The 72,089-nt window shown below is 43.7% G+C and overlaps 2 protein-coding genes, 1 non-coding gene and 1 pseudogene across 3 annotated transcripts; 2 read left to right on the top strand and 2 right to left on the bottom strand.

The window, feature by feature from the left end:
- Window positions 1–20,937: 20,937 nt before the first annotated feature.
- Window positions 20,938–21,076, bottom strand: LOC133908119 (small nucleolar RNA Z247). The gene has a single exon (XR_009908090.1). It is a non-coding gene; the product is annotated as a small nucleolar RNA Z247 (small nucleolar RNA).
- A 1,477-nt stretch (window positions 21,077–22,553) lies between these two features.
- LOC133907491 (homeobox-leucine zipper protein HOX9-like) lies at window positions 22,554–29,944 on the top strand. Its single transcript, XM_062349545.1, has 19 exons — window positions 22,554–22,925; window positions 23,365–23,737; window positions 24,066–24,225; window positions 24,356–24,435; window positions 24,508–24,598; window positions 24,688–24,783; window positions 25,168–25,281; window positions 25,361–25,444; window positions 25,544–25,699; window positions 25,786–25,860; window positions 26,380–26,486; window positions 26,584–26,761; window positions 27,178–27,366; window positions 27,770–27,850; window positions 28,045–28,179; window positions 28,419–28,744; window positions 28,911–29,016; window positions 29,192–29,341; window positions 29,504–29,944. Exons 2-19 carry the CDS (start codon window positions 23,499–23,501, stop codon window positions 29,648–29,650), a joined length of 2,514 nt encoding a protein of 837 aa, XP_062205529.1. The 5' UTR covers window positions 22,554–22,925; window positions 23,365–23,498; the 3' UTR covers window positions 29,651–29,944.
- Window positions 29,945–35,743: 5,799 nt separating this feature from the next.
- Window positions 35,744–36,247, top strand: LOC133907385 (uncharacterized; annotated as a pseudogene).
- A 20,065-nt stretch (window positions 36,248–56,312) lies between these two features.
- Window positions 56,313–62,634, bottom strand: LOC133907317 (double-stranded RNA-binding protein 6-like). Its single transcript, XM_062349334.1, has 3 exons — window positions 62,067–62,634; window positions 58,757–58,976; window positions 56,313–57,832 (listed from the first exon to the last, which is right to left on the bottom strand). The coding sequence occupies exons 1-3, from the start codon at window positions 62,310–62,312 to the stop codon at window positions 56,718–56,720; spliced, it is 1,581 nt and encodes a 526-aa protein (XP_062205318.1). The 5' UTR covers window positions 62,313–62,634; the 3' UTR covers window positions 56,313–56,717.
- Between the last annotated feature and the right edge of the window lie 9,455 nt (window positions 62,635–72,089).

Below are 72,089 nucleotides of genomic sequence, written 5' to 3'. Positions count from 1 at the left end.
GGATGGTTGGGAAAGAGTGAAGGCTTGAAATGTGGGAGCAAGATTGTCAAGAGAAGTTTCAAACCAAAAGGGATGTGAGGTGGAAGCACTTTTACTCTTCCGAAAGGTAATTGGGAGGTAAAGATCTGAAGGTTGGCCGTCGACCTTCCTCTAAACCTGTCGTCGCCAACCCGAAGCCTTAACCTCACCCACTAACCTTATCGCCTGATTCATGGTCCTAAATTTCAAGCACCTGCAATTTAGAAAGCGTGTACAACTACTACCGCAAAACACCCATGTACTGTCAATTTCAAACTAACTTTCACTGTCGGTTTTGGAACTGGTAATACAAAACGGGCAGTGAAAGTCATACCACTTTTATTGCTGGTTGTACAACTAGGAGTGAAGGTGGTTCTAGGAGAAAAAAAGAAACGAGCTTGCTCAAAATCGAGTCGGCTCGTCTGTCTCCACCGCCAGCGCGCTCTGTCGCCGCTTCCAGTCAACACGGTGCTTCGCGGCTGCTGCCGTGGGGCACCGTCACTATGGTAGTATCACGCACAATCAATCACAGAACAGAACTAGCAGCTCGCCGTGCTCACCGTGCTGCATTAGGCTAATGGCGGTGGCAGACATCAGCAGCTTGCTGCCGCCACCTTCCCCTTGCCATTGTCGCCCATCCGCGCCTTGCCATCACCCACGCAGAGGAAGAGTAGCAGCACTTGCCGCACCCATGCTGAGAAGCAGCAGCAACGCTTGCAGCGCGGAGGAAGAGCAGCAGCGTTTGCCACCACCACCATCCGCGCCTTGTCGCCACCCACGCAGAGGAGGTGGAGAGGAGGAGGATCTCACAAGGGGACGAGGCCAGTGGGGACGGGTGAGGGGAGGAGGCTGGAGGCCAGAGGCCGACGCTGGAGTCAGAGGATGAAGTGGGGACCAAGAGCACTATGCATTTGTCTGAGATAACAAGAGAGAGGATATGTGAGGAGGAGAGAGTGATACTTACAAATATCTGGAGCTGGACTTGAGACACCGAGCCAAAACCAGCTTGTATAAAATATTCGGGTCTATACAAAGCATCACTGTCGGTTGCTACGTTAGACCGGCAGTGATAAGTATTACTGCCGGTTCGTATTATAGACCGACAGTGATAATTATTTTAATTACCGGTTCATGTCTATCCGAAACTTTATCTGCTAGATTTTGATGCAAACCGACAGTAATAATTCATTATTATTGGTTCGTAATGAATTCGACAGTGATGAGTTAGTATATAAAGACTATTGTGTAGTAGTGAACTAAGGCTGTCGTAATTATTGCCGAGATCGAACTATTGTTTGAGCGTAAAAATCTTGCAAAGCTGTCATCAAATTGTTACCGTACGGTACTTGTCGTAATTGCCACGTACCGACTCAGAACAACAATGGTAGATTGACGAAATAGAAAATACTGGTCGATGTAGACATGTGATTTAATTTAGAAAACAACATGGCTGTCGTAATTTTCTTTGGGAAATCCGCGAAAAGTTAAAGATAAACCGGAACCGAAGGAGGAGGAGGTCCCTAGCTATATTGTCGGGGTAGGCGAAATTTTGGGTTCATGGAATGCGTCACGTTCATATAGGACCACCTGCGTGCATGCATGGGCACCCAAGGGGTCCAATATACCATTTGTCATGTACATGGTCCATGTCGTAACGTGTAGATGTTGAAGGCGATCAATGTGTCCATACACACCACGGACCTGCCAAGATCTTGGTTTGTGCGATAAATTTGTCCATATGTAACATTTGTACCACACCTTTTGTTACTTGCATATAAATCGGCGTACGGCGTTATATATCGATTGCACAACGAGGCTAGATCGACGACGACAAAGGAGGATGACAAAAAAAAAACACCTGTACTATACTGCAAGTAATATATTATATATGACCTTGTAGTTTCTGACAGGGATGAAGCTAGCCGGTAAGACTATTAGGATCATCATCTTTACACGATAAAGTCAACAAAATAGATGAAAAACCGATAATAATAATTTTTCATATAATTTACGGAATTTTGTTGGGTCGTGTGACACCGATAGCAAAAGTTAGCTTCGCCACTTGTTTCTGAAACCACTGCTCATGCAAGCCTCTACTACATATTTCTGTCAAACACATATTTGTACGCCAAGGTTCGGTCTTTTCTCGGTAAAAATCTAAAATTAGATAACATATATAAACGTATTTATCAAAATAGACAATAGGTTATCGTATTTATAATTTTAGCATTTGTATTTGACACATCATTTACTAAAAATAAAATTTCGATACACCGTACGTCGAAAAATCACAGACCCAATCATATTTAGTACACCATATGCCGAATATCAACCATATTCGGTACACTGTATGCCGAATATGGGCTACAGTGCCGTATTCGACACACAGTGTGCCGAATATGAGGTTTTTGACGTACAGTATACCGAAAATACATTTTCGGTAAATAATGCGCTGAGTACGGATGCTAAATTTATAAATATGATAACACATTATCTATTTCGATAAATACGTCCATATATATTATCTAATTTTGGATTTCGGGCTCTTTTCTCCCACTGGATGATCATGTTTCTTCTCGTCCGAATTTGAACCCAGTGTATCATTATTTCCAAAAAGAAAAGTTCCATTACAATACCTGACCTGATGCCACCACCAGGCACAAGAAAACAGCGTGGAACACGCAAACTCATGGTGTCCCACTGTACGGGAAGATTGGCACGGCCCAACAGCAAAAGAGAAAGCGAACAAAAATTTGGTCGACCAAGTGATGGGTGAAAAGGACCAGCGCCGTGTCCAAGCTTGTTTATATGGAACTAGATAGGACCATCTCACCACCGGTACGTCTGCTAGGTGAGATCGATCGATCGATCGATCACATAGGTGCTGTCCTTTCACAATGTTTGCTTCCATTGGACCTAAAAGAAAACAAGTTAATTTCTATCCCTGCTACTCTATAATGGCAATGCATGAGCTGTATGTTGAAACTCTGCTTTTTTTTGCAATCGTTGGATTGAAAAGATTGTGTTTGGAGCATTATACAGCAGTAATTTGCAATGTTGAAGCTCAGGAGAGCAAATCCACTTGAACGATCAGCCCTGCATACTATTTCGCCCGTTCACCGTGCCTCGAGATTCGTGCATTACAAGAAAAGGGCTACCTTGTCAGATGTTTTTTCCAAGCACACAAATCTCGTATATGGCCAAACCACTCTCCGTCGAAGCTTTTTTCCTTACAAGTAACGCCTCCAAACATAAGAATCTCGAAAAAAAAAACACATAAGTAGCAGCAGCCTATGAGAAATTCAACGCAAAGAAGAGAAAAAAAAATCTGAAAGACAAAGCCACTTGCTCTTTGATTAGTACTCACTCGTGTCATAAATACATATTATTTTGAATAAAAATGGTTTTCAATGTATAGTTTTGACTACTGTTTTTTTTATTAAAATATATTTATTGAATTTGTGATATTATGAAAATATTTTTTAAGATAAATCTACACATATGATTTTAATGTTTCCAAACTAAATATTTTAAAATTCATTATTAGTTAAAGTTTTAAAAGTTTGATAAAATTATTTTTAAAAAAATATGTATTTATAATCGGATGGAGTAGTAGTTATTGTCATTGATCCATGGCCGAAAGGTTTTCATTTGGCTGGAAAGGACCCAAAGTAGCTGCCTTTGAAAATATACCAAATTTGAGAGGTAGGGGGGTTTAATTCAAGGTTGGCTGAACGAAAACTGTAAAAAACTTCCGAAGTTCGCATGAAGGGCCCTACGAGTGTTCCGTATGACTTGCAACTTTTATTTTAGTCCCAATCTGTATCTTTTGCTTACACTGGTCTTTTCCTTTTCCTTTTGTGTAAAGAACTTTGAGAGCTTACAAATTTGAAAGCGCATTTAATTCAGTGGTTGATTACAACTATATCTACCTGTTTGAGTGTTGTTGGATTTGATCTTGGCTACCTAATGTATATCCTAACGGAACCGAGAAAAGAGGAGGAGTCCATCCCACATACGAGTTTTGTTCGGAAGCATTGCTAGCTATTGGTTGCAGTCCCGTTTCACGTTGTGCCATATAAATAGGGGAGCCAGCACCTCACATGGACTGGTTCCGTGAGGTTTAGCCTTCCCGAACAAAACCTCTAAACTCTATTGATAATAAGGGCGCACCAATGAAGCGAAGGCTGCTGCTGTCACCACTGTGCACCGTGTTTGCCTCAACTCCGTCTGCAACCGCACCACCAACATCAACATCTCGGTGCCGACAACTACGCCAACACCGATCACATTCTACATCTGCACCAAGCCATCAACGATCTCTTCATGACATCTACAGGCTCAGGTCAGTCCTCATGCTTCCGTAATTAACATGTGTTTGATCTTAGGGTTAGAACTTGGTGTATTAGCGCATAATTAAGGTCAACATTTGGCATCAGAACCGCCTAGCCTTTAATCAAACTGATTTACATTTAATTTTGGTTGATCATAACTGCTTGACACCGTTTTATGAGCAATTAGCCCTAATTAGTGTCGGTTTAGATGAATTAGCCATTTTCATGATCAATTATGCCCTAATTAGATGCAATTAAGCCAAATTTCATTTCGGAATATGCTTAATGTTGATAGTTAATAACACACATGTGAGTTTTCGGCTTGGATTATTGAAATTAGGATGTTTTCAAGCACACATGTTCATGATTTATGAGTATTAGGCTCGGATTAGTGTTTCTTGATAATGAATTAGATGTTTTTCGTGTATGTACGTGTTTTTTTGCACTTGTTCTTTCAATTTGGGGACAAATTAGACTCGGATTGGGTTAATTTGGGCTTGGTCATGGTCTTTCGGGCTCATCATGGAGAAGGAGATGAGTAGGGAAAATTTTGTGAAACACTAAGGCTAAATTCATTATCAAGACACACCGCGCTTGCACCGTCGCTGGCCTCCCGCCGCACGTGCATTGCTGCTGGCCTCCTGCCGTGCATGCGTCGTATCTGACCAGCGCGTGCGCTATGCTGCCCTCTTGCCGTGCATGCGCTGATGTCGACCACTTCACAACTCGATGCTTCTCCGCGGTGGCTCGACCGTGTTTGTTGGAGAAGAATATGAGTGAGTGGGGATTAGGGTTAGGGTTGAGAGGCTAAGGGAGTTTGAAGCTTTTATCCCGAGCGATATTTGCTCCCAGCCGTTGATCTCGATCCTACGGTGGCCGGTGTTTTCTTTTGATGGGATGCTGGCAGAGGAAAAGGTGCAGGTAGATGAAAAAGAAAGACAGTGGCCTTTGGCTCTCGAGCTCAAGATGAAGAGATGGATGTGGATATGGGTGGATAAGAGCGAAGGTCTACCTAATCACCTTTGAAGCTTCATAAACCCCACAACGCATATATGAATATAGGTGGGATGGGCAGAAAAGTGGTAAATTACATGGTCAAGGACGACAAATACAAGAAGTCAAGATATGAAGATCCTTTTATGTTTGAGAAGAATGTAATGGATCCCTGTTTTTAGAATGATTTTCAATCAGACTTTTATGAAACAGTGATCCTTCCAAAAAAGAGTCTATTACTCCCATGCAGCGGATTGATTGGGATTATATGGTCAAGAAGAATGATCCAAATTTTACTGAGGTTATATCCGCTTGTGAGCATAAGAGAATCAAACAAATCATGTGATTCCAGTATAATTAGAGTGTTAAGGTGATTGCATAGTTTTACGTTACTCTCCATTATGATCATAAAGAGAACTAAACTATGAATTGGATGATTGAAGGTGAAAGATGTAAGATCAAATATAATACATTTGGTCGTTTGTTTGGGTTTGATGTTCGTGACACTAGCAAGTCAAAAATTCATATTGACAACAACTCACCACCGATGAAATGGATTTCATGTATGATCATAATCTTGGTGAAGTAAAATATGGAACAACTAAGTGCATGATACCATTTTACAAATATCTAAATCTCTTGTTCCGCGCCACTCACTCTCCCAAAAGTGGTTATTCTACTAGTGTGCAATCAATAACAAGAAATTTACTTACTAGGATGTCAAATGAAGGTGATCTCTTTAGTGTGGTTGATTTCCTTTGGGAAGAGATTCTTACCACATTCCACACCCCAAGCAAGAGTTATGCATATGCTCTTTACATTACGATCAAAATTAAATTTTAATTGATACACACATTTAAGGGGAGCTCACCATATGCCTTAGGATTCAATTTCTTTATTTAAATTATCTTTTGTAAGCTGTAATCATGTTGTCATCAATCACAAAAAAGGAGAGATTGAAAGTGCATCTAGGCTCCCTATGTGGGTTTTCTATATTTGATGACAAATGATTAAGGGACTAATGAGTTTATTTAAATGTATTAGTCGTATGAAAAAATTATATGATACTAGCAACCCTCAAAAAGGAAAAAAAGAAGCAGCATGTGAATACTCTATATATTTAAATTTTATTTTACTTTTGAATTTGAGTTTAGGAATATCGTACTATCAAAAAGGATGCGTGTAGATCTACTTGAAGATGTCTTCGTGCTCAAAGTACCCTTTTAAATAAAAAAAATAAGAGACACAAAACACCCTATGAACACCGGGAAATTCTTTGTTTCTCTGTGTACCCGGAAGTTCCGGATACAACTTGTAAGTTCTGAGTTGCCGGAACCTCAGGGTGGAGCTCCGAGCAGGGGTGCTCGGTTTGGTGTTTTAAATCCAAATCGGAAGTTCCAGATTGACCCGGAAGTTCTGGGTAGCCGGCAGCTCCTAGGAGGGATCATTCTCCTCCTTCATGTCAGTCTTCATCCTCTTCATTGCCAATTCGTGCTATGTTAAAGGCAATTTTCAATATGTGCACTCACAATACCGTGAAGATCAAAGAGCACAAAGATCGCACCAACATGAGGTTGAGAAGGCTAGAAGAGAGGCAAAAAATAATTCATACACATTTGAGGATTGAGCCTCCTTACTCTCTGATGGCTTCCTAGGAAGAAGTTAGCGAGCCCGAGGTTGTTAAGGACCTATGGGCTTGGTATGATGCTGCTCAAACTGATGCTGGTGGCAGATCATCTCATGCTAATGCAAATGTTGAGGAATAATTAGAAGAAGAAGAAGAAGATGTTGGAGGTGCCAAGGAAAGCTCTAATGGCGAGGATGATGAAGATGGAGATGGATATGAGGACTATGAGGAGGACAATGACTGACCCTTTTTTTTTCAGCTTCTCCTTCTTTTTTGGTGATTTGATGTCAAAGGGGGAGAAAACATATCTTTCTACTGTTTGTTCTATGTTTTATCTAAAATCTTTATCTTTTTTGGTGACTTGATGCCAAATGGGGAGAAGACTATTTATTGTAATGGTGTGATCAACTACATAGTGTGTTAGATGTTGAACTTTAAATTCGTAAGAACTTATTTATGTTAGTGTGAGATTTATGTGATGCCAAACTACGTTATGTATTGGTGTAATGTTAGTGTGAGAACTTATTTGTATGATTTTAATCAGATCAACGTAGGGTTATTTTTGGGCAAATTTTTCTGATAAATTTTAATCTATCCCAAATCGTTTCTTCAATTGTTAATGCTTCCAACGTTGCCACCATAGTTGACGGCATCGAGCACCTAGCGAGATTTTCTGAGTTAGCATTTACCGATGAATCTCTTTATGTTGATTTCTCTTTTAATTCCTGGTGGATTAACTCCGATACCACTGTGCACATTACAAACTCATTACAAGGAATCCTTATCACGAGAACACTAAGAAAGGGGGAGCGAAGTCTTAGAGTGGCCAACTAGGAGGAAGCTTAAGTTGAAGCTATCATATCACTTTCCTTATTTCTAAAAGGTGGCTTCACTCTTTGACTAAATAATTAGTTAATGTTCCTACCATGAGGAGAAACCTCATTTCAATTTTGATGTTAGATGATGATAGATTTGAATGCAAGTTCAAAAACAATAAGTGCATTCTTAAGTTTAATTCAAGTGTTATTGGCCTTGCTGTTAGATAAGACAAACTTTACATGATTCCTTTGAATGAATCCTCTGTATATTTGAATGTCTATGATGTAACTCATGAGAGAAAGAGAGGTGCAAATAATGAGACTTCTTCAAAACTGTGGTATTGTCATTTAGGTCACATTACGAGGGGAAGAATGGAGCGTCTCATTAAGAAAGAGATTCTCCAACCCTTAGACTTCTCCAACTCTGACTGTTGCATAGATTGCATTGAAGGAAAATATGTTAAGCAAATAAAGAAAGATGCAAGTCAAAGCATAGTGCTATTAGAATTAATTCATGCAGACAGTTGCGGTCCTTTTCCCGTGACATCGGTGGATGGTTTTGATTTATTCATTACTTTCATTGATGATTTCTCCCACTACGACTACATATACTCTATTAAGGATTGATCTGAGTCTCTCGATAAATTCAAGATTAAGGCTGAGGTAAAAAATCAATACATCTAAAGATTAAAGTAGTGAGATCGGATCGAAGAGAAGAGTATTATGGGAGACATGTCCCTTACGGACAAATTCTTGGTCCCTTTGCCAGATTATTTAAGGAAAATGACATAGTAGCCTAATATTCTACACTTGGTGAACCTCAGTGAAACGGGGTACCTAAGCGATGTAACCGCACACTTATGGATATAGTGTGAAGTATGCTCAACCATTTTAATTTACCAGTTGGACTGTGGATGGAGACACTTAAGACAACAACGCACATTCTTAATTGGGTTCCTAGTAAATTAGTTCTAAAAATACCTTATGAATTATGGACTGGAAGAAAGCACACTTTGAAATACTTACGAGTGCGGAGCTATCCTACTGAAGCTAAAGTTTTTAATCCACATATTGGAAAATTAGATGTTAAAACAATTATTTATCACTTTATCGGGTATCGCAAAAGATCGAAGGAGTATCATTTTTACTGTCTAGATTGGATCACTAAGTTCATTGAGAAGACACAATGTGTTTCTTGAGAATGGGGATCTGAAGCCTAGGGAAGTTGATCATGAGGGGAAGTGGGTTTATGTTCTTGTACCATTGATTCAATAGCCCTACATCCCTGTGCCCCACATGGTTGCACATTCAGTAGAAAATGATGTCAGTGCACCCCCTGTTGAAGTCTATGAAATTCCTAACAATGAGCCTTAGCAGTCCCTTATAGTACCCAGTGCTAGACATGCAATGCCTAACAAACCAATTAGGAGACCACAGCGTGATATGAGACCTACCATCTTGAACAATTACGTTGTTTATATGAATGAGGATGCTAATGACATAGGGAAGACAGAATATCCCAACTCGTATAGAGAGGCCATGATGCGTAACACATTTGTCTGAGTGGCTTAATGCCATGAAGGATGAATTAAAGTCTATGAGCGACATAGTATAAATCCCTGACGAAGCTAAAACAATAGGCTATAAATGAGTCTACAAAATCAAGCATGACTCTAAGAAAAACATCGAAAAGTTCAAAGCGAGGCTCATATCAAAAAGGCTTCTCACAAAGACAAAGGATTGACTATAATAAAATTTTCTCTCTTGTATCAAGTAAATATTTCTTCATAATAATTATGGCATTTGTGGCTCATTATGATTTAGAGGTTCATCAGATGGATATAAAGACGGTATTCCTCAATAAAGACTTGGAAGAAAATGTTTACATTGCTCAACCAGAAGGTTTTGTCATGAAAGACAAGGAACATATGTGATGTCGGTTAAGAAATCAATATATGGTCTAAAGCAAGTATCAAGGCAGTGGTATCTCAAGTTTGATAAAAGTTATAAGAAATTTTGGCTTTAAGAAAAATAAAGTTGATTACTACATTTATGTTAAGTTTAATGGGAGGAAATTCACAATCGTAGTTCTTTATGTGGATGATATCTTATTGACCAGAAGCGATAAGATATGCTGTTTTAGACTAGGAGATTTTTTTTCTCTAATTTCGATATGAAGGATCTCGGTGAAGCTTCTTACGTTCTTAGAATTGAGATTCACCGAGATAAGTCTAAAGAAGTATTAGGATTGTCTCAAAAGGCATACATTAATAGAATATTGAAGAAATACAATACACATAAGTGATCTACCTTGCCTGCTCCTACTATTAAGGGCGATAATGTCTAAGGAACCAGTATGAAACTAATTAGATGAAGTTAGTTCTTTATGCTTCAGCCATCGAAAGCATTATGTATGCTCAAATATGTACGGACCTTGATTTAGCTTTCGTAACCGGGATGCTTGGTCAATATCAGTCAAATCTAAGACTAGACCACTGGAAAGCCTTTAAGAAAGTCATTCGCTATTTGTAAGGTACTAAGCACTACATGCTCACATTTAGAAAATCGTACAACTTTGAAGTTGTTGATTTTTCGGATGCAGACTTTTGTGGGGTGTGTGGATACTGAGAAACTCGCGTCAGGTTATATTTTCACCCTCGCAGGAGGAGCTACCTCGTGAAAAAGCTCTAATCAGACACTTACGACATCATCAATGATGCAAGTTGAGTTCGTAGTATGTTATGAGGCTACCGGATAGGCTGTATGGTTAAAGAATTTTATCTTGGAATTACGAGTGGTAAACAATATTTCAAAACCACTTACGTTGTACTACGATAATTAACCCATGATTTTCTATACGAGTAACAACAAGTCGAGTAGCGCTGCCAAAAATATCGACATTAAGTATCATATTGTGAAAGATAGAATCCAGAATCAAACAACCAGTGTCGAGCATAGAAGTACTAAGTCAATGTTTGCAGATCGGCTCGCTAAAGACTTAGCGTACCATATTTTTCATAATCATATTGTCGGTATGGGGTTATTGAAAATGCTATGATTTTGGATAAGTTAACCATTAAGCAAACCAACTCCCATTAAACGTAACGAATTTCTATTTCAAGATGGAGTGATATACTATAGGTATTTGGATTTTAATAGTATTTTATTAGCCATTGTAATGCTTTGCCTTACTATGCTATTTCATTTAGAGTGGGCTTATGATGTTAGCCTTACGATTAAGAGAGATAATGTTAAATTTGATCTCGGCTACCTAACATATATCCTAACCGAACCGAGAAAAGAGGGAGTCCATCCCACGTACGCGCTTTGATCGGAAGTGTTGCCAGCTATTGTTTGCGGTCCCATTTCACATTGTGCCATATAAGTAGAGGGGCCAACACATCACGAGGATCGATCCCGTGAGGTTTAGCCTTCCCGAACAAACCTCTAAACTCTAGCGATTATAAGGGCATACCAGTGAAGCCACCGTCACCACCGTGCACCGTGTCTGTGTCAACTCCGTCTGCAATCGCGTCACTGACATCAACAGCTCGACGCCGATGCTGATCACGTTCTTCACCTGTACTCAGCAGTCAACGATCTCTTCATGGCATCTACAGGTTCAGATCAGTCTTCACGCTTCCACAATTAACATGTGTTTGATCTTTGGGCTACAACTTGGTGTATTAGCGCACAATTAAAGTTAACAAGTGTGCGACACATCCAATGGCATGTTAGCTACATGACGAGAAGAAAAAAGAAAGGGTCAAGAGTAGGAAGAAAAAGCTAGCATGGATGCATACAAGCATGATCCTATCATTGGGATCGACAATGAACGGCGTGAAAGGAATCATCGATGGAGGCACAGGAGAGAATGTTTTCCCCCAGCCAGCCAGCCATGCATGCACTGCAAAGACAATAGCCAGGCCGATCGAGGGTCCAGGAAACGAAACAAAGACCGGCACGACCTGACCTCCCCTTTTGACTCCGACCGGCGGCGGTGGCGCGGCCCGCTGTGCGAGCTATCCACCGCGTCGTTTTCGGCTTGATTTCGCCGGACCGCGTGTAGAATTTCCATTGGTTAATCCCTGCCCTTGATTAGCCGGTTGGCCCCTTGCTGCCTGAACACATCCAGTTGCTGGTGTGTGTGAACTTTGAAGGCCATACCAGCTGAGTGTGTGCATTAGTATAGGTTTTTTTACCCATAAATAACACCATTTAGTATGATTTATCAGATATAATAGATAAAATTTAAATAAATTTAAACAAAATTCAAATAAAATGTAAACATAATTCAAACAAAATACAGATAAATATGATAAATTTTTCTACCAGGTTCTACTGATAGATCCGGCAAATCAAATATATTAAATATATCAGCTTACCTGATAAAAAAAATTCCCTGCATCAGCCTGGCTACATTATACATAATTCAGTGAAATATATAACCAGGCTGATGCAATTCAGGTGTGAACTCACATTTTGTTAAGTAAGCTTATAAACTGCCTATATAAACCCTGTAATATCGTTTCTTGTGAAATTCCTGAGTTCGGTTTGTCGGCACGGAAGTCGGTAAACAAAGAAAGAAAGGCGTAGATCGCTGTGGACAAAGCAGCTGTGTCCGTACGGATGGATTAACAAGTCGGGCCCACGCTCGTGTGGGCGCCATTAGTTTACTTGCTTGCTACTCCTAGTAATTAAAAAGTAATTCACCATGTAAATGGAGACCAGCACCGTAATTAAAAACTAATTCACCACGCTCTCGTGTGTGAAGAAAGGAAGAAGAAATGGAGACAGGCCACGTGATATGGGGCATCTGCTCCTTTTCTCGCGTGCGTACATTAGAGACAACATACATGTCTGTGCATAAGATACTCGCATGCTTCTGCAGTTCTTCCGTCGCTTGGATGACATGTATGCAGTCGCGGAAGCAGCAAAGTCATGGAGGGAGGGACGCTACAGGAGAGTGGCAACGGGTAAATCGCCAGGGTGACGACAATTTAGAACATGAGCTAGGTTGAGGTTCAATGTGTGGTTCTTGGTGTCCCGTTTGAAACGCTGGAATTTTATAGAGTTTGCATGAAATTCACTATTTTGCTCAAAGTTATGTGAATGGAACTCTTCATTGCCCTCTCGGAATTTAAGGACGTTAAAAATGCCCTTGAAAGTTCTGGTTCTTCCCTATTGTCTCAAGACTGAAGTGTCTAAACACGATTTGATTTGCAGCATCTGGGAAAAATAAACATGGTCTGGAGGTCACCGACATACAGGAAGGAAATGGGAGATTGACATGCAAGCAAAGCAAAGCACCACAGTCCCAGGTAGCGGTTCTAGTACAGTTGCAGGCATACGCACCACAGCTCTTTTTTTTTTCCCCTTGTCTCTCTCTCTGCTGTTCTCGCTCCTCTCAGCCTTCTTCAACCTTTTCTCTCTCTTCTCGCTCCTCACGAGCAGCTTTCCTTCCTTGCTTCTGCTTTACTCCTCCCAGTGGCAGGTGGGGTCCGCTCCCTGGCCCCACCGCCAGCTTTCGGTCCTGCACGCTGGTGCTGGCACTATCAGCTCCTCCACTCGCTCTACCGGTACGTTGCCATGTTGCACCGCATGCATGTTCCCCATTTGTGATGGAACCATGTAATTTGTTTACCTACACACACGTGTAAGGAGCTAATGGTTCATTTGAAATGTTGCTCCTGATTGAACGGAGGAATTACATAGGAGTTTTGGACGGACCTTGTTGATAGTACACGCTGCAGAATTCCTGTGAAACTCCCGTGTTTTTTCCAAGCATGCATCTAGCTCTAAGCCTCTAGCTAACTGCCTGCTGAAAGATCAAGCTTTTCTCAGGATTGCTAGAAGATGACCGTGGTGACCGCACGTCATTGCAGCAACGCGCCTGTCGAGCGAATAATGCATGCGACGATGTATATACGTGACTGTGCGCGACGCTTGTCGCACAGTTTGTTGGATCGATGCATGCACAACCATTGGTTCCCGCACAATTATAACGAGGGGGAGGGCCATGCATGCACGACAGCACGACGTAGGCAGGTACAGCCGACACGATGCCGAGGCGCGCATGGCTGCGACGAGCCGACGACATGACCCGTAACACAGGGGCTGAGCCAGCCCGTCGTCGACACGCACGCAAATCATTCGAGGCAGTGCATGCACCCTGACCAATTGATGGAAGCTCGATTAGCTAGCCGCATTCATTCATTTGCCACGCCATGGATGCATGCATGATCAGGGTTTAGGGTCGATCGATCGACCAGTGTGCGGCCCTATCTCCAACCACAGCGCTTGCGTACGTGTACCATGCTGTCGTCGAACAGCTGGAGTGAAGAACAAGACGCCTAGCTGCCACTGCCACATCACATGCAATCATGCATGCATGCATGTCGTTGTGGTCGGTATGCTCGGGCAGGCAGCTAAGAGCTTATTACCGCGGTAGATTACGAAATGAATTATGCTACACCTACACTTCGAGTAGAGCAGCGACATGCGAAACATAAAGAGGCAGATGTTATTTATCATACGACTGGAAATCGGTTTCTTTATTAGTCAACGATCACAGCCACACGATTTTGATCTAACGATTATTATCATTTTCTTCCTCCAGCCCGTCTTGTCTCGCTCCACCGCCTCCCGCCCACTTTCAACCAACTTCGGCGATGTTTCTACCACCAAATTTAGTCCCACTATCTCTGCCGCACTAACCACTCTATTTTCACACTTCCCGTCACCAATCCCGCTCACTACCCGTAGCACTGTCGTTGTCACCATCGCCTCGCCACATCACCGTCCCCAGCCTCTCCTAAATCCGGCATCTAAAACCACCCACCTTAAAACCCCTCCTCTAGCCTCTCCTAAATCCGGCATCTAAAACCATCCACTTAAAACCTCTCCTCTAATTCGGTGACGACATGTTCATATGGACACCTAAGGAACGCATTGCCTTGGTGCTGGTTCGGGCCTAGTGCGGTGCGGTGCAGTGGCCGCGCCGCGTCGTTTGACGCTACCGGGATAGAACAGTCGTTTGCCCGGCCGGCGCCCGCTGGCCTATCCGTCGCCGGGCCGGTCGCCGATGCGGCGGATGTCGTGATCCCACGGCCGATTCGAGCGAGGGAGTTCCCTACCAACAACCGTCGTCGCCTCCGGCAGTCGCATCCTTTCCCCCCGGGCCAGGTTGGGTGGGGGGTGGGGGGGGGCGAGTTGCGTGGGTGGGGGGTGGGGGGGGGGGACGACCCGCAACTCGCGTGGCGGGGAGGCACCACATGCAGCACAGGCGCGCCTGCGCCGGGCGGGGGCCAACCTCAGATCATTTCCGCGAGGCGGGCCCAGCCGAGCTGCGTTGCTTCAGTTTTAACTGTGGGGCTCCCTTTGCTTAATCCAGCCGACCTGCGTTCTTTGCTCGGAATTAAATTCGGCAATCAAGCAGTCCTGTGTACTGCTCATCATTGTGTAATGTACTGACAGAGGAGACATATGGCCAACAGCGCCCGTCATTTTTTATTGCCTGCTCAGGATTTTGTCCATGACCATTGATCAAACTCTGTAGTAATCTTTCTTATCTCTAAGCGATACGTAGATCCAAAACCGTTTCTCACGGTTGTGCTAGTTCGATTTCAAGTGTTAAACGGTCTGTTATCGCACCATGGCCTTGAGTTAACATGCATTGCCACCTCTATGGCAGAAAATAATTTGAACCATGAACCCAAATAATAACCTCCAGCTTGAGATCGACCAAGGCCTCTAACCGAAACATGATCCAAGCAAATGATACTCACTTCAAAAACTACAAATTATGTTGATTTAGAGAAATAAGATCTCTCTTAGTAGTTGTTGATGCACTATTGTTTGAAAGAATGGCTGAAACGTACTTACCCTAAAGGGCCACGTCTGCGTGTTAATATAGGCCGGCAAACGCCGCTAGCGTGGTCATTAAGGTTTACAACTTGATCTCCAAGTACCGGTCCACCATCCTATACAAGATGGGAACTACGGATAGATCAGAACCATGCATGGAGATACAAACGAGATACAAACGAAATTAACAACCATATTTATCTCTAGATAGATTCTAGGTATCCTAGATTATATGTATTCCAACACTCTCTCTCAATCACAACTCTACTAGATTGAGATTGTGCCGAAATAACTCCAGCTGTCTTGCTGTAAATGGTTTTGTAAATCCATCTGCCAACTGATCTCTGATGCAATAAACCGAATATTCAATAATTTGTTTGCAACTCGTTCTCGTACAAAGTGGTAGTCTATTTCAATATATTATGTACGTGCATGAAAGACATGATTGGCTGACATATACGTAACTCTAAGATTATCGCACCATAAGAGAGCAAGTTTTGGATGAGATATACCTAGCTCACAAAGAATTGACTAAACCCAGATAATTTATGTAGTTGTATTGACTAATGCTTTGTACTCAACCTCTATACTAGATCTATATATAATAGCATGTTTCCTAGCACTCCAAGAAATTAAATTTGAGCCAAGAAAAACTGCAAGACCTCCTGTTGATCTTCTATCATCAGGACATCCTGTCCAGTCTGCATCTGAAAAACCACTCACTAACATAGAACTGGATTTTCTAATCTTTATACCAAGCTTTAGAGTATCATTGAGATACCGCAAAATTCTTTTAACAGCATACCAGTGTACAAATGTAGGAGCATGTAGAATCTGGCATACCTTATTAATAGAGAAAGCAATGTCTAAATAAGTCAGTGTAAGATATTGTAAAGCACCTACAATACTTATGTACCTTGTGGAGTCCTCACTACTCAACAGTGTTACTTCATGTATTGATAGCTTCTCAGTAGTTGACAAAGGAGTTGCTACTAACTTGCAAGTCTTCATGCCAACATGATTCAATATGTCCATGGCGTACTTCTCCTGGCTAAGAAGTGTTTCATCTCTTGCCCTTTTTACTTCAATGCGCAAAAAACAGTGAAGCTCTCCCAAGTCTTTCCAGGCAAATTCACACCTAAGATCTTGAAGTAGGGCTTCAACTACACTATCAAAGGAACTAGCCATAATAATATCATCAACATAAATTAGAAGAACGATTATAACACTAGACTTATCATATATAAATAGTGAAGTGTCTGCCTTTGATGCTGTAAAACCAATTTGCTAAAGTTTTGTACTGAGACGGGAATACCAGGCTCTAGGGGCCTATTTCAAGCCATATAAACTTTGTCAAGTTTGCAAACATATTTTGGATAGGATGAATCTTCATACCTAGATGGTTGTCTCATATAGACTTTTTCCTCCAGAACACCACGAAGAAACACATTCTGTACATCTAGTTGTCGAAGGCACTAATTTCGAGATACTACAATAGACAAAACAAGATGAATAGTGATAGCTTTAACAACAGGACTAAAAGTATCCTCATAATCTATACCATATCACTGTTTAAATCCTTTCGCCACAAGACGAACCTTGTATCTGTCTACTATACCATCTAACTTCTTCTTTACCTTGTAAACCCATTTACAATCTATGATATTACTTGCATCTTGTTTTGGAACCAAGTGCCAAGTCTTTTTCTTCATCAATGCAAAGTATTCTTCATCCATAGCCTTATGCCATCTATCATCTCCAAGTACCTTGCAATTCATCCATAGCCTTATGCCATCTATCATCTCCCAGTGCTTATTGCAAAGTCTCGGGTTCACATGTAAAACAAAAATAGCCATAACAAATAGTACCATCAGTATATGTTTTTGGCTTTCAAATATTATTTTGCAAACGTGTCCTTGGTCTCCGCTAAAGTCCATGCTCGAGTGATGGTGCTAGTGCTGGTTGCTGCTCCCCCTTCAGCGCATAGTCCTGAACATCTGGATCAGGCACCGTAGGAGCTTCCACATGCACAGAGGATCCATGGATTTCAGTTGATGCGGATGATCCCGTCGACGGCGCAGCCAGAGGTGCGACCATAGCCTGATGAAGTGGACTGGCTCATCGCTGCGTAGAGGATCCCGATGACCGAATCTCCGCAGCCTCATGGGGTGTCATGTGAGCCGAGCCAGCACCTGCCACCTGGCCGACACGATTGCTCAGTGCCAAGGGCAAGGCAGATTTGCACGAGCGGCATACCAGTCCCACATCGATTCGACAATCCGTGGTCACGTGATCCGAGATGGATCCTAGCGCAGGCGGATCTGCTCCGAATCTATCATTTGGATCGTCTGCGTCTTCATGTGGTTGCATAAAATCATCTGTATTTTCGCCTTGCACCACAAAAACTTCATCTTGTTGATCAAAATCTCCAACAATATGATTAGACGAATTAATCGTAGGTTCAACACTATCTGTTTTATCCCCGGAAGAGACTGGACTAAGCGAAGTTGGATGAAGGAGCAAGATTTCAGATCTCAATTGGGCACTCGCATTGGGATGAAGCTTTGAAAAAGGAAAAATTACCTCATCAAACACAACATCTCGAGATATGTATATTTGGCCTGTAGCAACATCAAGACACCTATAACCTTTGTGAAAGCCACTATATCCAAGAAAGACACATTGTTTTGACCGAAATGCAAGTTTACGAGAGTTGTAGGGATGCAAATTGGGCCAACACGCACACCCAAAGGTACGGAGAAAAGAATAATTAGCCTTTTTTTTCAAATAGGCGTTCGGTGGGTGTGTCAAAGTTAATCACTCATGATGGTACTCTATTTATAAGATATGCAATAGTTAGGAAAGCTTCATCCTAGAATTTTAGAGGCATAGAAGCACGAGCTAGAATAGCTAAACCAACCTTTACAATATGACAATGCTTGCGTTCAGCGGATCCATTTTGCTGATGTGCATGGGGACATGACACATAATGAGCCATGCCGACCTTTAGAAAAAAAGAATTTAGTTTCTAATATTCACCTCCCCAGTCGGTTTGCATGGTAAGAATTTTTCTACCAAAGAGACGCTCAACATGTTGCTGAAATTCATGAAACTTCTGAAAGACATCTGATTTATTTTTCAACAAATAAACCCATATAAATTTGTTGTAATCATTAATAAAGCTCACATAATATTTGTATCTTCCAACTAATACAGGAGCGGGGCCCTAAACATCTGAGAAAACTAATTCCAAAGAAACACTTGACATGATAGACGACTTAGGATAGGGAAGTTGGTGGCTCTTTGCTTGTTGGCAAGCGTTGCACACCGACTCTTTATTAGACTCAAGAACACATGGAATATTATTGGAGCTAAGGACTTTATTAACTATGACTGCTGAAGGGTGACCAAGACGGTTGTGCCACCTTTCGGATGAGACTTTGGTTGCACCAAGAGTTTGACATGAGGAAGACGACATTGGAAGAGGATATAGGCCGTATTAGGGTATAAACAGTAGAGTAACCAATATGATTAATTATCATACCTGTTCCATTAGCCGTTGCACTTGATCCTGACAGTTGTACTTCTCATGGGTGGTTAGATTCTCCAACTCGCCTGTGATATGATCAGTGGCACTGGTATCCGTATACCAATTGGTGTCCACACCATAAGATGCAACGGCTGAATTCACCACTTTTTCCTTGGCTTCTTCATAATTTGGACCATATCTGTTCCAACATTTATTTGTTGTATGGCCTGTCTTACCGCAGATTTGACAAGTTGGACTTGGTGCAGTATTGTTGTTGTTGCTTCTTCCACCACGACTATGGGCACCTCCTGCGCCACGACCACCATCACCACATCCGTGACCACCACGGCCATGGTTGCCATCATGACCCCGCATTATAGAGTTCGCTGAGACTTGATACTAGGGATTCTGAGACTCTAATTGTCAGAGGGTGAACTCCTCAAGCGGGATCCAGAGGGACCCCCTTTGAGATTCGGTCGGGGGGATGATTCTAAATCCGCTTCGTATGTGAAATAAATGGGAATAAATGAGATGCAGGTGGGGTGGAATGATCGAATGCAGAATGAAGTAAATGCTCAGGGGATTTTTAGACAGGTTCGGGCCGCACTGAGCGTAATACCCTACTCCTGTGTGTATGCTATAAATGCTCTGAGAATGTCTCTCTGAGGATCTGCTGTGTTACAAGAATGTTTGTCTAAGTCTAGAGCTTCGTGCTCCTTGTTCTTCGGTCGATCTAAGTCTCAGTCTTCTCTGTCTTGTGTGTTGTGTCCTCCGAGACCCGTTGATGTGTGTTTCGTGTTTTGGCCCCCTTCTCTGGGGAGCTCGCCCTGCTTATATACCCGTTGAGGCGGTAGCGTGCCCAGAGAGGATGGCGCGAGTTTCAAGACGCCATAAATGGAAAGCAACCATCATAGGCTGCTGCGCGAGGTGACGGGGAGGGTTGAAAACGCGCCCCCGGCCGATCTTGTTCGTCATCATTCGGTTTTTCAGCGAGTGCTGCGTGGAGGGCCCATCGGGCAGCCACCGAGCAGCCCCGCGTGCCCGCCCGGTCAGAACAGGCCTGACACAGCAGGGCGGCGGCGGTGTGCCTCGAGCTCTGCGACGTTATCCCGATGCGCGCTGGATGACGCGCGATGGGACCTGTGCATTAAATGTCCCCACGCCTCCTTGCCAGGTAGTGGCAGGGACTGCCTGCCAGGCCGTGGTAGGGACTGACAGCAGGCGTGGGGGGAGTGGTTGGAAGTGACAGGCCATGCGCCCTCTTAAATGCAGTATCGGGCCTCTCAACAGTTAACACCTTACCGCTGAGCCCCTGTGGGGGCCACTGGGGACGGACTTCTCAAGCCCTCGGGGAACTGTGAGTGCTCGGAGACTACTGTTCATAGCTCCGAGCACTTTCTCCCGGATATACCCTCTCTTGGTCCTCGGGAAACCGAGTGCTCGGGGACCACTGTTCATGGCTCCGAACACTCTCTCCTGGAACTTGACTGCTCGGGTCCTCGGGGAACTCGAGTGCTCGGGGGCCACTGTTTACGGCCCCGAGCACTCTCTCCCGGAACTAACTTTTCTTGTCATCGGGGAACTTGGGTGCTCGGGAGCCACTATTCATGGCCCCGAGCACCCTCTTCCTAGAACTTGGTCTTCTCGGATCTCAGGAAGATAACCCCTGAGGGAGGGCGCCACGTGGCACTCTGTTATTCTGGCCTCGGGACTCGGGGACCCCTGGTTCCCATGTCACCGACACCAATCGAGCCTCGGCCGTAAGAAGCTAGGCATAGAGATCACTTAGGGTGCCCGGCTCAATTCTGGCAGTGATGGCCACAACAAACAAATTGAAATCCGAGTCAAGGCCAGTGAGAATGTAAGAGACAATGCCATCATCTTCAAGCCGCTTTCCTGCAGCGGCCATCTCATCAGCATATCCCTTCATCTTGGAGAAGTATGCCACGCACAACATCTCCCCCTTCCGCGTGCTTGTCAGCTTTGCATGTAGATGGATAATTCTTGCTCACGACTGTGAGGCGAACATCTCTTGGATCGCTCTCCAGATTTCAGTAGTGATCGACATAGTCACTACCTGAGCGAGCACCTCCCTGGACAGGGAGGACATCAGGTAGCTTAGAGCATGCTGATCCTACGCCAACCATGTTGCATAGGCCGGGTTTGCCACTGCCTCAGGCTTGTCCTTCTCCTTCTCGATGCAGATAGTCTTCAGAGGCATGATTGTCGTGCCATCAAGGAATCCCAGGAGCTGCATGCCCCTGGCCGTTGGTAGAACTTGAGCCTTCCATAGAAGATAGTTCTCTCGGATTAATTTTTCTGAGATGGGATGGTTCAGGGAATTGAAGACGCTGGAGGAGGAGTTCGACATAGATGCCATCGATATAGATGCAATCTATGTGGAGGTAGGTTCTGGTACCATGAAAGAATGGTTGAAGCTTACTTACCCCGAATGGTCGCGTCTATGTATTAATATAGGCCAGCAACCGCTATCGGCGTGGCTTACATTAGGGTTTACAACTTGATCTCCAAGTACAGACCCACTATCCTATACAAGATAAAAACTATAGATAGACTAGAACCATAGAGATACAAACGAGATACAAAAGATATTAACAACCATATTTATCTCTCGATAGATTCTAGATATCCTAGATTATATGTATTCAATATTGTTAGAAAAAAACAGCTCGCATAGCCTACGATACAGCCGCTATTCCTAATTTCTTCCACATCGGGTGACCCTCTCTTTTTCCCTTGCCGATGCACTCTCTAGCGTATCGCCACTCCTTCCACCGTCACCACCACCACCACTACACAGCCTCATTGTATACCACTTCAAGTGTACCCGTGCCGCTTCGACTCACCCACGACTAACTACATCTCTCGTCCCTGCTACGGCCACACCAATCTCCCTTTCGACATCAATGGCCATGGCCAGTAGTAGAGGAACCTCCATCCCTCTAACTCTAAACCTGAGGCTTCGGGTTTAAAAAAAAAACCTCTCAGGCCTTCCGCGGATGCATTTTTTTCCTCTCTTTTACTTTTTTTAAAGTGCGGCATATAAATGAAAATGTTTATCTAGAAATTCCACGTTCTCGGAAAACAGTTCATCTGATTCCGTCACTGAAGATTGGTCGTTGTAAACATCTCAGGGTCACTCCACAGAGCAATGTCACGGGCAAAATAATGAGGTCTTTTCAGTGCAGCAGTGACCCGCGGTGCGGCCGCTACTACTGCACGCGGGCCCCACCCTCAACGCTCTCGGAGTCCGTGCATCGGATCCACCCACTCTCGTGGTCTCGTCGTGGACTTCCCCCTCTTCTTCAGTTCTTCTCGTGCCCCCTCGAGGCTGTGCAACAGTAGACGTGCTAGCTAGCTAGCTGCAGCACTGCCACTCTCTCTCTCTCTCTCTCTCTCTCTCTCTCCGCCTCTCGCTTGCTTGTCTTTAAAGCTGTCGCCTTTTGCCACTCTCGCCCTCTGTCTCTTCTCTCTCCCTCCCGTGCCGCGCTGGGTTTCAAGTCTCGCTCTGGTTCGACAGGATCGGGGAACTTGTCGAGCGGCACTGGTGGTCTGGGCGGCGGCGCCGGGGTGGGTGCGTGGCTGGCAGGTGATGGCCGAAGCTCCGTGCGCCGCTGCGGGGGGCGGTTCGCGCGGGGGTGGGCTGTGAGGGGTGGTACGGAGTCGGCGACGGTGTCCGTCTCTCGGCTGCTGGCGTGCACGCGTGGAGGGGTGAATAGGTGAGGGTTACTGCGTGTCTCTGCAGTCAGTCATTGCGTGTTCTTGTGCTTCTTTCCGGATTATTTGCTCGTCTGCGAAGTGATCTTTTGGGTGAGCTTTTGTCTGCTATTACGTTGGGGGGGGGGGGGGATTCGGTTTTGAACTGCCGCTGACCTTGCGGTGGAATTTTTGGGCTCTAATTTGCGCAGGCGTAGCGGAATCGTGCGATTCTGGCGTCGTTTCCCCGGTTCCCGATTTCCGCCGCGGCTAATCGGCCGCATTTGCGTGTTCTGCTTCTGCATCGGCCGCCCTTTTCCCTCGGCTTTAAGCCGAAAGCTGCCTCCTTTGCGTGCTTTTCCACATTTCTTTGTCTAATGGAGGGAGGCTTGTAAATTACCACCCGTGTTTTCGCTGGTTAAATCTGTTCTAACACCGTAACTTTTGCTTGAAATCTCGCAGGTTTTGATCGCTGCGAAGAGGTGGAATTGAAGGCGCGCGAGGAGTAGGAGGTAAAGGGGAAGTGGTGGTAGGAAGCGGAGGACGCTTGCGGGTACGAGCTTTTGCTTTTGGTGGTGATCGGTGGCCTGGCGAGGATGGCGGCGGCGGTTGCAATGCGGAGTGGGAGCAGCGATGGCGGCGGGGGGTACGACAAAGGCGGGCTGGACACGGGCAAGTACGTGCGCTACACGCCGGAGCAGGTGGAGGCGCTGGAGCGGGTCTACGCCGAGTGCCCCAAGCCCAGCTCCGTGCGCAGGCAGCAGCTGTTGCGCGAGTGCCCCATCCTGGCTAACATCGAGCCCAAGCAGATCAAGGTCTGGTTCCAGAACCGGAGGTGAGCAGCCGCCCCCGCGCTTTGCTCTTTCAGGATGTAATTGTGCCAAGACTTTACTCAAACCTATTTTTAGGAGACGAATCTTGATGAATGTTGCTGTTTCTAGCGTAATGGTGTTATAGGTCGAATGAAAGTGTAATGATGTTTGTAGAAATTTAGCAAGGGTGGATTCACCAGCATTGTGGGTGTTCATTCTTATCTTGCTATTCTGAGAATGAGGCCAGAAAGTATTTTTTATTCGTGAGTTTTCCAGTTTTGTGTTGAAGGCTTGAAGCATTTGTTGATTTCTTTTCTTTTGTGTTCCGTTCAATCTAAATTCTGCGGAAAGGTGCCGTGATAAGCAGCGGAAGGAGTCTTCGAGGCTCCAGACTGTGAACAGAAAATTGACCGCAATGAACAAGCTTCTTATGGAGGAGAATGAACGTCTTCAGAAGCAGGTCTCCCATCTGGTTCACGAGAATGCGTACATGAAGCAGCAGCTGCAGAATGTAAGTCTTGGTTTTGTCGATCACAATCCATATTGGAACATTTGTTTAGCTGTTGAAGTCTATATATATTTGCATGCCCATTGCTGGCTTTTGTTTTTCTCCTCTGATTCCATCTATTTACTGCTTACAGCTGTCATTGCCAAATGATACGAGCTGTGAATCAAATGTGACCACTCCTGCGAACCTAAGGGATGCAAGTAACCCATCAGGGTAAGTCGGCCTAGTTTGGTGTGGAATTGGCCTAGTTTACTATTACTAATTTTTCCTCCTTTTTTGGGCCAGACTCCTTTCAATTGCAGAGGAGACATTGACAGAATTCCTCTCAAAGGCTACGGGGACTGCTATTGATTGGGTCCAGATGCCTGGGATGAAGGTGGATTGATAACTTTAGAGGTTTCATATTCTGTGATGAAAATTAGGTGGATTGAAACATGCTTACTTTGATCTCTGTTCTGTGATCAGCCTGGTCCGGATTCGTTTGGTATCGTGTCTGTTTCACATGGTTGCCGAGGTGTTGCTGCTCGTGCTTGTGGTTTGGTGAATCTAGAACCAACAAAGGTAGCTTATGCTTCAGGGCTTTGTTGGGAACTTATTATTAGTTCAAGAATTTCTGTTGTTGGTTTCCATGGGATACACCCCTGAAACTGCTTTATCTGTATAACGATACTTTTTCTAGAATGATATCAGATGAGAATTTTTAGTTAAAAAGAGAGGCCTTATAAGCACCTCACCGCAAATAAAGCAATCTTTGCCGACTCAAATCATTTTTCTTACTAGTTTGGTAAATTAACTATTTTTGAACAAGTTGCCTTCTAGTGAAACATGCTTATACTTTTTGTACCATATGATTCCAAGACTTAAGAGCTGTTTCGACAAAACTTGGCACATACTGTTGTATTCAGCAAATTCTCTAGAGGTTTCTAATGTTAGTGTGCTTGATAGGTTGTGGAGATCTTGAAAGACCGCCCATCTTGGTTCCGTGATTGTCGGAGTCTTGAAGTCTTTACAATGTTACCGGCTGGAAATGGTGGAACTGTTGAGCTTGTTTCCATGCAGGTTAGCTATGCGTTACTAATCATTCTATTTGTTGAAGAACTATAGCGTTCTCATATATAATTTTTGGTTGCGCCTTCAGATGTATGCTCCTACTACTTTAGTTCCTGCACGTGATTTTTGGATGCTGAGATACACAACCACTATACCGGATGGCAGTCTTGTGGTGCGTATAAATTTGAACATTTTGTTTTTGCTTAGTTTGCGCACACGGTAAATTAGCTCAAGGAGTTGTTTCCTTTGTTTACATCCCTGTATCTTTCAGGTCTGTGAGAGATCTTTAAGTGGTTCAGGAGGTGGTCAAAGTACTGCCTCAGCACAACAATTTGTTAGAGCTGAGATGCTTCCTAGTGGCTATTTAGTCCGCCCATGTGAGGGCGGGGGCTCAATTGTGCATATAGTGGACCATCTGGACCTTGAGGTCTGATTACCAACTCAACATGCTAACTACACATATGTTGAATTTCCTGCATCAAGTTACTAATTCAGTCCGATTCTATCGTACAGGCTTGGAGTGTTCCTGAAGTTCTTCGGCCGCTCTATGAGTCATCTAGGGTAGTTGCTCAGAAGATGACAACTGCAGTGAGTTCTTGAAAACTTTCCAGATCTACATTTATATGACATTTCATGATATCTTTTGTAGCATGTATAAAAATGGCCACCTTTCTCATAACTCATAGGATTGTTAATGCTTAAGACTCATCTTTGTATGGAGTTCAGTACCTGTTAAGACAGTTTAAAGATATAAACTTCTGTAGTAGTTTGACGCATAATGTTCGGAATCATTTTGAATCCCAGTGTTAGGCATGGTCATGATATACATGCGAAGTGTTGACATATGACCAACAGTGCTCATGTTTTCCCAATGTTAGGCATGGTTTTAGCTTCCTAAATAAGATGTTCATGGAGCTCACATGTGAAGTCCAATTCATCATGCATTTATTGTTGTGGGACCTACTTAACCTTGCAGAGAAAACACACCCATCTTTGCTTTACGGTTTTCCTTTGTATCTTGTAAAGTAACTCATATTAGCATATTGGGAGTGCTGGATTTATCTGTATTTTTTGCATTGGGCACTGACCGTTGTCGTCATCGTCAAGGCACTAAGGCACATCAGACAAATTGCTCAAGAAACAAGTGGAGAGGTTGTATATACCTTGGGGAGACAACCAGCTGTTCTACGAACATTTAGTCAGAGGCTCAGTAGGTGGGTCTTGGATAAAGATACTGCTTTTCATCTTCAATGCTTTTTCCTGGTCAGGGAGTATGTGGTTTATTATAACACCATTTTTATGTTCTTTTAGAGGCTTTAATGATGCTATAAGTGGTTTCAATGATGATGGTTGGTCTGTCATGGGTGGAGATGGCGTGGAAGATGTTATCATTGCTTGTAACTCAAAGAAGATTAGAAACAATAGCAATGTTAGTGCCTTTGGAGCCCCTGGTGGTATCATATGCGCTAAGGCCTCCATGTTACTGCAGGTGAGGGTGCAATAGTTCCATATAATTTAGTTGCCCGTTGCTATAGACTACATTAAAAGTTTATTCGAAGTTCAGGGTCTAAAAATGTCGAGATAAAAATTCACTTGTATGCCCTTCAAATGGATATATGCAACCATAAGAAAACATCTGTGGTTACTGACATCCTATCATAAATTTTATGAATTTCATTTGGTTTTGACCTTAGATTATACTGTGCAGGGTTTTATAGAATGATAATATTGTACTGTTAGTTCACCTAGCTTTTGTTTTACTGGCCTTAAGTAGAGACTGTAAACACTTGAGAGTTAATAATCACGCTGGTGAAACTGCATTCCCATCTGAAGAGATTTATCTTGTTCATTAATTTGAATATATTTGCTCGAATTCTTACATTTCATTTTTGTTTGGTACCCCAGAATGTTCCACCAGCAATACTTGTTAGGTTCTTGAGAGAACATCGGTCTGAATGGGCAGATTATAACTTTGATGCATATTCGGCGTCTGCGCTAAAAACTAGCCCTTGTTCACTTCCTGGGTTGCGGCCTATGAGATTTTCTGGGAGCCAGATCATCATGCCACTTGCGCACACAATGGAGAATGAGGAGGTATGCTCAGTTCTTTCTGTGGAATGCAGTAGTACATGCCAAGTGCTGTTATCATTCATGGCTTACTCACTGTCGGAAATACTTCAGATTTTCTGTTGCTCATTGCTATAGATCTTCCTTGTTGGTTGTGTGGTCACTTGTAAATTTTTACTTTTTTTGGAGTGGAATGTGAATTTTTCTTTTGACAAAAGAGACCTTTGTGTAACCTTCCATGGTAGTCCTTATCCCTTGGTAGGTTAGCTTTTGTGTGATTTATAACCAGGCTATACCATTTGGAGGAAATAACCCAGAATTTGCAGTTATGAAAAACAAATTTATGGTGCATAGTTTTCCAATAATGTGTTTTACTTATGCTATTTTCTTGATGTGTGTAATCAGAATGTGACCTTTTATCATTATGCAGATCTTAGAAGTTGTTCGTCTTGAAGGCCATACTCTTACACAAGATGAAGGTCTTTTATCAAGAGATATCCACCTGCTTCAGGTAATAATTCTCTGCTTTAGCGGTTTTTCAGGTGCAGTCTTGTTACGAATCGGCAGTAACATAGTAAAAAAAACATTTCTTCACTAAGATGTGTATGCCTGATAGTTGGATTTTTTATGCACATTTCTGGTATTGTAGGCTACCCTTATAATAAAAGCTTTTAATGGATCTCTTAACTTAATTATTTTTTTCAGCTTTGCATTGGAATAGATGAGAAATCAATGGGATCCTGCTTCCAGCTTGTCTTTGCACCTATCGATGAGCTTTTCCCTGATGATGCTCCATTGATATCTTCAGGTTTCCGTGTTATACCGTTGGACATAAAAACAGTTGAGTGTTTCTTTTTAATTTTTCTTTTTCAGATAATGTTTAGGATGTTCCATTTCCTTTCTTTATCTTTCACTTGCATCACTATGGGTATGATGTGTGCCTTTTCTTGTCACAATGAATAATGCATTTTTACAAGTCTGTTCACTGCATTTAACCCAAACTAATTGTTTCCACTTTGTTAATTCAATCTATTTTAGTTTTCACATGCGTTGCTTTTAACCATCAATAGCTTCCACAGGATGGTGTACCCTCTGGAAGAACATTAGATTTGGCCTCTAGCCTTGAAGTTGGTTCAACTACACAACAAGCCTCAGGGGATGCATGTCAGGATGATTGCAATCTACGGTCTGTACTAACAATTGCCTTTCAGTTCCCCTACGAAATGCATCTCCAAGATAGTGTTGCAACTATGGCCCGCCAATACGTTCGAAGCATACTCTCTGCTGTGCAGAGAGTATCCATGGCTATTTCTCCTTCGCGGTCTGGCTTGAATACTGGGCAGAAGATAATTTCTGGCTTCCCTGAAGCCGCGACACTTGTTCGCTGGATTTGCCAAAGCTACCAGTAAGTGCATTTGTCATTTTGCCTCTGTTCCTATCTAGGGGATCGATGCTTTGTCATTTAATTCTTAACAATTTTATATGAGGACAAGTGTATGTCGAGAAGCAAATGTGCACCAAAGAATAAGATAAACGCATATGCAAGCTAATAAAAACCTTTATATTTGCAGGTTCCACTTGGGGGTGGAGTTGGTCAGTCACTCAGATGAAGCTGGGGAATCATTATTGAGAATGTTCTGGGATCATCAAGACGCTGTCTTGTGCTGCTCTTTCAAGGTAGCTATTTCTTCATACTCATGTTTATCTTACATAGGGATGTAATCTGATCCCCAAGTCTGAATACATTGGATACGCGGAGGGTGTTGCTTTGCTTGCCTGTATAAGCTAACTTTACATGACAAGACAAACATGCCTTTGCTCAGCTCACGTGCTTCTGTCCTTATTCTCTCAGGAAAGGCCTGTGTTTACTTTTGGCAACCAGATGGGAATCGACATGCTAGAAACAACTCTAATTGCTCTACAAGATCTTTCCCTGGATAAGATCTTTGACGAAGCTGGTACCAAGGCATTATATGCAGAGATTCCGAAACTGATGGAGCAGGTACAATTGCTATCAATCATGCAATTGCAATGAACATTTCTCATTTTTCTCATGGCTCCATATTTCATCCTTAGTCAAGTGACCCCACATTACTTATCGGCGTTTCTTTTCCCTATTCAATCAGTAATGCGTAGATGCTGATCATTGAGCTTCTCTGTTCAGGGCTATGTGTACCTGCCGGCTGGTGTCTGCTTGTCAGGAATGGGCCGCCATGTCTCCTATGAACAAGCTGTTGCGTGGAAAGTCCTTGGCGAGGACAGCAATGTGCACTGCCTGGCCTTCTGCTTCGTCAACTGGTCGTTCGTCTGATCCAATCCAGCCGCCTCGCCCAAACCTTACGACCAGCCTCCATTTTTGCATTCTCTGTAGGAGAATGGTGTGCCGTTGCTGTTATGTAATCTTATGTTCAGCTAGCTCTAGACTTGGAAGAAAGTCAGCCGTGTAAAGATGATCTGCCCTCGTTCCTGCTAATTTAACACTGCGAAAGCTAGCTGCTGCTCGTGAAAGTAAAGGGTACTAACCTTGAATTATGAATGGTCGTGCTTGACCTTATCTATGGATGAAACGCAAGTGGCAGTTTTCAGATGAGTCAGGTTTCAGGTCCATTTGTTGTGCCTCTGAACTTTCCCTCTGGTCGTGGCGTGTTGGTTATGATGACAAAATGGCTTGAATTTGGATGCCTGACGCGGCGGACGGTCGCCGGGCAGAGAAGCAATTGCCATCGTGGCCGTCTACCCCACTGTCTTGTGAAGCAAATTCTATAGAATGATTTAGATCTTATTTATATAATTTATCTTGTGATCTAATTGTTGAGCTGAAAAGTAGAAAGAAAGAGTGGATATATTATCGCAGGGGAGAGGGTTTTTATAGAACTGGTTCCTGTAAAATTTACTTCTCTGCCTTGTGCCCTTATTGTGTCTGGACCGGTCTCAAGAACAGACCTATATCCTTGTTATATATTAAGTCATGAATTAAATTCAATATAGGTTGACTTCACAGATGATAATAAAAACACAATACCATAACTTAATATTATTATCTGACATTACAGAGGGAGCTTTGAGGATTGAAAAGGCAAATAAAACTGTAGCTAGCGTAGATCATTTATTCTTCCATTCATATAAGCAGTCGATGTAGAACACCTCATCCGTTGCTGTTAGGTAATCTTCATGACACATTATTTTCGTTACGTCACTGCAAGACGACTTTTATAAAGTTTCTCTCGACAAGTGTCTACCCTCTGAGATTTTATTGCCGAGCGACACAAATATCATCAACAACGGAAACTCCTCGTGCGCCTTACGGTTCCAAGAAAATCTCCTACATTCCTCGTTTTACCACCTGGTCTACACTACATTAGGAGAGACTAATTAATTGGTCAGAACCATCCCATACTAGACTTATGGTTATACTGTAAAATTTGATCCGATCGCACCATAAACCGATCCTAAATCGAATTAAGCAAGACTATTGTTCATCGGCCCTTGGCAACCAACCCATCCTTTTGTTCAATTCTCTAGTCTATATTGCAAAAAATACATTTTTATCTCGTGTTGCATAGAACCATTTACCAAGTTATGAAACTAAGTGTTTTCCTAAGCATGACTAAGGAATCCTACGCATGATCTCACCAAAACCGAGACGATAAGATATATATATAACTAGGGTATATTCCTACTTGGGTTTCCCATCAACTATAAGCATGCAACTTTATAAAATAAAAGCATTTAGAAACTTAGAAGCAAAATGCATCAAGAATAACTTACCTTCACCCTGGTACTCAACGTGATCCTTACTTCTGGTCCTAGAAACCTAGAAATTCTTCCTTCGGGACGTCAGCGCCCAATCACAAAAGAAAACAAAGCAATAAACACCAAGAACCAAGAAAAGAGCCAAAAACACTTAGATCACGTCAGCGCCCAATCACAAAAGAAAACAAAGCAATAAACACCAAGAAACAAGAAAAGAGCCAAAAACAACTCAATTTATTTTTTTAATAATTTTTGGTGAATTATTGGCGAGGGAAACGACTATATCGGAGTTGTGACGGTGGAGATATGATTTTGGAAGGGTGAAAGAAGAGCGTATGAATTTTCTTAAGATTTTCTAGCAATGTTTAAGAACTAAAAAGGAATTTTTAATTAAAAACACTAAAAAATTTAAAAATATTATTCTAATTTATTTTAATAAATCAAAACCCTTTTTATATTTTTATTATAATTATTGCCTATTAAAATAAATTAAACCTTAAAACATTTTCCGAAATTAAATATTAAAACATTTTCCAAAATTCTATTTAGTATTTTAAACATGTTATAATTTTTTATATTTTTATAAATTAAACCTTAAAACATTTTCCAAAATTCTATTTATTATTTTAAACCCTCAAACATGTTTTTCAAAATTCTATTTGATAAATAAAGAATTATCAGAATAATTAAAGAATTTTCCAAAATTTTATTATTTAGAAAACCCTATTTTCATATTTATGAATTATTTTTCTAAATGAAAAAGGAATTATTGCGCAAGCTGATGTCTTCAGGGAAAATAAAAGAAAACAGAAAAGGAAAGCTGACATGTGTGTGCCACGTAGGACAAATACGTCCACGTGGTCGGATGATGTGGCAGAGTTGATTTGGCAGGGTATAAAACGAACCGGTAGGCAGGGTTTAATCCCGGTCGTCCACGTGGGATCGAACAGTGGATGGGTGGCCTACTCTGGTTCCGGCTTGATACGGTGGCGATGAAGCTCCGCGCTGGCGCGCTCCTCGGATTGGGCGTAGACCTCGTCACGGTGGTCTAAGAGCTCCGGTGTTCAGCGAAAAATGATTGGTAATGCTCACAGTAAGACGTCTGATCCATCAGACGCTCAACCTAGTCCACTTCAATTGGTAACTCAGCCCATTAAGCACCCATGGCCCACATGCTCCAAGCGTCGTCCCTCGCGTCGCAGTCATCGATGTGCTCTCTCTCTCTCACTGCCAAAAAATCCCTCTCTCCCTCCTCATCCACCCACGACGTTGGAGCTCTGGCGAGTCTCCGGTGGCTGAATCAGGAGCCACGCTCCTCTCCCTACCCATGCCTGCCCATCTATCTTGCTCCCTCGCTCTCTCTCCACCACCACCATGTCGAGGGGCGACGAGCTCGATGCCATGGGACTGAGCTACGTCTCCTCGTGCAGCGGCCGCCGGCGACGACCCATGCCTGAACTGCATAGTCATCTAGCACGGGACAGCTAGCGAGTTCTACTGCCTTTAGCCTCGAGCCGGACCACGCCGTTCTCATGGCCTCTCATGCGCGACGCCCCCATAAGCATGTTGCAAACATTTTTTTTCAACTTGTCGCAATAGTCTTTTGATTTTTTGCATGTGTATTTTGCCGGTGGGGGTTGTGGTTTATGGTCACTCTCTTTATGTTGCCCCCTCTTGCTTGTATTGCAAGTTCGAGCACCCTCCTCCAGATCTGTTCCAGATGTTTCAGCTTCTTTACATGAATGTTGCAAGTACTGTTTTCCAATGTTGTCACTAATGTTTTGAAATGTTGCGTCTTCCTGAATTTGTTAATTTGAGATTTTTGAACTATACGTTGGACCATTGTTACTTCCATGTTCCATTGGGTATTTAAAAATATTGTAGCAATATTTTTTATTTGTTGCAATTTCCGTTTGTGTCTAGCACTTGTTACATGCACTAAGCCATTGGATTTGTTGCAAGGGTTATTTATTTTTGTTGCATTACTCTATTCTAGTTGTTGTGATAGTTAATTTTAGATGTTGCAAATGTTAGTTTTGATTTGTTACACTAAAATATCGAGTTTTTGAATGTTTTTTTGGCTTAAGTGTTGCATTCTACTTCTGAAAATGTTGCTTTTGTTCGTTCTGAATGTTGCAGTGAGATCTTCTAGATTTTAATTGCCCAGTCATGATGTTTGTTTGTGATTTATGCAATTTTTGTTGAGCACATCCTTACATATCCATCAAGATCTCAAATTTGTCTATTTTTGGCTGATGGGAACCTTTGATTTACTGTTGAGATGCTCTATAAATCGAGCTCGTCGTTCAGCGCATGAGAAGTGAGCAGAGTCATGAGGGGAATCTGAGTCGCGTAACACGGGTCCACGTGGTGTTGCGGGCAACAAAGTGCCTTGTTGCGGTGGGATTTTTCGTTTGCAATAAATCCAACGGCAGCAAGTCGTCGGTCAGCTTGAATCGAACAGCAACAGGGCGTCCGATGCTAGCGTCCAAATCGGACGTCCGAGCGCTAGCAACGCCCAAAAATGATTCGGGGACGTTTGCGAGCTTGTTTGAGGCACTTATCTTCGTCTAGGAGCGGCGGAGTGGGCTAGCGATGGCGAGGTAGCTCGATGGCGGCGGAAGCTCGGTGAGATAGCTCTCGTGTTGCACTTTTGCTACGAATTGCGAGGGGAATGACTGCGAGGAGGCTTGGGGTTCTATTGGGGGTCTTGGGGTGGGTTTATATAGTCCGGGGAGGCGGATCGAGTCCAGGAGGGTGGTTCGGCAGCCGGCGGAATTAGCGCGATTGATTTCCATTTTGCCGATCTCAATTCGACGCGGAAATTGGTCCTCCTTCCTTATTCTGGCCGCGGTTTCCATCTTCATCATTGCGCAGTGCTAGCTTCCCTCCTTTGAGCATGAATTCGATGGGATTTCGGTTCGGTCACGACGAAGAGAGAAGAGTAAGGAAGGAGCAGGAGGAGGGGGACGAAGCTGACAGCTGGGGCTAGCACCGTAGTGAGGGAGAGGGAGTAGGCGTAGCCGCGCTGACTAAGCGTGGGTGGGGTTGGGCCGGCTCGGCACTGGGCTACCTAGAGCGAGGACGTGCGGGTAGGGTGAGAAGGGGAGCAGGCTGGGCCGGAGGGAGGGAGAGCGGGTCGTCACTCAGTTGGGCCAGAGCAAGGCCAGGGAGAGAGGCCGGAGGGTGGTGAGCTGGCTGAGGGCTAGTTTGGGAGGCCCGATCCACGTCGAGATCCCGACCTTTTCCCTGGGTGGAAAGTCCACAGGGCAACCTCCCATGGGCCAGAAAGCTACACCATTTGGGACGCCATGAGACAGGGTTTTGCAAACCGATCCTCATCCTTTCCACAGGGGAAGAAGCCATGCCTCTACAGGTCAGTAATCGTTCCTCGTCTCGACTTGTGATGCTGCCTCGAACTCCCTCACACAAGATAGGTGAGCGTCCTCCGCCTCCCGCTGGTCGCCATCCCGTGCTCTCTCTCCTTTCCCTGGCGACAGCACCCTCGCCTCGCCTCTCTTCCCCATCCCGTCTCGTGTTGTTCAGAGCACACAACTCGATCCCATATTGTTCTTCTCGCAAGCCTCATCAATTCCTACTCCGCATCAAGCTACGGTGCCGATTCTCCTCCCCCCGTTTCCTCTAGATCCATGTAGTTCAGTTTCTTAGGTGCTTGTTCGGGTGGTTAGATGTTTAGGGAGTAGAAGGTGGGGTTGGCTGGTTGGATCTGCGTGGTCCTGTTCGTAGATGGTTGGGAGATGAAGCTTTGGTGTAGATCTTATCGGTTCCGTTGTTGAACTAGTGATGATCCCGCGATTTTTGGGTTCGTAGCTTGTTAATTTGAGAGAGATGGGTGGTTTAATGTTCTCTCTTTATGGATCGTTGGTACGATTTGTGCTGCTTGTTGTCTAGGTTTAGATCTGCTCTTATATTCTTGATTCCTAATGTATATGTGATCTAGGTAATCTTGTTATTGTTTAGCTGTTTATCTTGTATCTAGACCTGCATATAATCTTTTTTAGATGCAATTCCTGCATGTAATCTGGTACGGTCTCACTATTATGATTATTGCAACATGTTTTCTTGAATACTATAGTGGCTAGGTTAATGAATTAAGATTTGCATGTATGTTACCTATATGAGATTAATTTGCTTGCTTTCGCATTTTATGTGGTTTGTGAGGTGTGGTTTTATGTCTCCAGGTTGTGGCTAGCCCCGAGTTCTAAATTTTCTGATAGAATTGTTGCTTCTAGTTCCTTGTGGTGAGCTATTGATTACTTTGTGCTTCTAGTACTCCTTATATACCAAGTGTTTGGGACCAACTTAAAGATTCAAAAGTCTTGGCTAATTTAAAAGATCAACAAATAAGTAGATTGTCGACCACTAGGCACATACAACTGAAATTGATGAAGAGTTGTGTGCATATGTAATATAACAGTCCTGATTTCTGAATAATATTTGTGTCTTTTGTACTGGACGGTTCATTTGATGGTGAATGGATGGAAACTTTTTATTATTTTCTTGTTATTTTACTAGAAAATGGGTTCTTGGGAGGAGCAAGTTATAGGTCAATATTCTATTATTTATTGTATGATAAATGTTTAGCTTATGGTTCAAATTAACAATATGATCTATATATGTACACTAGATAATGGGTTCTTGGGAGGAGCAAGTTAGGCAATTCATGTTAGAGGAGGAAGAAGAGGATGATGAGCTATTCCTTGTACTTATTCCTGCTTTACTTTCATGCCTACAAGAACAGAAAAGGCCCGTCCACACCTCCTATCTTCCTGGTGCTAAAAGGGTTAAGGAAATCCTAGAAGAGCATGAGATTTGGTGTAGAGTTGAGTTCCGCATAGAGCCGGAGATATTTAGAGCCATGTCAAATTTTCTTAGAAGGGAGAATTTGTTACGTGACATATGAGGCGTTGATGTTGAGGAGCAGCTTGGGATGTTCATATTCATGCTCTCACACAATGCTAACAATCAGAGGCTATAAAAAGCTTTTCAACACAGCGGGGAAACAATCCATAGAAAAATAACATAAGTTTTCGATATAATTCCTGCCCTGACTCATAAATTTGTGAAGCTCCCAAGTTCAATCCAAACTCATATGAAAATTGCAACAGATCCTCGTTTTATGCCTTTTTTTTAGTGAGCCATAGACACTAAACACATACATTTCCCCAAGCTTTTTTTTCTTGAGTGCCAAAACCTTAATTTATTTCCTTGCGTGTAGAATTGCATTGGTGCCATCGATGGGACACATATACCTACCACCAGCTTTCTGTCCAATTCGTCCTCCCTCAATTTGGTTATGAATTTTCACCTGCCACACATTCTTCTCTCCAAGAATGAGCACATATAACATTCTGTTGGGATGATTCTATGGGTATCAGAGGGTTGGAGTATCACCAGCAAGTTCAATGAGAAGTTCCCTATAGCACATTTGCATAATTTACTTTCTCAGTACATAAACTGAGAAAGATGATTTTACATGGATAAGTTGTTTTGCTCTGCTGTCAATTTTGATTCAGTTTTTCAGGTAAGTTGGGAAGTGAAAGTATCCTAATGGAATAGATCTGAGCTTAATTCGTAACAGTCTTTTGATTTCTCTCTGGATTGTTTTGCCACTTTGATTTGGGTATCTCTAGTGACCTAACTCTGCTATTTATTCCAGGAGCTGAAGTTTCAGAGACAAGTCACCAATCAATTGGTTGAATGCCACCAATAAACTAGCTACTCATCAGCATCTGATTCATATCATGCTTTTGTTGTCGACTAGTTCTTAGAAGATAACAATGCACTGAACTCTATTATGTTTGGTACTTTAATAACTATCATGGATTTCTATCTAAGAAGCTATCTGACTTGTTATATGTTCAGATTATTGAGTTTCGTGGTACATGATGTAAGATCCTGTTGAAGCTATTTTGTGAAATGTAATAATATTATAACATTATTCCTGCCCTAGGACAGCTATTTTGATTTCCTGCTATGCGATCTGATAAAAAATTTCTGCATGTGATCCAAAATTTCTGCTGTAAGATTATAGAAAGTTGTGTAAGCACGCAGAAATTTTTGCTGTGCGATCTGATCAAAATTTCTGCTTGCTTCGTTTTTTTCTCCTGTGCGATCTTATCAAATTTCTGTAATTTATAGTTGAATGCCCGTACGTTGCAACGGGAGTTAAACATTTGCACATGATAGCATTGGTGACTCATTTAAAACCAGCCATTGTCGGAATAGGGACCTACATGGCATGCAAAGTGATCAATGTTGTTGACTATAGCACCAGAACTGCGTAGCACACCATATCAGCATTCAATTAAAATGCAGTTAAAGGTGCAAGGGCACTTGATACGGTACATCAGTAAATCACCTTAGGAATCTAAGGATCACTAGATCACCATAAGCAATTTTTCAGTTCGCTAGAATTTTAGCATACTGACTTGTCGACGGACTTAGAAACTCAAACAGTTGGCTTCAGTCACTTTTGTAGGAATACACAGATAATCTTGGTCATTACATGTAGTCGTACAATCAGTTAACGCATCACATAACCAATGCACAGTGCCACTATTTCTGATAAATATCCTAAATGAAGAAATCATAAGGAGCTGTGTTAACTTGTTGAAATTTATTGCTAAACAGTCTATAAAGCACGCATACCTCAACACGTCGATCCAGTAGAGTGGAGAACCAATGCAATGCTTCAATCCGAGTGGCCCCATGTTCACTATTTAATTCTCTGAAAAGAAAGGGAGAAAAGGTCAATGCCACCACATCACAAATGTCAAGTCAACATAATTCTCAAGTTACCTATACAGGTAGGTGCCTACACAACTCAAATTACCACACAGATAAGTGCCTAAATAGTTAAACTTAATTTCCTATCCAAGATATCAAATATAACCTTTTTGCGATTGAGAGAATCGCTCCAATATCAAATCCCTCGGTTGGATCAGCTTTTATAGCACGGAGTTCCTCATTAGTTTCACGTGCAACCTTGCAAACAAAGAAGTAAACAGCTAAATAAAATAACACTGCCCTTGAATAGGCACATAATTTATATTTGCAAGAACTGTACGAAGCAAATGCATCGTCAGATATGCATGGTAAGATAGCGCCCAAAATATCTGCATAGTAAGGATTGTTCCCCATCAAGCTTAACAAACTCTGGATCTGCACGTTAAAGAATAAGCCATATGACAAATATTCCTAAAAGTATTCAAATAGCCTCTACTATCTACAGTCTAAATTCCTAGGTTAGGATCACATAAAACATGAAAGACCAAAACTACCCAAGTGATAGACGTCAACCAAGTGAATTCATCAGACGAGTCTGCTCTCCGAATAAGTACTTCAGCCATACGACCATAATCTACATTCTTTTCATTCAACATAGGGTAATCAGCATCAAAAGCAATATGCATCACACAAGATGTTTGCTACTTCTATGCTGTTAATAGACAGATACAGATATACGAGCAAGTTTATGGAGGACAGACTTACTGGTGAATTCTTTATCTCATGCAGAAACTCACCCAGACACTTCTGTCAGGAATTTCGTCAAGCACCTCATGTTCTCTCCTCCGGAAGAGATAACTCGCCCAGCTCACGCCATTTGCTGCCAGTAGGGTCACTGCCAGGACGCGGCTGCTCTCTTCTCCCCACGCATCCGGCGTGTCGCCGCCACTAGGCGTCGTTGTGGCGTCGTCGCAACCTCACGCGTCCACTGGACCAGCAGTCGCCGCCTCTCCCGAGTGCAGCAGCGTCGCGCAACCATTTTTGGGGCCATTGAAGCGCGCATCAACCGGGGACGGTAGTTGAAGTGACCATCGATGGCGGTGTGGAGGTGACCGCGTGGGACAGTGATGGGAGGTTTTCTCCTTCTTCTTCTTGAGGTGCTCCTCATCCTCCTCTTCCACTCCGCGCTCCTCACTGGCACGCTCCGCCTTACCTCCTTCGCTGATCACGACCCGGCGCTCTGCTCCCTCCTGAGCCACCTCTCCCCTCTGACCCCGCCCTCACCGCCACCTCCCCTGCACCACCTCCCGCACCATCGCTCCCCATTCACCTCCCTGTCGTCCGCCCTCTCTGACGACGATGTCCTGGTCGGCCCCCTCCATCTCGCCACCTTCGCACCCTCCCGCCGTCGCAACACCGCTCCCACGGCCGCCAGCAAGCCTAGATGCGCGCATGGGCGGCGCGGTGGGGCATCTCCTCCACCCTGCCTTGCTCCCCCCGCTCATACTTGTGGTGCTCCTCATCCTCCTCTTCTGCTCTGAGCTCCTCACTGACACGATCCCCCTCGCCTCCTGAAGGATATAGGCGTGCCAAGGGGATGCGGGGGCACGCGCGGTGGGACCATAGCGAGGAAGGGGAGGCCTTGACAAGGGGCTAGGGTTGGGGATTCGGCTGAGGAGGCTGATGCGGTGATGTACGATGCGAGAGATGCGGGACGAGGAACCATGTGGCCCAGCAGACGGAATGGGAGGCGGAGCGGAACGGAACATGACACATTGCTTGATTCGAAGAGGAGAGAAGCGGATGCGAGCGGAATCAAGACGCGAGATTGACGGGAGCGAAACGCATAAGAGTGAAACAGGAACCTTTAGATGTTTTTTAAGTAGTAGAGATACACTGCACAATTTTCCTGGAATTCATACTTCCAAACGGTGACAAGGAACCACCCCTAGATAGGGAAATCTCCCCTGGGATTTATATGTCCAACCCCCCCCCCCCCCCCCACAATAGTTTAACTCCCTGGTTTTCCCTCCCCATGCTCCCAAACTAAGTCCGAGAGGAAAGAGAGAGGGGGGGGGGGGGGGGGAGGTTGGTCCCTTTTTTTTCTTTTCTTCTTTTTATTTCTTGTTTCTTTATTTCCTTTATTATTTTGTAAAAAAATTGAGGGTACAATTTGGGGTGTTACATGTTGTCACCATGATCAGCATTCCCGCTGCCTCAGCTATTCTGACTCCATCGTGGCCTCAGGCCTTGTGATCGCGGAGGCAGTCTGTCCGATCGTTGCCGCTTGCAACCGAACGCTGATCGCGGCGCTGGTGGCTGTCGAAGGCCATGTGCGTGGGGGCACCAATGGTGATGAAGCCCGTAGCGAGCAGGGGCGGAGGACATTTGTGGCTAAGGGGAGCCATGGCCCCTTCTGCCCTAACAAATTTTATGTGTTTTGTAGTATATTTTTCTCTCGATTCAACAAATTTTATGTATTTATAGTGTATTTTGAGCCTAATCTCTCATATTTTATTGATTCTGCCCCATATAATTCAGTTAGAGCCCATTTGGCTTCACCGGCCCTCCCTAAATTTGGATCCAAGCTCCGCCACTGGTAGCGAGAGAGATCTGTCCAAGTTGTGCGGGGTCAGTTTGGTGGTCATCACGGACACGAATCGGAAGGCATGCTCTCCTTCCATTCTCCTCCTTCCCCAAAGGATACCTGTCTTCCATTCTCCTTCTTCCCTTGTTCTTCCTCCCCCCATGTCTCGAGTCCTCGATCGGCAATTCTCTGGTTTGACGCCAGGAAACCTTAGGATTGTTCCAGGTTTAAAATGATGGGAGAAGATGAAAATGTACAGCCTTTCATTTGGCTACGTGATAATTCGATTGCAATTTCTAAAGGGATCAAACGATCGCCTGATCGGACATTTGCAGGAACCAGAGAATGTTAAGACCAGGGCAAGCTTTTCTTTTCTTTTTGATTCAAGACCAGAGCAAGCTGATCGACCAGGTAACTGAACTTATTGTCCGCACAAGCAACAATCGGTAGAATGTGCTAGTAATAAGGAAGTTTCCTGTTTCCATATGTGATTCCAGCTAATAGTCTCGTACCGTATAGACTGGCAACACATGCAAGTGTTTCGTGAACCAGAGAGCGTTACACTGCACTGGTATTCTGTTATCTGAACTTCAGATACGAAAGCATCAAAGCAAAATCTCCATAACGTTATTCTAGATCCTGAACTCGATTTCCCTTTCGGCAGCATTTCTAACAAATAAACTGATTAACGGTAGTACTTGAATCAGCGTAGTACCACGATGCTTTTGCGAATCAGAAAGTCAACACACTCTTATGTTTACAGATAGTAGTGCAAACATTTTCTGCACAGGTTAAGGCATACTACTTACTATACGACTTCATCGATCCATTTAGCTAGTGAGATGCTCTAGCACACAACAACAATCAGAAAGCAAGTTCCTCGAGCTAGTTAATCGACATTGGCAACAGTGCTTAGTGCTTCTTGTATCGGTAACCAGTGATACGGTGTACAGACGATAATGTTTCACTTCCTGTGAGCGTCACTGTGTTCCCTGATCTTTCCTCTTCAATGTCATATTCATCTTCCTCTTCTCCCAATATATAGTTACCCATGGATGGTTTGGATGATCATTTCCTCTTCAGTGTTGTTCTCATCCTTACCATTGTTCTTCTCCCTCAATAGATACCCTTGGATGGTTTGGATGGGCATTTGCTTCATTCCTGATAGCAGCTGTTGGAGCCTTGCTTTTGTAAGATGCGGCGCCCTTCTTGCAAAGAATAGCGTGTGCATTTTTCAGTCACGAGAGGTGCTCAACACCTAAGTAAAAGGTGTAGCCTTTAGCCATTGATACAGAAAACGGCAGGTCAAGCCTCCTCGAGTCGAGCTTTGGTAATGCCCCAATGTCAAACACAAGGTATCCCGCACCCCTAAAAATAAAAGGACGACGAATAAAGCAAAACTGCTTCAAACATTTGAATCCTCCGTGACGGACAATAAGTCTTTCTTTTGGGTGTGTTTTGAACCACAATTCCAGAGAAATTAAGGCATGCAGCTCACCAAGTACGCGTTGATCCTCCGCTGTTACTTCAACTAAATTAATGTTTAGATATATAAGACTTGTTTTTTTTCAAGGGAACTATAGTAGCCTTGCGCCAACATGAACAATTTTATTACTCGTAAGCACAAGAGTGCAATCGATTTACATGATGCCCAAGCACAATAGGCGTATAGGTGAGTAAGATGAGGAAGAACAAACATACGCTAAACAAGAAAAGAACTCAAGTAGAAACAAACCACTAGGCTCTACGGTATAGAAAACACAATGCTAGAAACTGTGCCAACTCTTGCAACCACATCTAAGAACTAGTCACCAATCGCCGGTTTTATGCCACCGCCGAGCGACTTGTCTTGCGGATGCCTTGATGGACGTATGTGACTTCACATCCCTGACCGCCCCACCGCACTTCATTGACGCTCTCCGAGAGGAGGAAGCCACGAAGCCCCAACAAGAACAGGGAGATCCAAGAGAGGGGATCACAGTCCTATTCCTGATGCCAGAAGGGCATGTTAATTATTTTTTTTCACTCTATTCGGATGGTAACTTCTCAAATGACACCTACTTGAGGTATTGTAATAAAATGCCACCTGGGCCCCACCACGGGCCATGTGACATTTTTAATTATTTCCCCTACCAACGTGTATACTCATGGGAAATGGCCACTTTGCCCCCTCAGGCTTGCTCCACACAACTCTCCCGGTTCCATCTCCTCTCTCTGTCTCTATGTTGTTCCTCCATCGAGCTCGGCTACGGCGGCCGTCGCTCAACACCGGTGAGGCAACGCGGGAGGTCCCTCCCTTCTCTTTCTCTCTCCTTGGTGATGAAGCACACACACGATGCACCGTAGCTTAGCAGCGCCAAACTTCTCGGAATCTCCTCCTCCTTCACCAAACTACTCACACAGAGCATCTGGATGGACCTCATAAGGCTCCACATTGGCTGCATGTGGGGAACTACTGAGTCGTCCGATGCCGACAGGCCGTAGAAATGGTGGTACCCGAGGCGGCCGCCCGATGGCAAGAAGAAGGGGTTGTAGTGATGGAGCATAGGGTTGAGTAGGTTGGTGAGTGGTGAGAATTGCTCGGTTTCAAGGTCAAACAGCTTGACATGGCGCTGCGCATGCCCCTTCCGCCGCATCGCCACGGCGATCTAGCAGTTGTCGTTGAAGTCCACTGTGGCAGGGGTGAAGCAGTGCAACCCTAGGGGCATCATGTGGTGCTCAGTGCCAGAGGGCTCAAGGATCACCGGTGAGATATCCATGCTCGAGGATCATACGACGTGACAACGAAAAGCTCGCCAGAGGCGGACATGGCGGGGCTCATGTCCACCATGTCCTGCGACGAGACGCTCGCCACCGCCCACGTACACCACCATCGAGCTCCAGAATGGTTGTGGTGGGTTATTGTGCATGAAGACAAAGTACACCCACTTGCCTCTCACCATAGGGCGTTAGTGGAACAAGCTGCCCTCAACGGCTACAAGCGGCTTGGTGCGCTCGAACCCTAGTCAGCTCAGGAACAAACCCACCGCGCCCGTGCTGTTGGAGATGAATGTGATTGGTTGGCAAAGTGGAGTGACCATGTCGAGAGATGGGGGTGGGTGATTGTCACATCCCAAGGCGTTAATTACATAATTAAGTATGCATAATCATCATGACATTATGTTTTACATGTATAATTATTATTTTTAAAACGTTCGATCGGATTTTGAAGGTTTTACATTTGGAACCTTTACGTGTTTTCCCCACCCAAATGTAAGTAATTTTGTGAGTGGAAATGGTTTAGAGCTATTTAGGAAAAGCCCTAAGTACGTTGGAGGAAAAGAAGAATAGGAAAAGGAAGAAAAAGGAAAAAGACCATTCGCGCGGTCTGACCGGGAGCTCCCGTGGTCTGACTGCTAGAGCGCAGAGCCACTTAAGTCCATCGATTACATTTTCTTGCTCTCCCTCTCTCTCTCCCTCTCTCTCTCTCTCGCTCTCGCTCTCTCTTCCTATCTCACTCTCTTCCTCACTCAACCCTAGAGAGAGAAGGAGAGATCCACCTCGATGTGTTTGATGACCAGAGATCGACGAGGAGAACTCCTCCGAGCTTCCCGAAGGCTTCCCCAAGCGCATCCCCTTCCTCCTCTTCGTCGGAGGAGTTTCTACACGTGTTCATTCACCTTAAGCCCATACGCCACCCCAGAGCCCGATCTCTGAATCGGAGCTTCCCCAGAGTAATCCCTTTCAATAGAAAATTTCCCTACGGTAGGTGAGACATTTCCTACTATTTTTCCATTGTTTCCAAACCCTAATCAGTCCCTATTCCATTTAGACTCAAACTCCACCCTAGCCTAGATCTCATCTATGGAGCTTTCTAAGTTTGGCTCGGTGAATATTGTCCAAACCACCCTAGAAGCACTCCACTAGTCTCCTAGAGCGCTTTAGTACATTTCATAGTCGAAGGTATCGCTAGAGCATTCGTCGGCGACCCCGCCGAGGTGCTGCCAGTAGGATCTCATGGTCTGACCACCATTCAGGTTGGTCTGACCGCCAGTTGAAATCAAGTCGGTTCAAAATTTTAGTTGAACTCCGTAGTCAGGAGTTAGACCGTCACTAGGACCGGTCTGACCGCCATATTCTACAGTCTGACCACCCAGGGGTCCGTCCTGACTTCCAAAACATAAAACTCTCTGCATGCTGACGGTCTGACCACAGCCATATCGCCGGTTTGACCACCAGCTGCTCAAAGCCCCATGAACTTAGGACGTCTTATCCTAGGTTTGAAACTTTTCCAACCTGAGTCATTTGTCGATCTTTTACAAATGTTTTCGAAAAATGGTGCTTTATTGTTATTCAAGTATGTATTTTCATCATCATTTTCTTATTCGATGCATTCTTCACTTATTTAGAGAGCGACGCGCCGACTATCCAAGTGATCGAAGGCGGCATTGAACCGCTGGAGTTTTGTGAGTGTTGCGCAGGAAGTGTCAGGCAGGAGCTGGAGTAGCAAGGCAAGTATCTAAGCATATTTCACCTTATAATTTGGATCATGTGGAGTCTAAACTGATAAGTTATTGCTTATGTAAGATATGCTTGTTAGCGTTCTAATGTCGGGTTATATGGATAGAACCTATGTTGTTGCATTACTTCTACCTTGAATTATTGATGATCCATATACTTGTAACCTGGGTTAACAATGCTGTTATCTAATTTAAAAGTTTTCTTCGACATGTTTAGCAATGCATAGATCCTTGGTAGAAGCCGAGCAGTGGTTCAACCATCGTTCGTAAGCTTAGAGCTTATTTTATTATTCAATAAGATAATTATGATATTGGAAAGTATGAGTTGTGAGAATGAGGTGAGATGTGGGCGGTGCTAAGGGTAGGTCGGGAGAGGAACCCAGATGCCATAAACGGCTTGCATCGATTAAGCACCGATCGTTGTTGCAGTTGGCTCTAGCACTTTCCGTACTAACCACATATCTAATATGTAGAAGGATAAACCAAATACCTCATGTAGATATGACCCTTTAGCTTGCACATCTCGAGTGTCATGGGTATAATCGGCTTGTAGGGGTATCTAGTTTTCTCTGGAAGTAGTTCTAGATGACCTTCACACCTAGAGGCGCCTGTTCAAATGGTTGGAGCTTACTTGGGAAAGGTTGTCATGAGTATCTCCTTGTGTGGACCTATGTAGTCACGCAAGCTAAATGGTCCTCATGACGTGTGGGTAAAGATGTAACCCTACATGGTGTAAAAACTATTTAAATTATCGCGCTCTTGGTCATGAGCATGCTTTTGTCTATTTGCAGCAGTCATAGAGTCAGATGTGGGATGATGGTATGGTATGTCGGAAAATAGTTGGTGATGTCTATTGTTGAGATAGGATGGTTCTGTTCCAGATATGTTCATGATGTTGATTTTAGGATAGAAGGGTATATGTGATTAAGTGTAGATGCTTACACCTTTATGTCAAAAATTGCTTTTGCATATGAACCTACTTAACCTTGTGGTCAGTTCCTTACTAACTCATCAAAATGCATAATTCTTAGAGTCAGGCTATTATATGCATCAATTATGAATTAAGTCTTACAAGTACCTTCGTACTCATGCTACTTTTACAGGTGTCACATGTGAGGAGGAGCTAGTGTTTGGTTAGTTCATGCCCGCCGATGTAGGTGATTGGCAGGAGTAGTACAAACTACTCGACTGATGAGGTTTTAGGGTGGTGCCTCAGAGAAAATGACTTCACCTATCTTTTGTTGTTCATAGATTTTGTTTTCCGCTACGTAGTGTCTTTGGTGGCTAGGAGGTGAGACTGTTCTTTTATCCTCCTGGTGTTCATGCATTGTAAATTATTGTAAATGATAATCTTCTATAGACTTGTAATATAATTTCATTACTCACTCTTTATTAAGCTTTGTTGTGATGACATGTGTTGGAAAGACGTGTGTTCCGATCTTAGGTATAAAACACATGCTGGGACTACCAGGATGGTATTATGATTAATCATTGCGGCCATGATTATTTAAATGATCGACTTAATGATTATTTAAAATACTATTTTGATGATTCCTCACAGCGATAAGGTTGGATCGACCTATTCCAACCGCGTCCAAAGGGCAGAGTGGGTGACCGAGGTGGAAGAGTGGTCATTTCTAGTGAGTATCCATATTGACAAGGGCCAAAAAAAATTGAAAATGCTATGTGGCTTGGAAAACACCTCAAAGTGGCAAGCGAGCAAGTTTTTGTGGGGCCCAGGTGGCATTTTGACACAACAGCTTGAGTGAGTGTCATTTGAAAAGTTGTCATTCGATAGAGTGACAAAAATTTAATTAACCCCTTTTGGGACAAGGAAATCACTCTGGCCATGGCTCACCGAACACAACGACTGTCATCACAACTAATGGAAACACATTGTGAAGCGTATTCAAGATCCATCTGATGCCCTCCAAGGGGAGGAATCAATGAAGGAGTGAGGGCTATCAAAAGGAGAACGAGGAGATCCAAAAGAGGGGGCCATGGTCTTGCAACCCAGCATATGATGATATGTTGCTACTAGAGGAAGATGGCGATGAAGAGGAGGAACTGATAGGGAACATTTGCCAGACCACATTAAGAGCCAACAACAGGGGGCGAGGTAAGAGGTTGGATCTAAGGGAAACACAGGAGGGGACTAGGTCACTACAGCTTTTGGCGATGCTGGCAGACTCACTGGACCGGTGGAGCATGCGGAGGTGGACCTCCCCTCACATCGAGCATGACACTTTTGTTGCATGGCCGCCGACACTCACAACACTCTTTCCATTTGTCTTTCTACAGGGACTAAGTGGCACTCCGGGCTTCCACAATGGACGCGCCCGTGCTACCACCACATCGTCTTTCGTGTAAACTTTGGCTAGAGCCGTTGTGAGCACCATTAACCACCGCACTAGGGACACCTAGCCTCGGTGGCCATGATGCCATCCATTGCAGTCCCAGTGGCTCGCATGAGCGATGGGGGCTTAGAGGCTAAACCCTATTTGCCCCAGGATTATCCAAGGGAGGAGGGACTAGATCCGGCCACAGATGGCCGGTTCTGACTTGGGCAATAGCCTCAGTGACCACCATGATGGACTCGATGGGCACCGCAAAGACACAGCACCGACGCAACCCGTAGGGGTCTAAATGATGTGCACGAGCATTGGGATGTGGAGGCCACGTCCGGCGCATCCCTGTGCCTCCCCATCACGGGATGAGCTAGATTCAATGCTTAGAAGGCTGGATATGGTAAAGGAGAGCCAAGCCACAACCCCTGTCGATCGCAAGAGGCACACAAACACCCAATTTGTCCTAAGCACATTCTGGCGACGACATGGGTGGCTGAGGTGATGGGCATGTGTGGTGGAGGTCAGGATTGCCCTTCGTGTTGCCTTGGGAGGCGCCACCATGGGGTACGGGGGCTCTTTTTTCTTCCAATCATGTGCAACACTTGTGAGTGCCAGTCCAATCCACTTTGGAATTTTCAAGAAATAATAAATGATGCTCATCCAAAATCTTTGGAGAGACGATGGCATAGGGACCAAAAATCTAATAATTCCACGGGACTAGAATCAGAAGAACAAATTCACAAGGGCTGGAGTTTGCTGTCTCCAATCTTGCATAGTGAGGATAATAACACCTCTTCATGCCTCTTGTTTTGGTCATATCCTTTAGAATTAAACTGTATACAGAGTTCCTTCAAACTGGTTAGTGAATTTAGATCCTCCATTGCAATCGCTCCTTCAAACTGGTTAGTGAATTTAGATCCTACATTGCAATAGTTGAACTCATGATTATATCAAAGCCTTACCACACTTTTCCTCATGTTCCCAATCCTGTCATGTACCTTTATTAGCCCTCGAGCATAGTTTGCAGTTAGTAAGTGCTAAAGTCTTATGAGACGAACAATCCCAATAGAAAACTCTACAATGTATGTTCCCCTAAGATCTGGTGTCTCTAAACCATATAATTTCACAATTTTTGATAAAACTTTTGATATGCATGTATCACGAAGCCTCAGATACCTTAGCTCGGGTGTTGAGTGAGTTTGTTTATCTTATTCAAATTGTACTCCTCCAAACCCATGCAACCTTCAAAGTCCAAAACCCGTAAAACTTCAAACTGAACAAGACAAGGTAGGTATTTAGAAGACCATGTTAGAAATCGACAAGAAAAATAACAAAAGTATATCAAGAACATGAGACACCAATTTTTATTTGGAAAACCCATGCGGGGAAATAAAAACTACTTGTGCCGGTTATTTCACTATATCATGAGATTTACAAATTCAAGGGAATAATTCTGAGTCCTCAACTCTTCCCATGTGGCCTCTCACAACGATATGTACAACGATGCCCCCCCCCCCTCCCTAGAGTGGGCTCCATATGGAAAATCATATATTAACAAACTGAACATGGGATACATCCCCCCCCCCCCCCCCAAAAAAAAACTGTTGCTTCCTCTTTGTCAGCTTGTTGTATGGACAGGCACTTGATGTTGCATTGTCGATATGCTACTTGGCTACCTATTACAATGATGAAATTCTCTCTGGTTGCCTTTTGAAATAGTAAGCTCATATTATAACATGGACATGACAACCAGGAGCCTTACCATCATAACCAATATCTGTTGGTTGAAACATGCTCTTCTTGATGAGCACATAGAAATAACTCTCAGCAACATCTTGTAGGCTCTGTCCCCACCCTTGAGAAATGAACCCTTCTACAATTTATCAGTTGACTAATTGGTTTCTTTTTATATTGTGATACATAGGAAATGTGTATGAAATATCCCTAGGTTTTGCTTATGATCCTAACTCAATTTGTGCAGATTTGTATACCTTTTAATTATATTTGTTTATTACACAAATAGTGTTAGTTGAATAAATCATATAAAATATGGAGTTTATCTCGAAACTAAAGGGACAAGTGCGTAGAAGAGATTTGGAACAATTTATACAATTGATGTGCCTCCAGAAGGTTTGAAGGGGTCCCGTATGGTTGCCTACAACCTGACCATACCACTCGTCAGGGGCGCCACCTCATCAAACTGACCAACTTCTATAAAAGGCAGCCATTCCACATGAGGAGGCGTGGGGAGACAGAAAGGGCAACCAGATCATCCATCCGTCACTGGTCCAATCCATAGTTCTACATCCACAAGACCTAGGGAGTCTCTCCAAGGGATCATAGTCTAGTCATAGCGTCGAGTCTAGATTGAGAGATTGAGATACCTTTTGTAACTCATATTTTGATCTATTGCATTGTGTAAACCTTGGGTTAATTGTTTGATGAACTTCTTCATCCCAAAAGGGATTGCTTTATTTATTTTATTCACATTTATTTGCAATCATGACTTATTAATATGTCAATCCCTTAATGTGTGAGTAATCCTTGTTGGGCTACGGAGATGTAGGGGATTGAGTATGGTGTAGAAAAAACTATGTGCTTTCTGTCCAATTAAGAGACATCTTAGGTTGCAACTCAATCTAGGTATTATATTATTCATCAGATCTGTAGGAATAACTCTTTGTGGAGATGAAACAGAAGATCCTTAAGGGACATATTGGGGCAACGATGGGGATTTATCATGATCAGAGGAATCACATGTTGCTATGAAATTTAATGCGCCAATCTAATTATTATCTTAATACCATAACACGTACCCAAAAAGGGAAGGGGAATGGTGGACGGTAGCGCTACAACATCCTGGAAGCGGATTAGTGGTGAAACATGGGTAACGTGCCTACAAGATGAAACACAATTGTTACATTAGTCTAGTACTTTTATGGTTATATCTATCTACACATATCTTATGATCTGAAATCTCCTAAGCCCATCTTTTTTATTATTGTATAAAGTTCAGTTCACCTAATGCATTCACGTATCTGCATTTATTATTCCAGTTATTTAAGTACTATTATTTCTCTCTTATTTTCTTTCCACCTTCATAATCTTCAGGAAATCCCCATTTGTATTTGTGACAGTGAATACTATTGTTGATTAAGGCGATCAACTATCTTTTGGCTCCTTTGGCACAACAACCTCAATACTCCTTGAGAGAAAACTAGTTGCATACGATCTTATAACCTTGCATGTATCAGCCAAAATCCTCTGAACCTATAGTCAAATATACCAAATAGGTCTTCAAATGATCATTCAAGCTCAAGGTTAATATGGTATTCAATCCTTCTAGATTTCTATAATAGCTCTTATCTTAAAATAAAGATAAAACAAAATCAAATCCAATGACTCGTTGAAGCCCTCCTGTCCTTCCTCGTTGCCGAGCTCCTCTGTTCGGACGAGCTCCCTCCTTGCTGCCTATGATTATAGTAGTTTAGGGGTGTCTGATGTCGGACTATGGTAATAGTCTAGGGGATCAAATGGACTTTTTCTTATGAGAAATCAAGTTGAAATATATCTTGGTTTATATGTGATAAGTGATTAATATTGGTATTTTTTATGATATTTGATTTTGCATGAGCTTTGATATGTTGATTTTAGTGAACCTAGAACTTCCGGTCCAAGCCCGGAACTCCGGGTTGAATGTCCTATGTTCAGAGTTTTTGTCTCGCCGGAGCTTCTGGTATTTAGTTTCAGTAGCCAACCCAGAACTTCTAGTTCAAAATTGGAACTTTCAGTGTCATGGGAAAAACTGAAACTGAAAGCCCCCGTCCGGATGGAACCGAAACTTTCGGGTACCGAAATTTCCAGTTTTGACCCGAAACTTTCAGGTACCCAAGTTAAAGTTCAGATGTCTGATGTTTACGATTCTTTTTGGGGATGTGATTTCAACTAAGAATTTTGATTTTAGACTAACTGAAGATGTGGTTGGAGAAATGTGTTTGCTTGTCTCATGATGTGTAGGTAATAGATGCAACTTAGTGGTCAACGGCGGGATGATCGGGACTAAGCGGGGTGCTTAGTGACGGATGATCAAGGAGGCTAGGCGGACTCAAGGGTGATCCTAGCTGTATACGTAAATATTAAGCAAAGTATGGAAGATGAATGGAGACGACGTGTTAACAAAGTCAAGTGAAATAGAGCGTGCAAGGGGTTCCACGGTTTGACCTCAAAACCATGGGAATAATGAAAATGTACATGGCATCATCACGAAGTTTGCATCGAGGCGAAGCTAAATCATGAAGGCGGCACGACCGTCCAATGGATGGAGGAGAATATGGAATAAAATACCCTCGGTGGTAGGTGAGAGTGTACTACAAGAGAGGGGTATTTGGGGAATAAGAAACTTACCATCCAAGAAAGCTCTTAATGAATATAAATAGAGGGGTAGGGTGGTTGAGAGAGGGTGAGCCAACCACTTAAGTTTGTATACTATAGTTTTAGAGAAGATGGGAGATGAGAGCTTAGTCTTTATAATAGGTGAGAGCTTTTTGTGAGGAAAATATTTATAATTCGTCTAAAATAGGGCTGACCTCTGCTAGCAATAGAATTTATGTTTCCTTTTATGATTATGTTCACCTCCTTCTAGTTTTTTTCTCTTGGCTCCTTTGCTTTGTTGCAAGTTTTCGATGTGATTTTCTTTTTTGTTGAAAGTTGAAAAAATTTCACCTTATGAAGGCTTTCTTATTGTTGCAAGAGCCATAAAATTTACATACAAATGCATACAAATGAGTCTTGAATTCTCTTACCTCTAGATCAACAACTTGAAAGATTTCTTCATCCGGTGTTCTTATTCCCTTTTGTGTTCTTGGCCAAATTCACGAAATCAAGGGTGAAATCTTGATCTTCTTGAAAAGATATTTTGGGCAAAGATTCACCATGGATGTGCTAAACTGGCTAAAATTTTGTTGGATTTGGACCTCGTTTGATTAGATTTCAAGTTTGAATTTTGGGTTCTCATGCTGTAGTTTTTCCTCTGGAACTGCTCAACCCGTAACTTCCGGATCCTTACCGGAACTTCCGGATTATTTCCAATTTCCATCCCAAAGCTCTTCTTCTGGTCTCAATCTGGAACTTCCAATAGGCCAGAACTTCTGGATCCAACTCGAAACTTCCGGGTTCTTCTGCTGTGTTTTTGTGTTTTGCGTTGCACTTTGTTGTAATCTAGTTTTGAGGTGCATTAGGTGATAAAATAAGAGAAAATCATCCGTTTTGAAAGAAATTATTAGAGCATCTATTCATCTCTCTAGTCATTGTTCTCGGTGCTATGCTTTAAAAAATGCTAAGATGCTGGGAACATGATTGTAACCTAATGAGGTCAATAAGTGCCAGCCAATTGACAATCGCAAAAAGATAAAAAGTGCCAGCCAATTGACCAGTTATTTCCTAAATATAAGTCGTTCTAGAACTTCAGACACAATATTTCTCTTTTCTTCATTTCTTCCTCTCACTAAACAAATGATATCATTCGTGAACGAATGATTCATCTTTTCCAATACAGTATGTATTGTAGTATGTATGAAAGGCAACAAAGTGAAAACTACTATTTCAATTGGTATTTAGATAGATTTCTAGATCTTATAAGGATCTGTTTAGATCGTTTAGCTTAGCAAAGTGTTATAGATTCTCTTGTCTACTCTTAGGCAAGGTTTAGCTTAGCAAAGGATTTGCTTTCGGGTGTTTGCGTGCGTTTCAGTGAACAAGACGATGGGCTTGCCAGCTCCTTGTTCTATGCCTCGTGGCATGCAGCCAAGCCGTGCCCTGCTGAGAGGCGGTACTGAAGCTGCACACGATGGGGGCAACTGCAAGCGACGAACCTCATCAGCACCAAGCTGCAGATGCTGCTCCCACTACCACCAAGCTGCAGATGTTTCTACGCCCCTTCGTCTTGGAACAGTGCGGCCTGACTAGGCCGCGAGCGCTATGCATGACCAAATCTTTTATTTTTATATTTCGAAAATAAAAAATTGTAAAACTAAATATTCATTTAAAAAATATTATAAAAGGCTATTGTCACCCGTTAGAAGGGCGGCAAGTATTTATCATCCTTCCAATTGACTAAAGGTTTTAAAAAATAAACATGCCGTCCTTCCAACACGGCAGGAGTACTGTTCATATCTCCAATTATGTCTCACTTTTTCTATTTAAAACAGTAGTCCTCTGTTGCTCCAAAAATTATTTAAATTTTTGTATATGTTTCATAATCAATGTGCAACCTATATTAACTTGATTCACCCAAAAATGCTTGTAAAATTTAAACTAATTTTTTTTAAAAATACTATTTTTATACTTTATAATAATTGTTAGGATCTCAAATAAATTTTCAAAAATCTGAAAAATTTCTCTAATATTTTTCTTATGTGATGGACTAATTTCTAAAATTATTTACAGTCCTAAGTTATATGGTGAAAAAGTGAGTTCATTTATAATGTTCTATTTATATGTATTTTTATTATTTCATATAATATTCTTCTTTTAATTCAATTTGAATTATATGTTTGAATTTTGTTTAAATTCAATTGAATACATGAAATGATAAAATAGAGTCGCTCCTGGGCCAGCGACTCGGTCCAACGAATGTCCCCCGCTCCGCGCCGGCAAATCCGCTCGACTTTGACGCGGCCCAGTGCGGAGTTTGGCTCCACCGCTAGGCCTGTGCCGCTGGGTCGGTGGACCAACTTTCGTGCGGCCGGCTGGAGTGCCGAGGCGCGGGTCAGGCGAAGCGAGGCTGCGTCGGACGCGTGCGCCCGTCTGCTTTGTGCTTTGCCAGTCTACCGCTGCCGACGCCGCCGCTCCCGTCTCTCTTCTGCACCGCCGTTTGTGTACGACTGCCTGGTCGGCACCGCTGAAAAGTTTTCCCAACTGAACACAGTGCAACTGTACCGGTATTACTCCGTCCTTTCTGGTTTGTCTCTTCTGTGTGCCAAACTTTTCTTCTCCTCTATTAGACCTAACCGTCAACGTCAGGGAAAAAATCTTGCCAACTTCGTTTCCTCTGTTCACGACATTTGGCCTTGCTGGTTATCCTGGTATTCTTTCCCAAACAATTGTCCTTGCATCTTTTTTTACGTTAAAAAACAATTAAAAGGTGTGGCATAAATTGCTTATGAAAAGATTAATACTTCACGCGAAGTGAAACTTGTTATACTGCTATTACTCCCTCTAGTAAAAATATATGATATTTTGATTTTTTACGATCTTTGATGTGCAACTTTGATCACTATTTTTTATTATAATATAGTTATAATATCTAATAAAAATATTTTAAAGACAAATCTACACGTATAGTTCTTGAACAAAATAATATAGTTACAATATCGAATAAAAATATAATATTATGATCTACTCTTTGCAAACTAAATATTTTAAAAATTATTAACGATCAAAATTTAAAATTTTAACCTATTCTTAATCAAATATTTATAACAGGAGTAAATACAACTTAACATACGCAAAAATATTACTCCGTCTCAATCACTTGACCTTTTTGTCATCTCTTTCGCGAAGTACTCGGCTCCTACGTACCCAAAGGGATAAGGTACGCATGGTCTGCAGAGCCTAGCGGTAGCGCATATCGAGGCGAGGTGAGACGAGACGGCGAAGCGCAATGAATCCCCGTTTTGATGGCATGCATCAGCTGGGGCGTCCATGCTGTGCATCTATGCTGGGGATGGATGGCGGCATGGCGCTCTACTGCGCTGCCACTCCTTCAATCGTTTATCGGCTCTGCTTGGCACAGCGAGCAAGAAAAAGATACCGTCCTCCTCCAGTCCGCTCCGATCTTTGATTCTGAGCCGTCTCCTCCCTATTTTCCTCCTCTTTTGGCCCAATCGACCTCTTGCTAGTCTCTACACGCCCCCGTCCATCGAATTCATTGCGAGAATTGCCTGCCGGTCAGATGAATCGGCAGCGGCAACCCCAACCCAGGCTACCCGTCTCGTTGCGAAGGCACTGGCAGGCAGCACTGCCTGAATCCTGATCCAGAGTGGCATTGATGCCCGCTGCACTGGTACCGTACTAAATGGCATGGCCCACCCCGGCCGGTTCCAGCGCGTGCAGAACGGCAAACTCAGCGCGACTCGCATGACGACGACGAGCCAAGACTACGTTGCCATTTGCCGGCAGCGTCCGAGTTCTTTTTTCCTCTCCTTTTCACGGCCGGCGCTACGTCGCGTCGTCACACTTTGTCTTCTTGCCGTGCAGGCGCGCACTGGATTTTGTCCCGAGCGGCACCGGCTGGCCGGCCGGGTCAGCACGCTGTGGGCAGGTCAAACGGGCAGGACAGATCCGGCCACGGCGCCGCAGGTGAACATTTGTCCATCACTGCGAGATCAGGCCGCACACATGCTCGGCGTGCAGCGCGGCAACGGTGAACGGGGCGCCGCCTGCCTCGCAACGCAGTCCAGTTCAGTGCAGTGCCGCGCGGCAGCTGCCGTTCTGGTTTCTGAGCGCCTTTTTGTTCTTTCCGATCGGAAAAAAGGAGATGCGGCTCTGATCGTGGTGCCATCAATCAATCAATCTTGCCTGGTCTTGGCCGGAGCGTTGGTGGTTCCAGGATAAATGCGTTCGCGAAATGTGCACCGGACACACGCCCAGTTGTGTCGTGTGTCCGGTTTGTGGTCACGACACAACCACTACTTCGGTTGGAGCGAAGGGATGATGGCGAGATGTTAAGCACGTGACTGAAGCAACATGCGTGGTCCCAAATTCGGCCGCGAGAGGCAGGACCGGCCAACATCACGTCCAGTCCCTGGCCTCTTGTGCAGCTCCAGCAGCAGGTCTGCATCAGATGGAACCTCGAAATGAAGTTGGCTCAGATACCCGGAAAGACGAGAAGCAACAGAAATTCTTCCCTTTGATCCATCAATTCATTTTTCATCATACTACCGACGACAAAATATAAAAGAAATCATTCCCTTTGATCCATTTCAACTTTTCATCATATTACTGAGATTATATCAGTACTGCACAAAAAGGAACGGGTAAAACCAGATCACTCGCCATCAATTGCATGACATAATACAAATAAAGCAGAATTTGATGATGGCGGATCGACAATGATAACGAAATTTAGTTGTAACTGCCACCTCATAACCCTTCCCTAGAGGCACCTCACAACCAACCTCATCATTGGGGTAAAAGCAGACCAACTGCATATCCAGGGAAGTATAACCGTCTCCAACCAAACACTGGGCAGACTGCCTACCACTACATGTTTTTTGTTTTCCTCTCAACAGAAAGCTAGGTGTCCCTAACATACCAGAATGTAGCTTGCCCAGCGAGCCCTAACCCGAACCAAGACATAGGAAAACTAAACAGAAACGAATGTGCACAGGAGGCAGCTAATTACAAAATCTGGGAGAAGCTGGTGATGCGCATTTTCTCAAGTCAATTGATATCCAGCTGCCTGATGGCCGCCTCCGCCACGGCTTGAGCCTCAGCTTCGTGCTCAGCTTCCGCTTTACCATCGTCGGCATCACCAGCCCTCAATTGCCTTGTTGGGAGAAAGTCCGATGCTGTAGTGCATTCCACAGCAGCAGTATTGCCAGCAGCAGAACCTGACACTTCACTGGTAACTAGTTTCGAAGCTTCCTTGGCTTGAGCTGGCCCCTCGATCTTAACCAGAGGCCTAGTTGCTGGAAATGGAGCTGCCAGTGGTGCGCCCTTACCAAGAGAGGGTGTTTCCTTCAGTGATTGGGACTGCACATCCTTCATCTGGATGGGGATCACAGGTGACAGCGATCCCGTAAGTGGTTGGCGTTGTGCATCCTTTACCTGAACAGAAATCATAGGAGACATTGATTCCTTCATTGGTTGGTACTGCACATCCTTTACCTGAACAGGGATCACAGGTGAAACCGATTCCTTTAATGTTCGCTGTTGCACATCCTTTAGCTCAACAGGGATCACAGGTTTCGGCCCTTGAACTGGAGCTGAAGGAGCAAACATCGGGCCGGAAGCTGGCCTGATGCGAACAGGGGATGCCATCCGAATCGGTGGAGTATGGCTCATGAGAGGAGGAAGCTGCTGCGTGCATGCAGCCGGAGGTGGGAGAGGTGGAGCAGAGAACACAGGAACAGCGGTCCTGATTGTAACTGAAGGAGCCATGCTATGGCAAGGTATACGATAGTGCCCAACTGGGACATAAGGAGCTGCCTCTGCTGCTGGAAACCTTGACCTTGGATTAAGGCTTTCAATGGTCCATGCAGGTGATTGAGATACTCCATCAGTCGATGCTGGTGACTCTGATCTGAATCTTGAATTAGATTTAGGACGGAATAGAGGAAGGATCTTTGAGTAGCTAGACTGGGAAGATTGGGCGAAAGAAGGCTTCCTCTCTGGCTGCATTGGAAATTTCTTGGGGAATGGCGAAGCATGGGGATAATTGGCCATTGCCATCTTCTCCTTCAAGCGATAGTTGAGAAGAGCTCGGGCAATCCTGATCTGCTCCTGCTCGTCATTGTTCTCTAGTTCATTTGATGAATTTGCTTCCTGACGTACCACTGTTGCAAAGAGGTGAGAGTGTGTGAGAAGGTGCCAATGTCTAATAGAAAAAGTTACAACTCAAAATTTTGTATTCTAGAAAATACAACTCAAAACGTTGGCTATGACACTTTACTGCTACAGTCAGGGGTACAATGAGACCAAACAGAACAGGCATAATGTATCACTTCAAGGTCCAATTCCAGTAGTGCTTTAAGCTAAACAAGGTACCATACTGCTAACCTTTTTGCAAACCAACTTTAGGTATTAAAAACAAAGGCATGCGTAGCTTGATGAAGAGCTCCAAACCACATGTGTTTTCATTTTAGTTACCTTAGCTAGGCAGAAGTTCCAAATAATGAAGGGTTTTATGTGTATGCTAAGTTTCAGGTAGTGCGATCAACTATGGTATTTGCATTGTTGCAAGTATCCTTGATTCAACCATGATAAGTTACTGGCTGGAGAGAATTATGTCCCCAGCCTTCATATAACTATATTTGCACTAAATGAAAGTTAAATCAACATCCATAGTTGATATGTAGTTCTGTACTCCTGATGCACTTGAGGAAATACCTATAATGAAAATCACACTGTTGCAGGCAAGCACACCTCAAGAGCACTATGATATTAAGATTTTCTACTACACATGTTCAAAGATACATTAGGAGGCCATGGGCTTCTTCTGATCAACCACTGTTATGCCCTTTTGGAATACTGAGTGCACCTAGCTAGATAGGAAGGAATTCAAGTCATTTGTATCCTAAACCTAAAAGGTTACCTTTCAAGCCGTAGTGAGACTTTTCTAAAACCAAACTGCAATAGCTTCCTTTTTTTGTCAATCATGATTATTTCATAAAAATTGGATAAGAAATGGCACTACAATTTCTCTCATCAACAATGCAGTGCAAAGAACTATCACGACAGAACACAGTAGTAATTCTCACATTGTTTCAGTGAAGACCACGCTGCTGAAGCAGCATTTTTTTCAGCCTGTTTCTTATTCTTAGCAGGATCACCTGTAAATGTGATACCAGCTAGCTCTACTGTGCATGTAAAAACCGGCAGGTGGCCAAGGCCAGATCGCTCCGTTGTGTATGAAGGCAACGGTGCTCCAACTCTCTGAGCTACTTCCTGTAGAAGGTTCTTATAAACCCCTGTTTCATCCTGTTTAACAGAAGTTTAGCGCCATAAGCAGCAGCAGCAGCAGCAACAACAACATAGCCTTTAAAGAATAGAAGTCGAGGGTGTAAGATACTGCTGCAAGGTTAAAGAATAATCACAGAAAAATATTAAAGCCCAACTTTATGACAGGACAAATACAATGTTGTCCACTTTAGTTATTTAAACTGCCTTTATTACTGGTCATGATTGAAACAGAAGTAATCAAATAAAAAAGAAGAAAGGCCTCCAGCATCCAAAGGTAGATGACTTCCAGATTAAGACATTGCTAATCAATCTAATACTTCAACTGCAAGGATTATGATTCAGATGAGGCTCAAATTAAAAGTGGTAGTTGAGCTGTCCACTATCTGACTAGAAAGGCGTAATGCATATACATGAGTCAACTCCAAAATTACACAGGCAGATCCTGGATATAAGCAGACCAATAAAAAACAATTCTTGAAGAACAGTTATGAATAAACTAATACCAAACTAATACCGGATGTATAAGATAATAATATCGTCAGCACCTAAAATACTTGGTGGTCATTGACCATGGAACTCACTTAGATCACAGAGTGAGAGGATCTTGTACTATACAAGATAACATTTGTGGACCTTACAGAGAATTTTGAAAAAGAAAAAATGGATGTCATAACGCTGATGACAGGATATATTTTCAATTCTGCAGGAATAAGGGCTCCATGCTTAGTTGCAGCTAGTTACTATTTACTACCACGAGTATTTGACTAGGAAATTTTGGCATTTTCTTTGTTTTTTATTTAATTGGTCTCGGAGAATTAAATATTGTTCAATAATCCTGCCCCCGTGATATACCAATCCTCGAACCCAATGGTCAATCACTTTCTGTGATAGTCCAGACTCCAATTTTGAAATCTTCAAGCCAGTCAACTATGAGGAGCATTGAACATGCCTAACATTTGACTGAGCATTGTTCAAAGTTATTGTAGCAACACATTCTACTCTCGTGCTAGTAACATGACAATTGTCCAAATACAGATTAACCAGCAGGCTCATTGACTGAATATTCTATCATCTAAGCTAGTAAACGTCTACTCGGAGACCAATTCTTCAACTTCATCATACTGCCGGATGGAACATGTCATTTCCTAACCCCCCTCATTTTAATTGTAGTACATCAAAGTACGAACACAAACCCATACAATCCATTCTGAACCAGACCCTCTGCCGTCCAATTCAAGATCCACCTTTTCAAGAACTGTGGTGAAAAAGTTGGCACCTTTTCATCATCTGGTCACAATCCAAACCCCCAAATTCCACAGAACGATCTCTGCGCAAAACGCAGACCGACAAGAACACCCATTACTCAACGCGACTACAGCGGTCGCACTCCGCCCGCACTCAGAACCCTGCCTAAAAGGAGAGGCGCAAAGCGATGTCCCCGCACTAGCACCGGCAGCCACACCCATATCGTCCCATCCATCCATGGATAAACTCCACGCCCCCAAAGAGCCCAGACACAGGGAAGCAAACAAAGCACTAGGGACCCGTCAGCCGCACTGCCAATAGCAAGGCAGCTCCCAGCATCAGCAGCACCCCATGGCTAAACTGATCTGACCTGACCTGACCTGACCTGACCGTATCGCCAACTAAGGCACGCATCGGCGCAACAACGCCACAACCCCGCTTGCTGCTCCGCCCCATGGTGGGCTGTGAGGGGGCCTGCCTGCCACTAAACCACCCGGACCCGCCGGCATTGACCTGCGATGCCCCGGTTAGGTGCGGGCGGTCTCCAATTCAATTCCCCCCACCCACTCCCACGCCCTCGCCATTACTACCACCACTATAAAGACCCAAACCAAATCTCCCCCCCCCCCTCCCCCACCGTTTCACACTGATCCCGTTCAAAGCCCCCGCAAGCCAAAGCATCCACATGTACACGCATACGTGTCCCCATGGCTGTTTCCCCTCCCTCCGCGTACCCTGCACTGCAACTCCGCTTCCAAGTCAAGCGTAGACGACCTTTTAATTTGCCCCATTAATGCGCCCATTAATGGACAGGTTTGGCTAATCGGGGTTAAGCAGTTAATGACACCAAGACTTTCGCAGCCATCCACCAATAGCGGTGCGGCGACTGACGGAAACCCTAGCGGTAATTCCGAGGCTGTAAGGAATGCAATCTCTTTCCTGATTGGCAGTTAATTATCTGAAGCTCCGTCGCCGTTACGGCGCGAGAGCCCATTTAACGAGAGATTAATGTTATAGTGGAGGGTTAATGGCCGGCGCGGAGTACGAACAAATTTAAGAGGTGTAATTGCGCTTAGTACGTCCTCACGTAGAGTGGGAACTAAGCTCTGTTCATTAACTAATCCGCGCCCACTAAACAAAATATATACTAGTAAAATCACAGTGGTAAGAGTACGAAATAATAGTTTTTGGTTCCCAAAAAATGAGGAAGAATTTTTTTTTTAAGAACGAACTTGAAAAAAAAAAACCAACCGAGCTCGAGTACTACGACCTTTTTCACTTGGAATCGAAAGAATCCCCCTTTTGAGAACAAAAAAAGAACCGGAATTTTTGACGTGAAAAGAGTTGCAGCTTTCCGTGCCAATTATTCGCTGCAGTTCATGCCGCTCATGAGCCCCAATCCCAAACGAAGCAGATTCTCGAAGCTGCCTCAAAGTAACCCGGTTTTTTTTTTGGAAAAATAGGAATCGAGTCGAACTACGAGAATAATTCTCAAGGAGCGGTGTATTTTCCGCTCAATCGCTCCATGACCGCCAACATTTTGCGTAAAATTACATAAAATACACGAAACTTCGCTACGACATGCGGCATGGACTCCCAATCAAACGACTCGCCCACGAGAATTCCACAACGAGTTGCAGTCGCCGGAACAATGGCCACAACGAGTTGACAAACGATCATCAAAAACCCAAGGAGAAACCACCACAGATCCCCAAATCCCACCTCGAAGCGGGCTCAAAACACGATGAATAACCGCGAGAAATACCCCAAAAAAAACAATCGGGACAAGAGGAGCAGTTCATACAAAGCGGGAGGTAGAGAGATGAGGAGAGGGGCGACCATGCGAGGACGGGCGCGGCTTACCAGGATGCGCGCGGCGAGCGAGTAGGACGGGCCGCGGCAAGCGAGCGCGGCGAGCGCGACCTCGGCGGCGGCGTGCTCGGCCTGGCGCAGCGTGGTGCAGAACCCTGGGCTCTCGAACTGCTCCCCGTTGAAGTTCACCGCCGCCTTGAACCGCGGCGCGTGGTCGGGCCCCTCCCGCAGGCACGTGTACGCCGGCAGGTTGAAGCAGCTCCGCTGCGCCAGCTCCTGCAGCTGGTTCTTGTACATCGCCGCCGCCCTCCGCCCCCACCTCCACCGCTGCCCCGAGTGCCAGCCGCCTGGCTGGAGACGGCGACCACAAGAGATCTACTGGAAGAGGAAGAGGGGATGAAGATGAGGGGAGTGAAGTGGTCTGGTTGGGACGGGGAGGGGGAGGCAGATTTTATATATTATTTCTGGTTTAATTTTTGGAGGGATTTAAAACTGCTGCTCCACGGTTACACGTCGCGCCGATGACAGCTGGGCCCAGCCTCGAAAGGAGATCCTCTTACGTAATTTTTGGAAGGATTTAATACTGTTGCTATGGGGTTATGCTTATAAGTAGCGCGGATGACAGCGGGGGATTAGCGCTAGAAGGAGATGCTCTGATTTATAGTCATGCTAATTTTTGAAACGATTTAATACTGCTGTGCTGCGGTTACAAGTCAGATGGATGACAGCTGGGATCAGCGTCATGGAGATTTTCTAATGTAATATCATTGTGACGTTGTTATTGGTATGTGAGCCAACTCTCAATTAGTGCCACGTGTCAGCGACGATGTCACGAGATGATGTATATAAAAAAACCGTTTCCTAGTGTCAGCCGTATTTTTGTTCATCTACTTTTTTAATCTAGTTTTGGAATTGAAAATGGGAAAGCACATGGTTTACTTCACAGCCACAATCCTATTTTTTTCAATGTAGTTGATTGCTCATGTGGTTCTGGGATTGGGAAATGGAGAACATACATTTTATTTCATTGGCTATGAAGGCTTTTAGTAAAAATGTGGTTGATTTGAACATGGGATGTCAGGCTTCGGTTGTTCCTGGGTTCTTCTCTAGTTTAATTTTACTCGGGTTTTCTCGTGTGTAAATGGTTTTATCATACCTGAAGCAGTGTTCTATCTATGGACAGTGTAAGTCGTAATACCGCTCTGACAATATGACAATGGAGCATCAACAGCACCACATCTTCTTGCATTCCCACTTCTCCTATCGTATTTCTAGGTAGTATTTAATGTGTGCCAACTAGTAGGTACTTATAAGTCGCGCGGATGACAGTGGGGGGCTAGCGCCAGAAGGAGATGCTCTGGTGTAAAGTCATGCTAATTTTTGAAAGGATTTAATAATGTTGTGCTGCGGTTACAAGTCAGGTGGATGACAGCTGGGGCCAGCGTCGTGGAGATCCTCTGATGTAATATCACTGTGATGTAGTTTGTTGATATATGAGTTAACTCTCAATAAGTCCCACATGTCAGTGACAATGTCACGAGGTGACGTACGTCAGAAAAACCGTTTCCTAGCGCTAGCCGCAGTTTTGTTCATCTGCTTTTTAAGCTAGTTTTGGAACTGAAAATGGGGAAGCACATGGTTTACTTCACAGTTGCGCTCCTATTTTTTTCAATTTAGTGAACACATATTTTATTTCATTGGCCATGAAGGCTTTTAGTGAAAATGTGGTCAATTTGAACATGGGATGCCGGGCTTGGGTTGTTACTGGGTTCTTCTCTAGTTTAATTTTACTCGGATTTTCTCGTGTTTAAATGGTTTCATCATACCTGAAGCAGTGTTCTGTCTATGGACGGTGCAAGTCGTAACACCGCTCTGACAATATGACAATGGTGCATCAACAACACCACATCTTCTTGCATTCCCACTTCTCCTATTGTATTTCTAGGTAGTATTTAGTGCGTGCCAACTAGTAGTGTTGTGTTTTTAAGTGGTTCAAACGGGAGAGTGATTTATATTTTTTAGTTGCACTTTAGGAGGTGTTTAATGTTGGTGCTCTATAGCTAATAAGTGGGAGGATGGCACCAGTGACAACAGCGCTAGTAATTAAGTGAGAGAATGACATAGCAACAGCCACACTAGTTAATTAGTGGGAGGATGATAGACAGGATTCAACGAGAGGATGGCAAGTGGGACCTAGCGACAATCGCGCTAGTTACTAAGCTAGGGGATGACAACTAGGACCAATGACGGTTGTACTTTTATTACTACGTTGGAAGATGACAGCTAGGACCTAACTATAGTCGTGCTAGTAACTAAGCAGGAGGATGAAAGCTAGGACCCACCGACAGCCATGCTAGTTACTAAGAGGGAGGGTGACAACTGGGACCCAATGACAATCGTGCTAGTAACTAAGAAGAGGATGGCAGGTAGGACCTAATGACAACCACGCTAGTTACTAAGTGGGAGGATGATAGCTGGGGACCAACGATAGCCGTTCAAGTAACTAAGCAAGAGAGGATGACAGTTGAGACCCAACGGCAACCGTGCTAGTTACTAAGTGAAAGGATGGTAGCAAAGAACCAATCACAACCACACTAAATTGAAAAAAAAAAGATCACAAGATTCTCCTATTTATATTTTAATAAAATTTAGTTGACTATTCATATGGTTTTGGAATTGGAAAATGTGGGAAACACACGCTTTATTTCATCGGTTATGAAGGCTTTCTGTGAAAGCGGGGTTGATTTGAACATAGGATGTCTAACTTAGGTTGTGGGTTCATCTCTAGTTTAGTTTTATTTGTTTTTTGTCATGTTTAAATGGTTTGGCCATACCTAATACCAAAAACTATAGTGTTGTGCCTATGAATGGTGCAAGTGGGATAACTACTCTAGCAACACTGAGAATAGAGTAACAATGTCACCACATCTTCCTTTCCATTCCCACTTCTAATGTTTATTGTGCTGCAAAGAGGATATCTTCTTCACCAAGTATCGTATTTCTATATAGTATCTAATGTGCTAAGTCATCTTGTATACTAGTGCCAAATTGGTAGTGACGCGTTTTTTTAGTGCCTGGAATAGGAGGGATGATTTATATTCTTTAGTTGTGTTTTTGGAAGGTGTTCAATGTTGGTGCTCTGTAGTTACTAAGTGGGAGGATGGCAGTAGGGAACTAGTGACAAGTGCACCAGTTATGACAATTGGGCAATCGATAGCCATGCCAGTTATTAAGTGCAAGGATGACAGCTGGGACTAGTGACAACCTCGATAGTTATTTTGCAGGAGGATGATAGCTAGGAACTAACAACAATCAGGCTAGTTACTAAGTGAGAGGATGGCAACTAGGACCCAACGACAATTGTGCTTGTAACTAAGTGAGAGGATGACAGCTAAGAACCTAGCCATGCTAGTTACTAAATGGAATGATGAGAGCTGCAAAGCAGTGACAACCACACTACTGTTTATCTTGTTTTTAATGATTGGGGGATAGGGAAAACAAGGGTTTTATTTCATTATTTGTGATGGGCTTTCTATGAAGAAGAGGTAGAGTTGTGCCAGACAAGCAATATATGTCATCACATCTTACTGTTGAAATGTTTAATAGGTTGTGTTGAGCATATCTCCTCCGTCACATCTAACTTCTTGGCAATATTTAATGTGCTAAGTTAAATGATCTAGATAGAGCATATCTCCTAAACTCCTATAGTCAGTGACACGATGGGCTTAGTTATGTTGCACTTCTGTTTATTTTGTTTCTAGGATGGGTTTGGGAAATTGGAGAACTAGAACTTTATTTCATTCGTAGTGATGGGCTTTATGTGAAAAATGTTGGGAAAAAAGGATCACGGGGTCACTCTTATTTATTTTTTAAAATTTAGCTGACTATTCATATGGTTTTGGAATTGGGAAATGTGAGAAACACATGCTTTATTTCATTGGTTGTGAAGGCTTTATGTGAAAATAGGGTTGGTTTGAACATTGGATGTCTAGCTTGGGTTGTGGGTGCATATCCAACTTGGTTTTATTTGTTTTTTCTCATGCTTAAATGGCTTTTGGTACCAAAAACTATAGTGTTGTTCCTATGAATGGTGCAAGTGGGATAACCTATCTGGTAGCATGAGAATAAAGCAACAACGTCAGGACATCTTTCTTTCCATTCCCACTTCTAGTCTTTACTATGCTATGAAGAGGATATCTCCTTCACCACGTATCGTATTTCTAGATAGTATCTAGTGCGCTGAGTTATCTTGTATACTAGTGTCAAATTGGTAGTGACAGGCTTTTTCATTGGTTGGAACGGAAGGGGCGATTTATATTCTTTAGTTACATTTTAGGAAGGTGTTTAATATTGGTGCTCTGCTGTTACTAAGTGGGAAGATGGCAGCAAGGAACTACTGACAATTGTGCTAGTTATTAAGTGGGGGTGACAACTAGCCACACTAGTTATTCAGTGGGAGGATGACAGTTGGGACCAGCGACAACCACAATAGTTACTTTGCAGGAGGATGACAGCTAGGACCTATCGATAATCAGGGCAGTTACTAAGCAGGAGGATGATAGTTGGGGACCAACGACAATTGCGTTAGTAACTAAGCAACAAGATGACAGCTAAAGAGCCAGCGATAGCTAGGGGTAGAAATGAGCTAGAAAATGAACTCAGCTCAGACTCGATTCACGCTTGAGCTAGCTCGGTAAAGCTCGCAAGCCATAGCTTACCAAGCCACCAGCCCATGGCCAGCCTAGCCCACTCACCCAACCTATTTGATTGGTGGCTAAGGTTTCCTTGTGACAAAAGCTATAGTTGTCACCGTCGGCCCCCGCCGTCCACCACTCCGCCACCCGATGCTAGCCTCCCACGTCCACCGCACCACCAAACCCCGCCTTCCGTTGTGCCTCGACACCCGACACTGCACCCCACCATCCACCACTCCGTCGACACCTGACTTCGGACCCCTCCATCTACCGCGCTGCCATCATCCGTCGGCAACCGCGCTAACGCCTCCACGTGTTGCACTGCACAATCACCCGACGCCAACCCACCCTCCACCAACGCTACCCCCTTGTCCGTCGCGCACTAGCTCCATCGAGGCCACCTTCCAATGGTGGCATTGTTGCACAGAGGCGGTGTGGCATGAGGACAACAGCACATGCTTGATCGTCGCAAGCTGTCGCGCACGCAGAGAGCGTGCCAGCTCACCTCGCCCTCTCGCGTCACCCACCACAGCGCGACCATCACCACGTCCTCCTCCCTCATTGGCGATGGTGTTAGTGGAACCGCATGGAGCACTCCTTTTCTTGCCTTCTCCATAGAGGACGCCACAGGCTTGGTCTGGCTCACAAGCTGCTCGCAAGCTAGCTCGGGCTTGCCTAGATTCAAAAATGAGCCAACGAGGAGGCTTAGGCTCGGCTCGTTTGGACAACGAGTCGATCCAAGTCGAGCTGAGCTCGAGCTAGCTTGTGAGCCTCGAGCTTCTTGTCTAGCTTTAGCGATAGGCATGCAAGTTACGATATGGAATGATGACAATTGTGAACCAGTGACTACCATGCTAGTAACTGTTGGATGCTACATGAGTTTACATTAGATCTAGTTTACTTGTTGTGTACGACACACTCACATTGATATGTGTGGTGTGACCACCATGTGTGCATGAGTGCATGTGTGCGTCCAACTTATACTGAAAAATTCATTGGAGCATGACCATGCTCACTTATGTAAAGCACACACACTAGTGGCACAATGGCACCAAACATATGTGTCTACACACATCTTTACTCAAATTCTACCTAGTTGCTAGTGTATATATTTGGATTCATGTTGTGGAATGGTCTCACATGCCCCTTCGAGTTATATGACGAAGGCCTCTATAGACATTGCTAAATTAACAAGGCTGGCGATGTTGTCATGGATTTGTCATGTTGCAGGAACCCTTCGATAAATCGAAAGGGCCTTCGGAGCTTGGCATAGCAGGAACAGCTCCTACACAATAACTCTGACGGGTGAAGCCTGCGTCGGGCCTTTGAAGCTCGACCGAGGGGCTTCGCTCAACATCACGAAGGGTTCCTACGAGGGGACGCCAAAGGTGTTCCTGAAGGAAGCCTTTGGGAGATCATGAGAAGGGTGGACCAAGTCCATGAAGATGGAGGAAAGGATGAAGGCATGATCGAAGGTGGACCGCTGCAGGCGACTGAAGACCATGAAGGGTAAGATTGTAAATAATCTAGATGTACTCAAGATAGTACTGTATTACTTGTGAATATGCCGAGAATGCGACAGATAGGGGAGGTAATCATGTAAATTGTAATAGGGAGCAGTTGTCCATGGCCTATAAATACGGCATGGATGTAACTGATAAGACGGGTGACACTAATATCAATGAAAGCTTCCTTACTTTGTGTACGTTTCCCTCCAGCCTTCGAATCCGAAGGCCCGTCACTTTCTTCGGGATCACAAGTCCCCAACAGTTGGCACCATTCATGGGAATCGACACATTTCGAAGCCATACCACCTATAACGAAGACCACTGCTCCTAACCCATCAACAAGGTAGTAGCTGCAAGAGCTTCCTATGAGGGCCATGATGATCACAACCAGCCCTTCAGCCACGGCAGAGGTTATCAACCCTTCGGTCGAGGACGGCCAAAAAGTACAAGATGTTGTGGTCGTGCCAGCCACCGAAGATAATCAAGCTCGCGAAGAGCTGATTGACCAAGGATCAAGGCTAGCCTTCATGCTAGTTTCAAAGCTTCGGTTGTAGTGAAGCACAAACCTATTAATGACCAGCATCAAGAATATGAAGGCGACCCTTCGTACAGAGAGGGCCTTTCACACTAGGGAAACCCTTCATACTGAGAAGCAATCTGCAGTAATAAGTATATGCTGCTACTTCATTTTGCAAAAAAAAAAATATATCATTCAAAGCAATCGTCCTTCATCTATATGCCAAAGTGCTTACTTTTCGCATGCTTGCATGAAGGTTTTTACCCTTGGCATGGGTGAAGGCGTTCTCATATGCTGATGCACCTACTTTTAGTGTGCACTCATTGCATTCAAGCACCAAGACATTTGTTCTTCATGTTCCTGCATCATCATGCCTAAGGGTTTACGAACGAACGAACATATGATCTAGAGCTAAAATATTTCTTTATATATGTGCGCATCGCATCTGTGTGTTAAAATATTTATTTTTCATGCACCTGCATTACACGTGCATTGCGTCTACATGCTAAAGTATTATCTTTCATGCACATGCATTATGTGTGCATCAAACTAACTATTCTTCGCATGAATGCCGAAGTGTTTCCCTTTCGCATGCTTGTGTTACATATGCACCACTTGTTTTTACCCTTCCAAGTACATGCAGGTTTTTATGCTCAGCTTGAGGGAATATTTGTTCCTCCCATGCAGGTTTTTACCCTTCGCTTAAAGATAGTTCACTCTTACATCCAATGTGTCTACTCTTTGCATACGTGCAATACATACGCACCGTGCTATTCAGTCTTCGCTTGTTACCGAAGTGGCTATTTTTTGCATTCTTGTGTTTCATATGCGCTGGAGTACTTACTCTGATTATACATGTTCTATCCCTCTTCATGAGTATTTCTTACTCACATGCAGACTCTAACCCTTCGCTTGAGGGATTTCATTCCACACTTGCGGGATTTTGCCCTTCATATAGGGCCCTTACCCTTCTCTTGAGAGAGTTCATTCCCCATACGCAGGTCTTTATACCTTTCATAAAGGAGTATTCACTCTTCGATGTAACAAAGTATTCACTCTTCATGTGTGTTTTATTTTTCATACGACGAAGAATATCTCCATAAGTATTGAAGTACTTGTTCCTGGAATACTTAAGTCTCATTTCTCCATGCATCAACTACATTGAGGCATGTATGCCTCATACATCTCATTTGCGTGCCGAAGTGTTTGATTTCCGTGCACTTGCATAAATACATACTCCGCACATATATATGCTTTGTACATGTGAATGTCATCATTACTCATTTGCGATGAAGCGCATACTCTTCATATATATTTGCATACGATGAAGCCTTTGCCTCGGGTCTTCGCACGAATGTTCATTTTTTCGTGCACTCTCTTGACATATGCATTGAAGCATTTGTTATTTGCATAATTGCCGAAGTACTTACCTATGCGCTTGCATTACTTATAAGCATCGAAGCACCTATTTTTTACATATGCAGGTGCCTTACCCTCTACACAAGGGAGTATTTATTCCCATAAACAAGTTTTAGCCTTCGCGTGAAAAAGCACTTATTGCTCATATGCGGGAATTCTTAATCTTCGCAAGATGGGACTTATCCCTCGTTTATCAAAGGTTTTATCCTTCGCTACCGTATTTATTCTTATGCTAAAGCATTTACTCTTCGATGCACCTTCGTGCATCTATTTAACCCTCGCATTGAAGGAAATTCATGCCTTTGGATTACAAAAAGGCGGGGGTTGAGTAGATACCCCCCGCACCGAAGGTAGTTCATGCCTTCGGATTACAAAAGCATGTGCCTTTTGGTGGAATTCATGCATGATTCATCGTCAAAGTGATGCATACCTTCGCTTGAAGGATGCACACCAATCGATGAAATAAGGCGGGCTGAAGCCAGCCAGAAAAAAGTCGAGGTAAGGGGGAATGTCAAAGTGTGCCTAACATCTTACCCTTCGACTTAAAGATGGGTACACACCCACAGGAAAAAAAACTAAAGTGTTGCTAGACCTTAAAACAATGGCAACACACCTCTCGACTTAAAAAGGAAAAAGCTGAAGTGTTGCTAGACCTTAAAACAAAGGCAGCGCACCTCTTGAATTAAAAAGAAAAAGTCGAAGTGTTGGTAGGCCTTAAAACAAAGGTAGCACACCTCTCGACTTAAAAAGAAAAAGTTGAAGTGATGTTATACCTTAAAACAAAGGCAACATACCTCTCGACTTAAAAGGAAAAAAGTTGAACCATTGCTCAGCCTCGAATCAAAGGTAGCACACCTCCAGCTTCAAAGAAGAAATAGCTTGTGTCACCAAACCCAAGTGGGGGCTACACATTTCAGTATGAATGAAACTAAAACATTACTCGGGTTGAAAATGAGAGTAATGTGCATGATAGAAAATTCAAGACAACTTGGATCACAAAAAAAGAAGATAAATACACCCTTTGGCCAATACACACCTGGTCTTTGAATCAAAAGATATTAGCAAAAGCCCTTTGAATCTGTCAAAGAAACGCATGTTGCTACCGAAGGACTGTATGGCAAAAAAGTTGGGGGAGGGGGCATTTTAAAATTATGCTTCGAGTATGTTGCTACTGACGGTCCCTACAGCTAAAAAGTTGGAGGCAGCATTATAAAACTATGCTTTTGAGCATGTTGCTACCGAAGGTCCCTACGCCTAAAAAAGTTGGGGCGATGTTTTAAAACTATGCTTCGAGCACATTGCTGCCGAAGGTCTCTGTGACTAAAAAGTTGGGGGCGGCATTTTTAACCTATGCTTCACACACGTTGCTGCCGAAGGTCCCCATAAAGTTGTGGGGGGAACGGTGTTTTTTCAATTGACGCTTCGCGCACGTCGCAACCGAAGGTCCCTTTGGCTAAAAAGTTGGAGACTGAAGGCTCAACGGAAGAATGCAACAAAGAATAATGAAAATTCATTCTACAAATTCATCAATGTTAGGATCTGAAAAATCTTTATACATTTGACTACGACCAAGTTGGAAAGTGATACCTCGCTTGCGGGAAAAGGCTCTGTTGGGTCCAGCGTGGACCCAACATAAGTATCCAAAAAAGTGCCAGGAAAAGGCACAGGTTGAAGACCATGACCTTTGACAAATGGTGGTCCTTGCGAAGGCTAAGTTTGCCACTGATAACAAAAGTGCAAGAGCAATGTCGAGTTATTCTCTTCATCAATCGGCTCATACTTCGGCTCAAGGAGCCATGTCGGAGGGTCAAAGTATGTGCTCTATCCTACAGTTTTCCCGTTCAACCCTTCGGATCTCTAAATTCAAAGGGCGAAATGAATCCCAAAATGCTTTTGTTTTAGTGTTTCTAGCATCTTAGGTCCTAGCCTTCACTCG

The sequence above is a fragment of the Phragmites australis genome, chromosome 24, assembly GCF_958298935.1.
Source record: "Phragmites australis chromosome 24, lpPhrAust1.1, whole genome shotgun sequence".
In the NCBI taxonomy this organism is placed as follows: Eukaryota; Viridiplantae; Streptophyta; class Magnoliopsida; order Poales; family Poaceae; genus Phragmites; species Phragmites australis.
This window is presented reverse-complemented; position numbering and strand designations above follow the sequence as displayed.

Excerpts from the sequence above, each read along its gene's own strand:
- LOC133907491 (XM_062349545.1), top strand. The coding sequence starts at position 23,499 with ATGGCGGCGGCGGTTGCAATGCGGAGTGGGAGCAGCGATGGCGGCGGG. Across the intron at positions 24,436-24,507 it reads GATGCAAGTAACCCATCAGG|ACTCCTTTCAATTGCAGAGG; the intron begins GTAAGTCGGCCT and ends TTTTTGGGCCAG. Across the intron at positions 25,445-25,543 it reads TACCGGATGGCAGTCTTGTG|GTCTGTGAGAGATCTTTAAG; the intron begins GTGCGTATAAAT and ends TGTATCTTTCAG.
- LOC133907317 (XM_062349334.1), bottom strand. The coding sequence starts at position 62,312 with ATGTACAAGAACCAGCTGCAGGAGCTGGCGCAGCGGAGCTGCTTCAAC. Across the intron at positions 58,977-62,066 it reads CGCTCGCCGCGCGCATCCTG|GATGAAACAGGGGTTTATAA; the intron begins GTAAGCCGCGCC and ends TCTGTTAAACAG. Across the intron at positions 57,833-58,756 it reads GTGGTCTTCACTGAAACAAT|TGGTACGTCAGGAAGCAAAT; the intron begins GTGAGAATTACT and ends TCTTTGCAACAG.